Genomic DNA, 51,639 nt, shown 5'->3' on the forward strand with positions numbered 1-51,639 from the left:
GTCACCCCTGGTGGAGGTTCTTGGAACACTGCTAGTCTGAGAAGAGGTTGACAAAAACCTTCATAGAATGTGGTGCTATGTTGCGTGTTATCTTGAATAACAGGAAGATGATTGAGTACAGAATGAAATGGTGTAAACTTAACAGGTTGAACTTGTTGAGTACACTCTTTGAAAAAGGGGTACCAATGGGTTTCTTTGGCTGTCACCAGGTAGAAGTTCCAGGTAAAAATATTTTTGGTTCCATGTAGAACCCGCTGTGGAATGGAGCCCAAAAGGGTTCTACCTACTGTAGACACAGAAGGGGCTATACCTGTAACCAAATAGGGTTCTCCTATGGTTGCAGCAGAAGAATCCTTTTAGGTTTTAGTCACCACTTTTTCGCGAGTTTAGGCCTATATTGCAGTGGTGGCTCCATGGTTCTCTGTAAAAAAAAAAAAAAAAGTGGTTAATTGGTGGTGGGTAGATAACATAATCAGAAATACTATGAAACATCCCCACTTTTAGCACACATTTGCAAGCAGGCAAAGTAACCTTCTATGCGTACTGAGGCATTTGTGATCACTCAACATTGGCAGGACAGACAAAAAAAGACATGCTCACATGCAAACAAAATATAACGTGTCGAACTTGCACCGTTATGCAATTATTAAGAGACTAAATACAAATATCTAACAATGTGTGGAAGCGTTAATGAGATCGTGAGGTCTGGCAGGTTTCTTCTTCAATCTTGGAGAATGAATACTGAAAACGACTAACTTTTCTCTGTTTCGTCATTTTACCCTATTAATTCAGGTATGTAATGTGCAAAAGTGCAATTAAGCTGGTGCCGCTCCGGGCTGCAATAGGGACAGAGCCCCAAATAGGGTTATCTTCTGTATACCACCCTACCTTGTCACAACACAACTAATTGACTAAAACGCATTAAGAGGGAAAGAAATTCCACAAATTAACTTTTAACAAGACACACCACTTAATTGAGATGCATTTCAGGTGACTATCTCACGAAGCTGGTTGAGAGAATGCGAAGAGTGTGCAAAGCTGTCATCAAGGCAAAGGGTGGCTACTTTGAAGAATCTAAAATCTAAAATATATTTTGATTTGTTTGACACTTTTTGGGTTACTACATGATACCATATGTGTTATTTCATAGTTTTCATGTCTTCACTATTATTCTACAATGTAGAAAAGAGTACAAATAAAGAAAAACCCTGGAACTACAATGTGGCTATTCTTGACCTAAAACCCCACAATCCCACATAGGACCAAGTTGGGAAATCAAATTTCAGCAGTTGAAGGACTAATCAATATTTTTCATATAAATGCCATGTTATAGATGGGTGAAGACACTTAAAAATGTACATATATATCACTAGGTTGAGTAACTGACCTGAAGCAGCATTCATCTTCCTGAGCATCTTCTGGAAATTTGGTGCAAGTTGGCAACATGAGCAAGGTTAAAAAACTCACACATACAGTATGTCCTTTAACAAGCTGCAAAGATCTCATTATCATGGTACAGGTCTGTAGATGTTGTTGAAACAAAAATTGTGTCATTTGAAACTTCGCACGTTCATGCGCAAACATGGAAGTTTGGTCATGTATGTCAGATATTGTCTAAAGACGGCAAAACTTACCACCACAGATCAAATCAAAGTTTATTTGTTACGTGCCGAATACAACAACTGTAGACCTTACAGTGAAATGCTTACTTGCAAGCCCTTAACCAACAATGTAGTTAAGTAAAAAAAATACATAAGTAAAAAATCTAAAATGAAAGTAACAAATAATTAAAGAGCAGCAGTAAAATAACAATAGCGAGGCTATGTACAGGGGTACCGGTACAGAGTCAATGTGCGGGGGCACTGGTTGGTTGAGGTAATATGTACTGTAGGTAGAGTTAAAGTGACTGTGCGTAGATAACAACAGAGAGTAGCAGCGGAGATAAAAAGAGGGGGGGGGGGGGGGGCAATGAAAATAGTCTGGGTAGTCATTTGATTAGGTGTTCAGGAATCTTCTGGTTTGGGGGTAGAAGCTGTTTAGAAGCCTGTTGGACCTAGACTTGGCGCTCCGTTAATGCTTGCCGTGCGGTAGCAGAGAGAACAGTCTATGACTAGGGTGGCTGGAGTGTTTGACAATGTTTAGGGCCTTCCTCTGACATATGCCTGGTATAGAGGTCCGGGATGGCAGGAAGCTTGGCCCCAGTGATGTATGTACTGGGCCGTTCGCACTACCCTCTGTAGTGCCTTGTGTGTCGGAGGCCGAGCAGTTGCCATACCAGGCAGTGATGCAACCAGTCAGGATGATCTCAATCATGCAGCTGTAAAACCTTTGGAGGATCTGAGGACCCATGCCAAATCTTTTCAGTCTCCTTAGGGGGAATAGATTTTGTCGTGCCCTCTTCACGACTGTGTTTGTGTGCTTGGACCATGTTAGTTTGTTGGTGATGTGGACACCAAGGAACTTGAAGCTCTCAACCTGCTCCACTACAGCCCTGTCGATGAGAATGGGGGAGTGCTCGGTCCTCTTTTTTCTGTAGTCCACAATCATCTCCTTTGTCTTGTTCATGTTGAGGGAGAGGTTGTTATCCTGGCCAGGTCTCTGACCTCCTCCTTATAGGCTGTCTCTTCATTGTATGTGATCCGGCCTACCGGATCACATACAATGTCATCGGAGGCGTTCCAGACCTTGGCGGAACGCCATGAGCATGCATCGAACACATTGCTGGAGCAATTCCGCGGCTTGTCTAAAAGGCAGTACCCCGGCGGTAACCTCCCAGCCTCTTAGAAACTTGGCTATTAGCAGCACCGCCTCCCCGTCACCCCAGTGTCCCGAGAAACCTGCTTACCTCCTCCGGAGCGCTACAATGGAGTTTTCGTAAACTGCTGGGCTTTGCTCTCCCAGTTCTCCCTCATTTTTGAGCTGCAGCCTTCTTCGTTCCCCTCGGACCGCTCAAGGATAGCGTACATCATTACGCTGATGTCCGGGAGGGCACTCGCCTGGGCCACGGCGGTGTGGGAGCAACAATCCGCCACCTGACTCAGTCTGGAGTAGCTCGTGGAGGAAGTTTGGAAGGTGTTTGATTCTCCGTTGTCTGGGAGAGAGGCTGCTCGTAAGCTGCTCCAGGTACGCCAAGACTCCCATAGTGTGGCAGACTACACGGTGGATTTCTGTACATTGGCAGCTGAGAGTGCTTGGAACCCGGAAGCGCTATTCGACACATTTCTACACGTTCCTACACGGAGCACCGGAGAAAGTTAAGGACGAGCTTGCAGCCCGGGAACTACCGATGGATCTCGACTCGCTCATCGCCTTGACCATTCGAATCGATGGATGACTACGGAAATGAAGGAAGGAGAGGAGAGTTGATTCCACTTCACCTCTGAGATATCCCGGAAGTCCCAGACGGCTCTGTTGCCGAGAAAACCCGAGGCTACTAACTGAGTTCTCATGAGAGACTCCGAAGACTGGCGATTCACCTCTTCCTGAGCCCAATCAACTTGGCAGAGCTAGGCTTTCTCCAGCTGAATGGCTATACAGGCTTCACACTAAGAGTTGATATCGAGAACTTTCCTCTCCCCTTACTCGCATTCTTTTTCATGCCATGTTGCTGTGGGGAAACCAGTCAAAATCTCTCCTGGTACTCATCAACTCTGGGGCAGATGAGAGCTTTATGGACGCTACCCTGACTTCCGAGCTGGATATCCCCACTCAGCCCCTCTCCATTCCCATGGATGTTAGAGCACTTGACAGGCGCTCTATTGGCTGGGCCACCCACAATACCATCTCCATCAACCTACATGTGTCAGGAAACAAAGCGAGACAATCCAGTTCCTGCTCATTAAGTCTCCTGGCTCCAGCGACACAATCCCCTCACTGACTGGTCTGCCGGTGCGATCATGGGCTGGAGCCTATTCTGCCACGCCCATTGCCTGAAATCAGCTCAGCCTGCCCCGGGACATCTTCCTGGATGCTCGGAAGCTGCCCCGGACATCTCCACCATTCCAGCGGAGTACAGCTGGAACACCTCTGGGAGGTGTTCTGTAAGGCCCGGGACACGTCGTTGCCGCCGCACCGACCATATGACCGCGGGATTGATCTTCTCGCAGGCATCACTCTGCCCCGGGACGACTGTACTCTCTGTCGGGTCCGGAGACCAAGGCTATGGAGACCTACATTGAGGACTCCCTAGCTGCTGTGTTCATCCTTCCTTCTGCCTCCCCCGCCGGCACAGGGTTCTTCTTTGTGGAGAAGAAGGACAAAGGTCTCAACGACAAGGACGAGGACGAGGTCTCAACGACATCATGGTGAAGAACTGCTACCCTCTACCTGTCTTCTCCTCGGCCTTCAAGCCGCTTCAGGGGATAAACCGTGTTCTCCAAGCTGAACCTACGGAACACCTACCACCTGGTGCGGATACGGGACGGGGACGAGTGGAAAACTATCTTCAACACAGCCAGCGGTCACTACGAGTATCTGGTCATGCCTTTTGGCCTCACCAACGCCCCTGCTGTTTTCCAGGCTATAAAAATAAAATATGCTCACATGCACCCATAAACTAAGTTAGTAGCAACATAATTTTTCTGGGCTAAAGTAGGTATACTTACAAATAATATTACAGGGAATCGTCAGGGGGTTGAATCAAGTTCCAGTCCTAGGACTGAGTGCAAAGGAGGATAAACCACATGTCCGTTATATGGTGGCAACCGCACATATTTCTTCAGATGTTTTACCTGAAAGCAGTGAATTCTTGAGGACAGGTTAGAACCCACATAGATTTCTAACTCCCTGGAGTCAAGAGGATACTCAAAAAATGGTGCTTTCAGTCTGTATTCTTTACCCACAATATACTGTTTGCCTTCTGTAGAAATTACATGCAGGACAGAAACAACTTTGTTATCAATTATGATACAGCCATCTCTCTCTGAGGTTCTGACAGCTAATCCATCAATCAACAGCTCCTTGAACTGATGCACTACTCCAACAAAACACTGTGGCACAGGCCCCATCCAGAAAGTGGACAAGGTTTTCTGGCAAACTCCATAGGGATGTACTCCCTTAAAGTTACAAGCCTTTCCGAGATAGAGGAAGCTTGACGGGAAGAAATACGACAACGCAGTGGACCACTACTTCCCATCCACACATCCAACGGGTGTTTCATGAGCACCAAACAAACTAAATGTATGTAGTCATGACGGAAGACGGTTACCATGTTAGAATCCAAAAGAGGAGACTGGTTCTGGAAGTGTTCTTCGTCCACTGACTGTTTGAAGCACTCGTTGATTCTAGGCCTGGCATTAACCTCAGGAAATGCCACACGGTTGCCTGTGTAGACACCCCTTTGGTAGAACTTGTCACAGCTACTATATCCAGTGTGGGACTTCACTTTTTATATATGCTCTAGCTGGGGCATCACATATTACAGAAGACACATTTAAGAAATAAAAAAAAACACATAAAAAGAAAACCCCCACTTATGCTTTTTAACTCAGTGACCAGATTATAAGTGAAATAATCTGTCTGTAAACAATTGTTGGAAAATGACTTGTGTCATGCACAAAGTACATGTTCTAACCGACTTGCCAAAACTATAGTTTATTAACAAGAAATGTGTGGAGTGATTGAAAAACGAGCTTTAATGACTCCAACCTCAGTGTATGTCAACTTCTGACTTCAACTGTAAGCAACGCATGTGTTAGATTTGACATGCTCATTTTAATGTGTATAAGAAAAGAGACACTGTTGACTCTTCTTTGGATGCTGATTTTACCATACATGAGATGCGGATATACAGCCCCAGGTCATGATCAGTTGTGCTATGTAATGTTTAAGCATCTACCTGATGAGGTCATATATGTTCTTCTGGGATTATTTAATAAGGTTTGGAATGAGGGGGTTATATCTTCTGGATTGAAAGTGCAGTAATATTACCTTTTTTTTATAAAGCCTGGTAAAGATCCGTCATGTGCTGATAGTTACAGACCAATAGCAATGACCTCTAAATTGTGTAAACTGATGGAAAAGATGATAGTCAACAGACTCTCCTATTTCCTGGAACATAGAGGGTTATTGAGTCAATGTGGCTTCCGTAAAGGTAGCTCTACATTGGACTTATTTTACCTTTATTTAACTAGGCAAGTCAGTTAAGAACAAATTCTTATTTTCAGTGATGGCCTAAGAACAGTGGATTAACAGCCTTGTTCAAGGGCAGAACAACAGATTTTTACCTTGTCAGCTCAGGGATTTGATCTTGCAAACTTTCGGTTACTAGTCCAACGGTCTAACCACAAGGTTACCTGCCGCTACCTGCTGCCCCTGCCGCTCCAGATGCAGTAGTAAAGGTAAGCAATGAAGTTGAAAAAACTCTAGTCATGAAATAAGTAATGTCTACTGTCTTTTTTGACATTGAAAAGGCATTTGACACTACAGTACGTGACGAGAAGGCCTCCCGATTAAGATAGAAAGATTTGATATTGGTGGGACATTATAATATAATGGGCTTTTGGCCTTCTTCTTTAATCACTCTTTTCTAGTTAAAATAGGATCCATTTTATCTGATGACTATGGAGTTGACAATGGTATTCCTCAAGGTAGTGCTATCAGTCATATTTTGTTCAATGTTATGATTAAAATGTGTTTTCGAATGTGGGTAGGGGCATTGGGGCTTCCCTATAAGCTGATGATGGAGCTATTTGGTAGCAGGTAAGGAAATCTATTCAACAATCTATAGTGGATGTTGAAGGATGGTCAATTGACTGGAGGATTTCATTTTTTTAATTGCTCCACAATGAGATAGGGCGCAGGCCAGGCTGGGAGGCTGTTAGCCAGCCTGCCAGCCTGCCACTAGCACAGTCAGTGTAGTCAGCTCAGCTATCCCCATTGAGACCGTGTCCGTGCCTCGACCTAGGTTGGGCAAAACTAAGCATGGCAGTGTTCGCCTTAGAAATCTCACTGGAATAAAGACCTCCTCCATTCCAGCCATTATTGAAAGAGATTGTGATACCTCACATCTCAAAATAGGGTTACTTAATGTTAGATCCCTCACTTCCAAGGCAGATATAGTCAATGAACTAATCACTGATCATAATCTTGATGTGATTGGCCTGACTGAAACATGGCTTAAGCCTGATGAATTTACTGTGTTAAATGAGGCCTCACTTTCTGGTTACACTAGTGACCATATCCCCCACGCATACCGCAAAGGCCGAGGTGCTGCTAACATTATTGATATCAAATTTTAATTTACAAAAAAAAACAATCGTTTCATTTTTTGAGCTTCTAGTCATGAAATCTATGCAGCCTACTCAATCACTTTTTATAGCTACTGTTTACAGGCCTCCTGGGCCATATACAGCGTTCCTCACTGAGTTCCCTGAATTCCTATCGGACCTTGTAGTCATGGCAGATAATATTCAAATTTTTTGTGATTTTAATATTCACATGGAAAAGTCCACAGACCCACTCCAAAAGGCTTTCGGAGCCATCATCGACTCAGTGGGTTTTGTCCAACATGTCTCCGGACCTACTCACTGCCACAGTCATACTCTGGAGCTAGTTTTGTCTTGTGGAATAAATGTTGTGGATCTTAATGTTTTTCCTCATAATCCAGGTCTATCGGACCACCATTTTATTACGTTTGCAATCGCAAATAATCTGTTCTGACCCCAACCAAGGATCATCAAAAGTTGTGCTCTAAATTCTCGGGCAGCCCAAAGATTCCTAGATGCCCTTCCAGACTCCCTCCGCCTACCCAAGGACGTCAGAGTACAAAAAATCAGTTAACCACCTGACTGAGGAACTCAATTTAACCTTGATGCAGTCGCACCCCTAAAAACAAAAAACGTTTGTCATAAGAAACTAGCTCCCTGGTATAAGGAAAATACCCGAGCTCTGAAGCAAGCTTCCAGAAAATTCGAACGGAAATGGCGCCACACCAAACTGGAAGTCTTCCGGCTAGCTTGGAAAGACAATACCGTGCAGTATCGAAGAGCCCTTACTGCTGCTCGATCATCCTATTTTTCCAACTTAATTGAGGAAAAAAGAACAATCCAAAATAAAAAATAAATTATACTGTCGCAAAGCAAACGAAAAAGCAGCATTCCCCAAGATAGGATGGTTTTCACTTCAGCAGTGATAAATTCATGAACTTCTTTGAGGAAAAGATCATGATCATTAGAAAGCAAATTACGGACTCCTCTTTAAATCTGTGTATTCCTCCAAAGCTCAGCTGTCCTGAGTCTGCACAACTCTGCCAGGACCTAGGATCAACGGAGACACTCAAGCGTTTTAGTACTATATCTCTTGACACAATTATGAAAATAATCATGGCCTCTAAACCTTCAAGCTCCATAGTGGACCCTATTCCAACTAAACTACTGAAATAGCTGCTTCCGGTGCTTGGCCCTCCTATGTTGAACATAATAAACGGCTCTTTATCCACCGGATGTGTACCAAACTCACTAAAAGTGGCAGTAATAAAGCCTCTCTTGAAAAAGCCAAACCTTGACCCAGAAACTATATCGAATCTCCCATTCTTTTCAAACATTTTAGAAAAAGCTGTTGCGCAGCAACTCCATGCCTTCCTGAAGACAAACAATGTATACGAAACACTTCAGTCTGGTTTTAGACCCCATCATAGCACTGAGACTGCACTTGTAAAGGTGGTAAATTACCTTTTAATGGGGTTAGACCGAGGCTCTGCATCTGTCCTTGTGCTCCTAGACCTTAGTGCTGCTTTTGATGCCATAGATCACCACATTCTTTTGGAGAGATTGGAAACCCAAATTGGTCAACAAGGACAAGTTCTGGCCTGGTTAAGATCTTATCTGTCGAAAAGATATCAGTTTGTCTCTGTGGATGGTTGTCCTCTGACAAATCAACTGTACATTTCGGTGTTCCTCAAGGTTCTGTTTTAGGACCACTATTGTTTTCACTATATATTTTACCTCTTGGTGATGTCATTCGGAAACATAATGTTAACTGTCACTGCTATGCGGATGACACACAGCGTACATTTCGATGAAACATGGTGAAGGCCCAAAATTGCCCTCACAGAAAGCCTGTGTTTCAGACATAAGGAAGTGGATGGCTGCAAATGTTCTACTTTTAAACTTGGACAAAACAGAGATGCTTGTTCTAGGTCCCAAGAAACAAAGAGATCTTCTGTTGAATCTGACAATTAATCGTGATGACAATTAATCTACAGTCGTCTCAAATAAAACTGTGAAGGACCTGGACCCTGATCTCTCTTTTGACGAACATGTCAAGACTGTTTCATGGACAGCTTTTTTCCATCTACGTAACAATGCAAAATCAGAAATGTTTGTCCAAAAATGATGCAGAAAAGTTAATCCATGCTTTTGTCACTTCTAGGTTAGACTACAGCAATGCTCTACTTTCTGGCTACCTGGATAAAGCACTAAATAAACTTCAGCTAGTGCTAAACACGACTGCTAGAATCTTGACTAGAATCAAAACATTTGATCATATTACTCCAGTGCTAGCCTCTCTACACTGGTTTCTTGTTAACGCAAGGGCTGATTTCAAGGTGTTACTGCTAACCTACAAAGCATTACATGGGCTTGGTCCTACCTATCTTTCCGATTTGGTCCTACCGTACATACCTACACGTACGCTACGGCCACAAGACGCAGGCCTCCTAACTGTGCCTGGAATTTCTAAGCAAACAGCTGGAGGCAGGGCTTTCTCCTATAGAGCTCCATTGTTTTGGAATGGTCTGCCTACCCATGTGAGAGACACAGACTCGGTCTCAACCTATAAGTCTTTATTGAAGACTCATCTCTTCAGTAGGTCCTATGATTGAGTGTAGTCTGGCCCAGGAGTGTGAAGGTGAACGGAAAGGCACTGGAGCAACGAACCGCCCTTGTTGTCTCTGCCTGGCCAGTTCCCCTCTCTCCACTGCGATTCTCTGCCTCTAACCATATTACAGGGGCTGAGTTACTGGTGCTCTTCCATGCCGTCCCTATGAGGGGTGCGTCACTTGAGTGGGTTGAGTCACTGACGTGATCTTCCTGTCTGGGTTGGCGCCCCCCTTGGGTTGTGCCATGGTGGGGATCTTTGTGGGCTATACTCGGCCTTGTCTCAGGATGGTAAGTTGGTGGTTGAAAGATATCCCTTTAGTGGTGTGGGGGCTGTGCTTTGGCAAAGTGGGTGGGGTTATATCCTGCCTGTTTGGCCCTGCCCGGGGATATCGTCGGATGGGGCCACAGTGTCTCCTGACCCCTCCTGTCTCAGCCTCCAGTATTTATGCTGCAGTAGTTTATGTGTCAGGGGGGCTACGGTCAGTCTGTTATATCTGGAGTATTTCTCCTGTCTTATGCGGTGTCCTGTGTGAATTTAAGTATGCTCTCTCTAATTCTTTCTCTCTTTCTTAATTTTTTTATTTTTCTCGGAGGACCTGAGCCCTAGGACCATGCCTCAGGACTACCTGGCCTGATGACTCCTTGCTGTCCCCAGTCCACCTGGCCTTGCTGCTGATCCAGTTTCAACTGTTCTGCCTGCGGCTATGGTCCCTGACCTGCTCAGCGGACGTGCTACCTGTCCGGACCTGCTGTTTTAAACTCTCTAGAGACAGCAGGAGCGGTAGAGATACTCTGAATGATCGGCCATGAAAAGCCAACTGACATTTACTCCTGAGGTGCTGACCTGTTGCACCCCCGACAATCACTGTGATTATTATTATTTGACCCTGCTGGTCATCTATGAGCATTTGAACATCTTAGCCATGTTCTGTTATAATCTCCACCCGACACAGTCTTGCTGTATGTTCTTCTCGAAGAAGAAAGTTGCTGATTAATGTGCTGTTGTTTCTGTATGGACAGCCTATGGGGAAGGTTTGTTAGGTCAAATATTTGGTTTAATGGGCAATTTGCATGGAAAGATCATGTCATACATTTTGAAACAAAGTGTAAGAAGATGGTGAATCTTATGCCCTCGGTCTCTGGTTATGAATTGGGTGCTGACAGATATTTATAGAGCTCTGATCAGGATGGCAATCAGGGCCGGCTGAGTTGCGGCTGTCAGTGAAAAGCCTCTAAAATAAGTGTGACGATAACATGTCTTGAGTATAATATAAAATGTTGCAACAAGAAGAAGGGGAGGGGTGTGTGGCGAAGATATGTTGTGTCTCTCTCCATAATGCAGGCACTAAGTTTTGGTTTATTTCATAACCATTAAGAGTTTTGTCAATCTTTTAATTGTATTTTGTTTGGAGTGCTCTATGAGCATGTGTCTGGTTTCTCTGTCCTGATAACTTAGAGGTAGCACGCGCGCCTGAGCTCGCATAGAAGTAGACCTACCTGGCCTGCTGCATGCAAATGTAGGAAAATGTCCATTTGGCAATGTCTAATTTCTGACTGTCTTAACTCACTATGTCCACCACTAATACGCTTCTCAGTAATTTTTTCCTTAACTCACACATTGCAAGCAAAATCTGTTTTTTTACATCCATTGCAAATGATAGTTCCTCAGTATTTGACAAATACTGTCTATCCCGAGCTCACTTGCCCGGGTCACTCTGAGGGCCCGGAATAGGCTAGTTTATACAATGTTGCAAGTTCGCTAGCCACAGGTTAGGGCTAGCTCATGATTTGATGCAATGTTGCACTTCATTAGCAATAGCTCAAGTCAAGACATAGAAAGGGAAGCAGACAGGCGGAGTAGAGAGATGCATTTCATTGAAAGAACCAGAATTTTCATCAGGATATTTTCAGCTGTTTTTATTTGTTGACTTTTGGCCTATGTATTTTACTTAGTTGACGATGGAAGTTATAGGCTTACTGCTGCATTGGCCTATAAACTCTCGGTCATTTCTTTAGTCCCCGATGGACCATAGTGTATCAATGTGTTCATCACAGGAGCCTGCTGAGGGGAGAACGGCTCATAATAATGGCCTTTAATAATAATAATGTCTCATAATAATGTGATTGATGTATTTAATACCATTCCACTAATTCCGCTCCAGTCATTAACATGAGCCCGTTCTCCCCAATTAAGCTGCCACCAACCTCCTGTGGTGTCCATATGGCAAAGGCTGGTGCTCCAGCCTTAGTTGAATTTCAACCTTTTGATTTTAATCATTTTAATTAAGATTGATGATTAACCATGTGACAATGATTTTGAGAAACCAAAATGTTATTATTGAAATGAAACTGTTCCATGAAAATGTGCACATAAAAATAATCATAGCTTTCACGCAGATCAGTTGAAATGGTAGGATAAATTGTAAGCTTCCCCAAACTTGAAGCTCAAGAGCTTCCTGTGGTCTTTACTATAACACCCTTTGGAAAACATTGTGAACGTGCAAGAGTGTCCCCCTATGGATATCAAAGGCACGTCCGACTGATTTGTTCTAGTACCGGCCCTGCAGGACATTGCCCATTAACAGTGACAGCGCCCTGCACAGTTTGTAAATATGCACTCAGGCCTGCAAGCGCTCAACTTAACACTAAAGAAAATGCAGATTTTTTTTGTTACCATAAGCAGATGTCCATATCTGAGGTGTCACACATTTATACATCTGTATACATTACCATCTGTATTATGAAACAATGTATAGCTTTGATCCCAGTCCACATCTGGGATTGGGACAAATTGGTTTGCCTACTAGAAGTGCTGTGATGGCTGGTTGACTTCTCGATTTTACGTTCTTTAGGGAAAGGGGGATAACTAGCCAGTTGTACAACTGAATGCCTCAGAATGAGTTATGTACAATTGATGTTGATGCAATGCTTTGTGGATCCTCCAGAAGCTTTAGATCTTTGAGATGGCAGTTGTTGTGAGACATTGTTGAGAGCTCCCTAGCCAGTCTTCTCTGTATGTGTGTATTGACCAGTACTGTATTGAGCCTATCTGTGTATTGACCAGTACTGTATTGAGCCTATCTGTGTTTGGTATATACACTGAGCATACCAAACATTTGGAAGAACTTCTTAATATTGAGTTGCACCTCCCCCTTTTGCCATCAGAACAGCCTCAATTCGTGTGACATGGACTCAAGGTGTCGAAAGCATTCCACAGGGATGCTGGCCCATGTTCACTCCACTGTTTCCCACAATTGTGTAAAGTTGGCTGGATGTCCTTTGGGTGGTGGACCATTCTTGATATAAACGGGAAACTGTTGAACGTGAAAAACCCAGCAGCGCTGCTGTTTTGACACAAACCGGTGCGCCTGACACCTACTACCATACCCCATTTAAATGCACTTAAATATTTTGTCTTGCCTATTCTCTGAATGGCACACATACAAAATCCATGTCTCAGCTGTCTCAAGGCTTAAAAAACATTATTTAACCTCCTTCTACACTGATTGAAGTAGATTTAACAAGTCACATCAATATCGGATCATAGCTTTCACCTGGTCAGTCTATGTCATGGAAAGAGCAGGTGTTCTTAATGTTTTGTATACTCAGTGTATATCTGTATAAATATAGTTCTATATATTCAGAAGATGATGCATTATTATGAAGACAAGAGATTTAGGACTTATCAAAATGTAACAAACTGAGATGTGCAAATCCTCCCATAAGTTGTTCACTGTTGGTGGAAGAATATAAGGGCGGCAGGTAGCCTAGCGGTAAGAGCGTTGGGCCATTAACCGGAAGGTCGCTGGTTCTGATCCCTGAGCTGGCAAGGTTGAAAGATATGCTGTTCTACCCTTGAGCAAGGCAGTTAACCCCCGAACAACTGCTCCCTGTGTGCCGATGACTTGGATGTTGATTAAGGCAGCCCCTCGCACCTCTCTGATTCAGAGGGTTTGGGTTAAATGCAGAAGACACATTTTCGTTGAATGCAGTCAGTTCTAGGTATCCCACTTTTCCTATATTGAGGTAATGCAATAACAGATAATTACATGGTATTATTGAAAGCAGTGAAGAAATAAACATATTACTGATATCATCCTTTCCCTTCACCCTATCTGAATTCACCGGCTTTATTGCAAATTGTTATAGGCTGTGAAAATCCCTGCTGGACTAATAACTAAAATGGTGTGCACAACCAAGTAACATGATATTCAGAAAATTGGTATACGTTGGTATGATTATCATACAGATAAAATATCATGTCCTAACACTACCATATATAGGCCAACACATAAAGAGGAGACTTGTGAAGATCCATCGACATGAGGTATTGAATGTTGCCATCACCCCAAAGGCCTGATTTTAACATGGGGGTTTCATTTTCTATTTGTATTTGCTTAATCTTCAAATGTGATTCATAATTTTTTTTATATAGTACATTTCCTTTATGCTTAGGCCATACTCCATGGGTGTCATACAGTATGTAAAAATACTTATTGTTTAAAGACTTCATTGCTGTTTAGTGATCCCAATTCTGGGCACTTATGTTTGATTGATTGAACTATCCGCTATTGATTTAACAAATGCAAGCACTTACATAAAAAATATAGATAATTCTCTGTTTTCCCCATACTTATCCCATTCTCATAGACATATGTTGAACATGATTGAGTCATGGTTAGCCAGACATGTCCATATAACTCTTACACATTTAGCCATGCTACTTATTTGTTGGTGGTAGTCCATAAGTAAATGTACCTTCCTATGCTAAAGAGACCATAACATTTCTTTCACTTTTACAGTCCTTTTAGATCAATGTGCACAAGGATGTTCGAAGGCACTCTGGCGGAAGTTAGGAAGGTTGTTCTGATTCTGTTGCAATGGAATGGCAAGGCTACATGCTACAACAGTTTAATGGGTTATCTGGTTTGAATAGACATTAAATTATATTTACAATTTTATGTTTCCTTTATTCAAGACACATTATGGAAATAAATGTTTTATCTGCATTTTGTTTGGTCTTGAAGTGTATTTCTCAACCTACTGGTTTGTTTGCCATGCCATTTTTGGACTTAAAATGGTTGAAATATACCCATTGATTTTTGAAGAATATAACTTAAAAATGACTCATGAGCTTAGTTCAACTGTCGTACCCCATCAAAACCCAAATATAAGCTTGTTTTACTTCTTTGTTTGTAAATGATGTAATTGTAAATAAACACTGTATAGACTCAACATGATTAAAGCCTAGATTCAATCCGTACTGTGGAAGATCTGTGTTACAGAGAAATTAATATATCAAGGCCATTTTCGATTGAGCAAAACATATGCTGCATTTACCGTTAATGTGGTCTCTGCAATCGCTGGAACGTTGCCTTTAAAACATGCATAGAGTGGGCAAAAAGTGATCTGATTGAATCTGGCCCTTAAACGATCATTTTGAGCTCATAGATGGTAGGTCCTTACATCCACAGCTCTGTTTGTGAATTTGAGAGTGGTTACATTTCTCCAGCCCCATTTGAGAATTGCTCAAAGAGCAAAAGGAACATGCAGAAAGAAGCACATGTTGAAGTTGCTGTTGTTTATTAATCACTACAAATGAGAAAATAGATTCTCCACTACATTTATCATAGAAAATACATTAATTGTACAATGAAGGTCTAAGAACATAACACTAAGTGTTGCCGATTGTAGAAATACACTGGCATGATAGATTTAATTAAAACGTAACAAGAAAACAAATTTGGACTAAAACATTCGACGTCATGAGGACAATTTCGATATCAGTGTGCATGTTGTCTCCCTAGACGTTTAGCGCCTTCTCCTGCGCTGTCTCGTCGTCCCCGGGGCGGCGGTCGTGCCTGCATCACAGTCTGTGACATGGCATCCGCACGACTCAACGTGGATGTAGGAGTGCTTGACCTTTGACCCATCAGGGCACATCAGCTCCACCTCTTTCTGGCTAGTGGTCACCTCTTGGCAGCAGGAGCAGTAGTGCATCATGGTGTTCGCCTCTGCTGAGTACCTGCATATTCACAGAAACACAAGACAAGTTGAAAAGAGGGCTTGAATTCCCTGGGTTGTCTTGACAAGATGAGCACAGGAGCATTAAATAAGTCAAATTGTCTCCTAGTTCATAAAGGGCACACTAGACAGTGAATAGATGATCACTAACTGGGGCCTGAATGACATTGACTAGTGCTGCATTCAGCATCTGTAGTACTTACATAGAAGAAGTTCCACAGTTTCCTGAGCAGGAATTGATCTCCACAGGCTCTGCGGTCGCACAGCCACTGATGACAATGCTAGTGGTGGTGTTCTTCATCTCACAGACATTGCTGCGTTCTGTGCCTGGTCAGGGAAGATGCATCAAGAGTTTGGCTACTGTTTGCTATGACACAGATGAAGCAGAAACAGCCAACATATAAATGTTTGGCCAGTATGTAGTCACACAATGTTTCCGGTTGGTCTTGTTTAGGTGACATAGCATGCTATTATTAACCAGTAGATAGGTGGTTATTAGGAATGCTTTGGCTGGACGTGTTACTTACAGGTCTTGCAACATCCATTTGCATCTGTCTTTTCTGTGCCCTGGGGTGAAAAATAGGAGAGATGATTTATAAGTGGCAGATTGTATACATTATGTGAGCTCCCTTCCATTCTAAATGTTACTGAAACATCTATCGCTATGACCCAAGAGCGCTAGGAATGATAGTAACATTCTGAGGGAGAATGGAAAACAGTGTAACTGCAGTGTTGATTGTCCCCACGATGGAGAGGTGAGATAGGACAGAAACTCACTGGGACACAGTTCTCTGGGCTGAATGCAGGGCACACAGTCTTCACCTCCACTGGTATATATTGGCCACCAGTTTCCTCACATGTGTACTTCACACATTTGTCACCAGGTGGTGACCACGTTTCGTTCACCTATCGCAAAAGGAGAAGAGGATGTTTCAGATCATGCAGACAGATTATGCATCCTCATACACACGCTTGTCGTACTCACCTGAATAGTCTGTTTGGTCTTATCTGGCATAGTAGCCACACAGCTTGTCTGCACACACTTCCCACAACACTGACCAGGTATGGCCTGATACTGGAAGCCCTAAGACGAGGATGGAGAGCCATCATTGAATCATTGTTCACTTATTTTATAAGCATGCAGTAGCTTCCAGAGTAGGCTACTGCAAGTTTCTTATAAATATGTAAATGAATTGATCATCTTTGTAAGAGAGACATGACTACCTGTGAACATGTAGTGTCGCAGGAGATATTTGTGCACACAATGTTGTTGAGCTTGGTGCTAGGATCCATGATCGAGCTGCAGGTACAATTCTCACAAGTTCCTTTAGGAACTTCAGCACCAGGCTGGAGTGAAAGAGAGAGACAAAAGTTATCATCCACTATAACAGACTGTTTGAATAGAGGAGGGTCAGAGTGCAAAGGGAGCAGTTCTATAGTAGAATGTGACCAATTATGAGGGCAGCAAACAAGCTATGTGTGTGTGAATCTTTCAGAAGCTTGTTGATTTTCATTTAATTTCTTTGAAATGACTTATTCTTACCTGGTACTCAATGTTATTGTAGACACATACACTCTTAGGAACTGAACAGACAAACATTGAGAAGGAATCAGTCAGTGATACCAGTGACTCATGTCAGAGTTAATACAAATGCAACCAGTGATACATGGGAATTACAAAGTCAATGAACTAACTAAACCGCTGATGAAGTAAACCAAGGGGACTTACCACAGGTATACTTTGGACAGCAGTTTGAGATGGACGTGCTTATAATTGCCTCCCACCCTGGCTGGCAGTCCATCATGACTTTGGGGCAAAGCAGTGCATCACACTCTGTTACAGAGGTAACCAATGAGAAGTGATTAAAAGACAAGCCGATAGAGGGTCAAATACCCCCTATGACCCTACAGAACACTTCAGATAATCTTGGACTAGTACTGTATAAATAAGAGTTGGCTTTCTAATGATTTACTTGAAGGGTCTGCTCCATCACTCACCACATGTATATTTCTGGCAGCAGCCAGAAACAGTCTTGTTCACCAATCTGTATCCAGTCTCATTGCAGATGGGTATGGCTGGTGTGATGCAAGTGATAGGCTGGCACTGGACAATCATAGAGTCCATGTCACATGTGCACTGCTGGCAACCACTCTCCCATGTATCACCAGGCTTAAGAAAGAAACAGGGTAATGTCAGGTCAATACAGACACAGAAAAGAGTAACTCAACTGTTTTTGTTCTGCAGTGAACTGGATTTAACCATGGCAGTTAATATGAACCATCATTAGGTGAGAAGAAATGGGTTGGAGGTAGTTATTCAGAGATTAAAAGTTTTCTTCTGGTCAGTTCATTGGAATGAATAAAGAGGCCAAGACCTATACTATGTCAATGAAAAGTATCCATCCAAGTAGGTAAGTTTCCCTGACTCACGTGAAATGCATCTCATGATATGTCTATGTGAGAATGAATATCTGGAGAATATTTAGATGGAGGAAATTCTTACCATTTTGGGGTTGCCATCAGGTCCGGTACAGCCTGAAAAATAAATAGAAGTTTTGTCTCACATGGTTGGTGTCAAATTCTTCACACATCAACACATTTTGTTAACCATTCCATTCCAAATAAAGCCTGCAAACCATTATTTATGATTAATTTAAGGTTTCAAAGTACACAAAAGTCTAATTTTCATATTGATAGCTACCTGCAAATGACCCATAACCCATTCTTACCACAGGAGACCACACAAGTATCAGAGTAGGTGCTGAACAAGACGGTTTTAGATGGACAGAAGCAACCCTCCTTTGTCTTATTGGTCATTTGGGTTTGATTGTTCAAATACTTCTCATTATATCTGCATACAAAAGAGGTTTGGGATTATGCAGGAGATCGTTTATTTAAAAGAAGGCTCATATGAATGACATTTATATGACATCCAATCAGACTAAAGCTTACCTGGTATTACATGTTGGTTCAACTGCTGGACCACATGGCATGTACACCTTAGTGGCTGGGCATGTATGCTCTGCAGGACAAAAATAGGTCACAGATATGCTAAACACCAGCAAAAACAATGTTTTAAGTAGCTGCCTATGACAAAAGTAGCTTCCTATGAATTTATGGCATGACTACTATGCTTGGATTCATTGCTCACCACATTCTCGATCGGTGGACTTCCTCCAGTCAACGCAGATCCCTTTATTTGCACATTCAGATGCATACGCCTCCAGACTAGAGCAGCTAGAATTAGCATTGTTGCAGACATCTGATCTACAGGCCTGAATGAAGGCATCAGGAGAAACCGCTTTATGGCATTCCTCAAAGACCCTTTGAAATAAAATAAAATAGAGAGTGATTTAAAGAGATGCATGGAGCGCAACCTTTAACTAGAAATGCCAATGGAACCGTACCTGTATTATGATAAAAAACAGGTGCAAATACAGGAAAATGAACATGACAGAAAATGTACATTACAATTAGGAAGTGAATTCTTATTCTGTTCTTGTTCCCTTTTTCAAACTTAGTTTGATATGTTCCTTACTTGCTGTTCATGATTTCACAAATGACTGTCTTGCAGGGGGTAGGGGATGTGCTTGGGGTTGCCGTGTTGGTAGTGGGTGGTGCTGTTGGAGGAGTTGGACAGTCCTGGTTTGGAATCAGCCACTGGCTAGCTGCGACTGAGCAGCTCTGTATCTGACCATTAGGTGACTGGCAGTCATTCTTCTTGGAATTATCACAGGTACCTTGAAAAATATGGATATTAAGTAGGGTAAAACCTAGTTAGCAAGGACAAGTCATAGTTGTCGTAAGCAATTTCTATAGGGTGGTCTAGAGAGGAGCATCTACTGAAAGTTTGAAACTGTGAAATGTTTATTGACCCTCTTTAATAATACTCACCACACTGGCCCTCTGTGATGCTTTGGAAGAGGGAGTAAGGAAGGTTGATGCTAAATGATGACCCCTTGTAAGACACCTGAACCTTAAGATCAGTGATCTCCAGCACGACCTCCACACCAGTACTTGTTAGAGCAATGTCACCCATTCTGTAAGCTGGGTAGATCCGTTTACTGTTGACATATACCTGCATTTGTGTAGAAATGAATACACATTTAGATGGTTGAGTCATGTGTTATCTTGAAAGTAGTAACATGACAATGTTAACCCTAGAATTGGTTTTAATTTAAAGTTATGGGATTTAAATAAAGCATGATAACGCAGCAGCATCATTAAACAATTATGGATATTAATAAAAAGCAATCAGAATTATATTTTTTAAATAGTTACCACGTTTTCTGTTGTTTCACCAGATCTCTGCTGGGTTAGAATCACTTCATAGGATTTGTAGTGAATGATAAGGGACTGAGGACAGAATCCACTGTCAGCGTTTCCACAGTAGTGGTTATCAACAATAATGGTAAGGTTGTATTTGAAGTTGATTTCTTTCACTAAGGTGTAGGAGCAGTTCTCCTGGAAATTGTAATATACTCCATCAAATGTCATGTAGTGAGATCCACCCCATCCACTGCATACACCTGCAACATGATAAAATATGAGTTGATAATAATCAAAGCTATTGACAGAGGACACTGAAAACTAATGAGCAATAATGTCTTATTTTCATTCAGATTGTTGGGTTGTATGTTGTCACTTACATTCACATTCATATGTAAAGCAGCATCCAGTTGAATCATAGACCTTGACAGGTGGACGGCCATTCACACACTGTAGTGGCTCCACTGGCTTGCATTTTACTGGTAGCTGGACAACAATGCCGTCCTGGCATATTGCTGTGGTACAGCTATTCAGCTGCCAAGATTCTCCATTCTGCCATTGATTTGATAAGGGAAAGCAATTACTCAAACATGCACAAGAAGGGTTAAACATACTCTAAGTGTATGTCGGGGCATGACCTCTACAAGGTGTCGAAAGCTTTTCATAGGGATGCTGGCCCATGTTGACTCCAGTGCTTCCCACTATTGTGTCTTGTTGGCTGGATGTCCTTTGGGTGGTGGACAATTCTTAATGCATAAAGGAAACAGTTTAGCGTGAAAAACTCAGCAGTGTTGTAGTTCTTGACACAAACCTGTGCGCCAGGCACCTACCACCATACTCCGTTCAACGACACTTCAATCTTTTGTCTTGCCCATTCAACCTCTGAATGGCGCACTTACACAATCCATGCCTCAAGCATTAAAATACCCCCCCCCCCCCCCCCCCCCAAAAAACTGATTTTTAGGGAAAAAATGACCTTTCTTGGTGGCTGAACGCTAGTGCAGTCTGGGGAGGATTGAGTTGTTGGTGGTGTGGTCGTGGTCTCTTCGGACGTTGTGGGAGAAACAGTGGGTGGTGTAGAGGAAGGACATGGATTTGATTCCACTTCAACTTGGCACGTTGCTTTGCAGTAGGCCGTGAAGCACCACCCTGAACCATCGGTCACATTATACACTAGGTTCCCTGATTGTTGAGAAAGGCAAGTGTTAGAACATTTCATTTTGCAAATGAAAGTTAATTGAAAGATTAGTGAAATGTAAGTTATTTTGATTGTCTGAATGACATTTATAACATGTTACCTGGTAGATACTGTGTCCCATTAACATTGCAAATGCACTGGCTGGTGGTGACTGCTTGTGATGTTGGTGTAATAATCACTTGTGGCGATGCTGAAGGATTTCTTGTTGTTGCTAATGGGCCTGTGATGACAACTGGCTCTGTTGTTTCTGTACTTGTTGCTGAAGGCTGTGATGTTGAACTTGAAGTTACAATTATATAAGTTGTAGACGATGTAGTTGGGCCAGTGGTGACTTCTTTGGGTGGCTTTGTGGATGTAGATGGACTTGTCTCAGTTGTGGTTTCTTCAACTGTTGTAGTTCCACCTGTGGTAGGTGTAATTACCTCTGTAGTTGTAGTGGGTGCCTTTGTTGTTGTGGTTGAAGTAGTGGGATTGGATGTTATCACTACTGGACCTGTTGTTGTTTCTTCTATTCTTGGAGTTCCACCTGTAGTAGGTGTAGTTGTTGTGGGTACAATTGTAGTTGTTGTTAAAGTAGTGGGATTGAATGTTATCACTACTGGACCTGTTGTTTCTTCACCTGTTGTTAGAGGCTGAGATGTTGATGTAGAGGTTTCAACAATCCCAGTGGTGGAAGTGGTTGTTGGGCCGGTGGTGACTTCTTTGGGTGGCTTTGTGGATGTAGATGGACTTGTCTCAGTTGTGGTTTCTTCAACTGTTGTTGTTCCACCTGTGGTAGGTGTAGTTGTTGTGGGTGAAATTGTAGTTGTTGTTAAAGTAGTGGGATTGGAAGTTATGACAATTGGTCCTGTTGTTTCTTCACCTGTTGTTAGGGGCTGTGATGTTGAGGTTGAGGTTTCAACAATTACAGTGGTGGAAGTGGTTGTCGGGCCGGTGGTGACTTCTTTGGGTGGCTTTGTGGATGTAGATGAAATTGTCTCAGTTGTTGTTTCTTCAACTGTTGTTGATCCACCTGTGGAAGGTGTAGTTGTTGTTGATGTAAGTGTAAGTGTAGTTGTTGTTAAAGTAGTGGGATTGGAAGTTATCACTACTGGACCTGTTGTTTCTTCACCTGTTGTTATAGGATTAGATGTTGGCGTAGAGGTTTCAACAATTACAGTGGTGGAAGTGGTTGTTGGGCCGGTGGTGACTTCTTTAGGTAGCGTTGTGGATGTATATGGAATCGTCTCAGTTGTTGTTTCTTCAATTCTTGTAGTTCCATCTGTAGTAGGTGTAGTTGTTGTGGGTGCAATTGTAGTTGTTGTTAAAGTAGTGGGATTGGAAGTTATCACTACTGGACCTGTTGTTTCTTCACCTGTTGTTATAGGATTAGATGTTGAGGTAGAGGTTTCAAAAATCACAGTGGTGGAAGTGGTTGTTGGGCCGGTGGTGACTTCTTTAGGTGGCTTTGTAGAGGTAGATGAAATTGTCTCAGTTGTGGTTTCTTCGATTGTTGTTGTTCCACCTGTAGTAGGTGTAGTTGTTGTGGGTACAATTGTAGTTGTTGTTAAAGTAGTGGGATTGGATGTTATCACTACTGGCCCTGTTGTTTCTTCACCTGTTGTTAGGGGCTGAGATGTTGATGTAGAGGTTTCAACAACTACAGTGGTGGAAGTGGTTGTTGGGCCGGTGGTGACTTCTTTAGGTGGCTTTGTGGATGTAGATGGACTAGTCTCAGTTGTGGTTTCTTCAACTGTTGTTGTTCCACCTGTGGTAGGTGTAGTTGTTGTGGGTGAAATTGTAGTTGTTGTTAAAGTAGTGGGATTGGAAGTTATGACAATTGGCCCTGTTGTTTCTTCACCTGTTGCTGTGGGCTGTGATGTTGAGGTAGAGGTTTCAACAATTACAGTGGTGGAAGTGGTTGTTGGGCCGGTGGTGACTTCTTTGGGTGGCTTTGTGGATGTAGATGAAATTGTCTCAGTTGTTGTTTCTTCAACTGTTGTTGATCCACCTGTGGTAGGTGTAGTTGTTGTGGGTGTAAGTGTAGTTGTTGTTAAAGTAGTGGGATTGGAAGTTATCACTACTGGACCTGTTGTTTCTTCACCTGTTGTTATAGGATTAGATGTTGAGGTAGAGGTTTCAACAATCACAGTGGTGGAAGTGGTTGTTGGGCCGGTGGTGACTTTTTTAGGTGGCTTTGTAGAGGTAGATGAAATTGTCTCAGTTGTGGTTTCTTCGATTGTTGTTGTTCCACCTGTAGTAGGTGTAGTTGTTGTGGGTACAATTGTAGTTGTTGTTAAAGTAGTGGGATTGGATGTTATCACTACTGGCCCTGTTGTTTCTTCACCTGTTGTTAGGGGCTGAGATGTTGATGTAGAGGTTTCAACAACTACAGTGGTGGAAGTGGTTGTCGGGCCGGTGGTGACTTCTTTGGGTGGCTTTGTGGATGTAGATGAAATTGTCTCAGTTGTTGTTTCTTCAACTGTTGTTGATCCACCTGTGGTAGGTGTAGTTGTTGTGGGTGTAAGTGTAGTTGTTGTTAAAGTAGTGGGATTGGAAGTTATCACTACTGGACCTGTTGTTTCTTCACCTGTTGTTATAGGATTAGATGTTGAGGTAGAGGTTTCAACAATCACAGTGGTGGAAGTGGTTGTTGGGCCGGTGGTGACTTCTTTAGGTGGCTTTGTAGAGGTAGATGAAATTGTCTCAGTTGTGGTTTCTTCGATTGTTGTTGTTCCACCTGTAGTAGGTGTAGTTGTTGTGGGTACAATTGTAGTTGTTGTTAAAGTAGTGGGATTGGATGTTATCACTACTGGCCCTGTTGTTTCTTCACCTGTTGTTAGGGGCTGAGATGTTGATGTAGAGGTTTCAACAACTACAGTGGTGGAAGTGGTTGTTGGGCCGGTGGTGACTTCTTTAGGTGGCTTTGTGGATGTAGATTGACTAGTCTCAGTTGTGGTTTCTTCAACTGTTGTTGTTCCACCTGTGGTAGGTGTAGTTGTTGTGGGTGAAATTGTAGTTGTTGTTAAAGTAGTGGGATTGGAAGTTATGACAATTGGCCCTGTTGTTTCTTCACCTGTTGCTGTGGGCTGTGATGTTGAGGTAGAGGTTTCAACAATTACAGTGGTGGAAGTGGTTGTCGGGCCGGTGGTGACTTCTTTGGGTGGCTTTGTGGATGTAGATGAAATTGTCTCAGTTGTTGTTTCTTCAACTGTTGTTGATCCACCTGTGGAAGGTGTAGTTGTTGTTGATGTAAGTGTAAGTGTAGTTGTTGTTAAAGTAGTGGGATTGGAAGTTATCACTACTGGACCTGTTGTTTCTTCACCTGTTGTTATAGGATTAGATGTTGAGGTAGAGGTTTCAACAATCACAGTGGTGGAAGTGGTTGTTGGGCCGGTGGTGACTTTTTTAGGTGGCTTTGTAGAGGTAGATGAAATTGTCTCAGTTGTGGTTTCTTCGATTGTTGTTGTTCCACCTGTAGTAGGTGTAGTTGTTGTGGGTACAATTGTAGTTGTTGTTAAAGTAGTGGGATTGGATGTTATCACTACTGGCCCTGTTGTTTCTTCACCTGTTGTTAGGGGCTGAGATGTTGATGTAGAGGTTTCAACAACTACAGTGGTGGAAGTGGTTGTCGGGCCGGTGGTGACTTCTTTGGGTGGCTTTGTGGATGTAGATGAAATTGTCTCAGTTGTTGTTTCTTCAACTGTTGTTGATCCACCTGTGGTAGGTGTAGTTGTTGTGGGTGTAAGTGTAGTTGTTGTTAAAGTAGTGGGATTGGAAGTTATCACTACTGGACCTGTTGTTTCTTCACCTGTTGTTATAGGATTAGATGTTGAGGTAGAGGTTTCAACAATCACAGTGGTGGAAGTGGTTGTTGGGCCGGTGGTGACTTCTTTAGGTGGCTTTGTAGAGGTAGATGAAATTGTCTCAGTTGTGGTTTCTTCGATTGTTGTTGTTCCACCTGTAGTAGGTGTAGTTGTTGTGGGTACAATTGTAGTTGTTGTTAAAGTAGTGGGATTGGATGTTATCACTACTGGCCCTGTTGTTTCTTCACCTGTTGTTAGGGGCTGAGATGTTGATGTAGAGGTTTCAACAACTACAGTGGTGGAAGTGGTTGTTGGGCCGGTGGTGACTTCTTTAGGTGGCTTTGTGGATGTAGATTGACTAGTCTCAGTTGTGGTTTCTTCAACTGTTGTTGTTCCACCTGTGGTAGGTGTAGTTGTTGTGGGTGAAATTGTAGTTGTTGTTAAAGTAGTGGGATTGGAAGTTATGACAATTGGCCCTGTTGTTTCTTCACCTGTTGCTGTGGGCTGTGATGTTGAGGTAGAGGTTTCAACAATTACAGTGGTGGAAGTGGTTGTCGGGCCGGTGGTGACTTCTTTGGGTGGCTTTGTGGATGTAGATGAAATTGTCTCAGTTGTTGTTTCTTCAACTGTTGTTGATCCACCTGTGGTAGGTGTAGTTGTTGTGGGTGTAAGTGTAGTTGTTGTTAAAGTAGTGGGATTGGAAGTTATCACTACTGGACCTGTTGTTTCTTCACCTGTTGTTATAGGATTAGATGTTGGCGTAGAGGTTTCAACAATTACAGTGGTGGAAGTGGTTGTTGGGCCGGTGGTGACTTCTTTAGGTAGCGTTGTGGATGTATATGGAATCGTCTCAGTTGTTGTTTCTTCAATTCTTGTAGTTCCACCTGTAGTAGGTGTAGTTGTTGTGGGTACAATTGTAGTTGTTGTTAAAGTAGTGGGATTGGATGTTATCACTACTAGACCTGTTGTTTCTTCACCTGTTGTTAGGGGCTGATATGTTGATGTAGAGGTTTCAACAATCACAGTGGTGGAAGTGGTTGTTGGGCCGGTGGTGACTTCTTTAGGTGGCTTTGTAGAGGTAGATGAAATTGTCTCAGTTGTGGTTTCTTCGATTGTTGTTGTTCCACCTGTAGTAGGTGTAGTTGTTGTGGGTACAATTGTAGTTGTTGTTAAAGTAGTGGGATTGGATGTTATCACTACTGGCCCTGTTGTTTCTTCACCTGTTGTTAGGGGCTGAGATGTTGATGTAGAGGTTTCAACAACTACAGTGGTGGAAGTGGTTGTTGGGCCGGTGGTGACTTCTTTAGGTGGCTTTGTGGATGTAGATGGACTAGTCTCAGTTGTGGTTTCTTCAACTGTTGTTGTTCCACCTGTGGTAGGTGTAGTTGTTGTGGGTGAAATTATAGTTGTTGTTAAAGTAGTGGGATTGGAAGTTATGAAAATTGGCCCTGTTGTTTCTTCACCTGTTGCTGTGGGCTGTGATGTTGAGGTAGAGGTTTCAACAATTACAGTGGTGGAAGTGGTTGTTGGGCCGGTGGTGACTTCTTTGGGTGGCTTTGTGGATGTAGATGAAATTGTCTCAGTTGTTGTTTCTTCAACTGTTGTTGATCCACCTGTGGTAGGTGTAGTTGTTGTGGGTGTAAGTGTAGTTGTTGTTAAAGTAGTGGGATTGGAAGTTATCACTACTGGACCTGTTGTTTCTTCACCTGTTGTTATAGGATTAGATGTTGGCGTAGAGGTTTCAACAATTACAGTGGTGGAAGTGGTTGTTGGGCCGGTGGTGACTTCTTTAGGTAGCGTTGTGGATGTATATGGAATCGTCTCAGTTGTTGTTTTTTCAATTCCTGTAGTTCCACCTGTAGTAGGTGTAGTTGTTGTGGGTGCAATTGTAGTTGTTGTTAAAGTAGTGGGATTGGAAGTTATCACTACTGGACCTGTTGTTTCTTCACCTGTTGTTATAGGATTAGATGTTGAGGTAGAGGTTTCAACAATTACAGTGGTGGAAGTGGTTGTTGGGCCGGTGGTGACTTCTTTAGGTGGCTTTGTAGAGGTAGATGAAATTGTCTCAGTTGTGGTTTCTTCGATTGTTGTTGTTCCACCTGTAGTAGGTGTAGTTGTTGTGGGTACAATTGTAGTTGTTGTTAAAGTAGTGGGATTGGATGTTATCACTACTAGACCTGTTGTTTCTTCACCTGTTGTTAGGGGCTGAGATGTTGATGTAGAGGTTTCAACAATCACAGTGGTGGAAGTGGTTGTTGGGCCGGTGGTGACTTCTTTAGGTGGCTTTGTAGAGGTAGATGAAATTGTCTCAGTTGTGGTTTCTTCGATTGTTGTTGTTCCACCTGTAGTAGGTGTAGTTGTTGTGGGTGCAATTGTAGTTGTTGTTAAAGTAGTGGGATTGGAAGTTATCACTACTGGACCTGTTGTTTCTTCACCTGTTGTTATAGGATTAGATGTTGAGGTAGAGGTTTCAACAATTACAGTGGTTGTTGGGCCGGTGGTGACTTCTTTAGGTGGCTTTGTAGAGGTAGATGAAATTGTCTCAGTTGTGGTTTCTTCGATTGTTGTTGTTCCACCTGTAGTAGGTGTAGTTGTTGTGGGTACAATTGTAGTTGTTGTTAAAGTAGTGGGATTGGATGTTATCACTACTAGACCTGTTGTTTCTTCACCTGTTGTTAGGGGCTGAGATGTTGATGTAGAGGTTTCAACAATTACTGTGTTTGAAGTGGTTGTTGGGCCGGTGGTGACTTCTTTGGGTGGCTTTGTGGATGTAGATGGACTTGTCTCAGTTGTGGTTTCTTCAACTGTTGTTGTTCCACCTGTGGTAGGTGTAGTTGTTGTGGGTGAAATTATAGTTGTTGTTAAAGTAGTGGGATTGGAAGTTATGACAATTGGCCCTGTTGTTTCTTCACCTGTTGCTGTGTGCTGTGATGTTGAGGTAGAGGTTTCAACAATTACAGTGGTGGAAGTGGTTGTTGGGCCGGTGGTGACTTCTTTGGGTGGCTTTGTGGATGTAGATGAAATTGTCTCAGTTGTTGTTTCTTCAACTGTTGTTGATCCACCTGTTGTAGGTGTAGTTGTTGTGGGTGTAAGTGTAGTTGTTGTTAAAGTAGTGGGAATGGAAGTTATCACTACTGGACCTGTTGTTTCTTCACCTGTTGTTAGGGGCTGAGATGTTGATGTAGAGGTTTCAACAACTACAGTGGTGGAAGTGGTTGTCGGGCCGGTGGTGACTTCTTTGGGTGGCTTTGTGGATGTAGATGAAATTGTCTCAGTTGTTGTTTCTTCAACTGTTGTTGATCCACCTGTGGTAGGTGTAGTTGTTGTGGGTGTAAGTGTAGTTGTTGTTAAAGTAGTGGGATTGGAAGTTATCACTACTGGACCTGTTGTTTCTTCACCTGTTGTTAGGGGCTGAGATGTTGGCGTAGAGGTTTCAACAATTACAGTGGTGGAAGTGGTTGTTGGGCCGGTGGTGACTTCTTTAGGTAGCGTTGTGGATGTATATGGAATCGTCTCAGTTGTTGTTTTTTCAATTCCTGTAGTTCCACCTGTAGTAGGTCTAGTTGTTGTGGGTGCAATTGTAGTTGTTGTTAAAGTAGTGGGATTGGAAGTTATCACTACTGGACCTGTTGTTTCTTCACCTGTTGTTATAGGATTAGATGTTGAGGTAGAGGTTTCAACAATTACAGTGGTTGTTGGGCCGGTGGTGACTTCTTTAGGTGGCTTTGTAGAGGTAGATGAAATTGTCTCAGTTGTGGTTTCTTCGATTGTTGTTGTTCCACCTGTAGTAGGTGTAGTTGTTGTGGGTACAATTGTAGTTGTTGTTAAAGTAGTGGGATTGGAAGTTATGACAATTGGCCCTGTTGTTTCTTCACCTGTTGCTGTGGGCTGTGATGTTGAGGTTGCGGTTTCAACAATTACAGTGGTGGAAGTGGTTGTTGGGCCGGTGGTGACTTCTTTGGGTAGCTTTGTGGATGTAGATGAAATTGTTTCAGTTGTTGTTTCTTCAACTGGTGTTGATCCACCTGTGGTAGGTGTAGTTGTTGTGGGCGTAAGTGTAAGTGTAGTTGTTGTTAAAGTAGTGGGATTGGAAGTTATCACTACTGGACCTGTTGTTTCTTCACCTGTTGTTATAGGATTAGATGTTGGCGTAGAGGTTTCAACAATTACAGTGGTGGAAGTGGTTGTTGGGCCGGTGGTGACTTCTTTAGGTAGCGTTGTGGATGTATATGGAATCGTCTCAGTTGTTGTTTCTTCAATTCTTGTAGTTCCACCTGTAGTAGGTGTAGTTGTTGTGGGTGCAATTGTAGTTGTTGTTAAAGTAGTGGGATTGGATGTTATCACTACTGGACCTGTTGTTTCTTCACCTGTTGTTATAGGATTAGATGTTGAGGTAGAGGTTTCAACAATTACAGTGGTGGAAGTGGTTGTTGGGCCGGTGGTGACTTCTATTGGTGGCTTTGTGGATGTAGATGGACTTGTCTCAGTTGTGGTTTCTTCAACTGTTGTAGTTCCACCTGTAGTAGGTGTAGTTGTTGTGGGTGAAATTATAGTTGTTGTTAAAGTAGTGGGATTGGATGTTATCACTACTGGACCTGTTGTTTCTTCACCTGTTGTTATAGGATTAGATGTTGGCGTAGAGGTTTCAACAATTACAGTGGTGGAAGTGGTTGTTGGGCCGGTGGTGACTTCTTTAGGTAGCGTTGTGGATGTATATGGAATCGTCTCAGTTGTTGTTTCTTCAATTCTTGTAGTTCCACCTGTAGTAGGTGTAGTTGTTGTGGGTACAATTGTAGTTGTTGTTAAAGTAGTGGGATTGGATGTTATCACTACTGGACCTGTTGTTTCTTCACCTGTTGTTATAGGATTAGATGTTGAGGTAGAGGTTTCAACAATTACAGTGGTTGTTGGGCCGGTGGTGACTTCTTTAGGTGGCTTTGTAGAGGTAGATGAAATTGTCTCAGTTGTGGTTTCTTCTGGACGTGTTGTTTCCTCACTTGTTGTTTTGGGCTGTGATGTTGAGGTAGAGGTTTCAACAATTACAGTGGTGGAAGTGGTTGTTGGGCCGGTGGTGACTTCTTTCGGTGGATTTGTGGATGTGATATTCTCAGTTGTGGTTTCTTCCTTTGTTGAAGTCTCAGCTGTGGTCGATGTAGCTACTTCTCCACTTGTTGAGGATACCATAGTTGTTGTAGTTACAGTTGTCGGTTTTGGAATTGTGACTGTACTTGCTCCTGATGTTGTAGTTGAAGGATTTAATGATGAACTTGTGGAGATTTTAGGGGTCATCTCCATTGTTGTGGAAGACCAAGTTGAAGTAGATGTTGGTTCTGTTTTTGAAAAATATATATATCTTTAGTTTACTAGGCCTGAAAATAACAATTTAACTTATCAAATAGCTCACATTTACAATTCTTAAGTTTAACATATGAATTAAACGTATCTCATCATTACCACCGTAAGGTCTTCACAGGTCCACCCAAACCCAAATACTCGAGACCCCACCCGTGACCCTAGCTGCTGGGGTCGATTGCTGTTTTATTGTCATCAGGTCCCATGTCTTTATAAGTACAGCTGATAAACATGAGTGGACCCGAAATGACCCAATCAAAGCTCTGCATAGACTATAGTATATAGTTTAATTTACGCAAATAAGGTTTATTTTCATACTTATAGAAGGCAAAATATAAAGTCATTTTTGTTAATCAGTGTAGAAACTTGGCTGATAAATGTCATTTGTCTGACACTCGGGTCTAATCGGGTTTTACCGAGACCCAGGTCTGGTGGTCGTCAGGTTTGTGTATAATTGTTCTTGTGTCCGTTCGTGTCCGAGTTTGATTGTCCTCGGGTCCATTCGGGTCCGGGTCCAACTTTTTGGACTCGAGAATACATTTACTAACACCTTACATACCAATTGCTATTAATTGCCATCAAGATTGCCATTTATAACTATGGTATTTAGAGAACATGTGGCTGCACTTTAATCATTCAAGAGTTTCTCTGCTTACCAGGTGTTGAAAAGTGGAAGACAGTTGTGGGCTTTAGCGTTGTCGTAGAGGCCCGTGTTGTTGTTGTGGTCAGAGGGAAAGCTGTGGTTGGTACTGGAATTGTGGTCACTTGACAAGGGGAAATGTTCCTGGTAATGGTTCCGTTTGCAGCACAAACAGCAACTATGCAGTTACCAATCCCATCTGTTGTATTGTAGAGGGTTGCTCCATATGGCTGTTGTTTACCATTATGCAAGCATGTACAAACTACAGGGGGGAAAGTATTTTACAATTAGATTCAATCAATGTTGCTTTGGTCAGTGCTAAATATGTTACTTTAATTTGATGATGTCATCCTTACCATTGACATCATAACTGCAGCTCACTCCAGTCATTGTGCAGTTGCTTAAAAAGAAGAACAATTTGTTAAACATTGAAATTATTCACAGGTTCAAATTAAATAGATATAAAGGTTTTGTTTAAAATACTAGTAAAGAGGTAAGACTAGTCAGGACTTGGTAACAAAGTAAGTTGTGAAATCCATGGGGAGCAGGGCACGTTTTCATATTGTCATACAACCATAATTGGCATCACTATAGAAAAACTAGCATGACCCTTCCAATCTTTGCCAAACCCCTGACCTATTCCCCAGAATTAATATAAAGCATAATACCTGGTACTTTCACAGTTAGAACATTCAGAATATGCTCTGAAATAGCACAGATACTGTGAACTGAATTATTTAAACATACCATATTTTGCAATTTGGTGCCGGAACATTCTGTCCATTGGTGTACTGGTTTCCTTCATAGTCAAAGCAGCCACATTGTTCCCTCTCCACACACTTCATTGTCTTCTCATTGAAGTAAGGTTGTGCCACAGGACAGTTAGGATAGCAGCCTGTAATAAGCACAATAGCCAAGAGGTTACAAAAGGTCAAGTCTTGTTAAGGATAACAGTAGTCAGTGTAAATGTAGCCTGAGGCTGCTCAGACACACAGCATGTATATTTATAACCATTGTTGGGGTCAGTTTCAATTACAATTGATATTCAGAAGTCATATCCATGTGAGACAAAATATGTGTTAGATGATCATATCCCTACCTTCCAATGCTGGAATTAAACTAGAACAGTCTCCGGAAGGGTTTCTGCAGGTCTTCATACACTGAGCTCCACATGCCTTGTAGTGCCACTCACATTCTCCAGTGGGGTTGTAGTAATCACAGAACAGTGCTGTTTGTGGTGGACAAAATATGATGGGCAAAAAGTTTTCATTAATTGAACTAGAATAATGATCCCTTTTCATGATCAACTGTCCAATATGATAATGTGTCAACCTGGTCCAGTAATGAATGGACAAGTGCCGTAATGTAGTTGAAAATCACATTTAATGTTGATTGTGAAGAAACTTACGGCAAATTCGAGGGGTTCTCCAGGCTACGCAGGCTCCAGCTTCATTGCAGGCCTTTGCATAAGCTGCCACAGCGGTACAGAAGCACTCACAGTCTCCACCACTGTCACAAGCACATGAGTCTCTCACACAAGCATCGTAGTAAGGAGAGGGGTCCACCTTGAAAGCACAGCAATGTGTTGTAAGATATACAGAAGTTGCATGGTGAAGTACATTTCTTAGTCCACAAAAGACAAATCCACATATCTTACTAGTAGTGTATCCAAGTTGAATATATCCATACCTGGTTCTGGCAGGCTGCGAAGACATCACTCTTAATGATGCTGCACTGTTTCTGGGCCCAAGACGCTCTGTACGGGTTGGAGGCACATGGGTGCACTACAGCGGATACACTTGGGCAGCTTGATGAAACTTTCCAGCTGTTTCCAAATTCAACCGGATCAACAACTGTCGCCTGGGCTCTAGTGGTGAAGTCATTGTTTGCGTTGCCATCATAGTTTCCACACAGACCACACACTTGCCCCTGAAGAAAAGAGATCATGAATGAAAATGATTGATTTGGCAGGGTTCTACAAAAGTCTTGGTAATATCTGTTTTGACTGAATTCTGAATTCATTTCTTCATCAGAGTATTTTAATGTACCTGGTATTGTGGGCTAAGCTTGATAAAGAGACTGGTCTTCTTGTCCCACATGAGGATTAGACCACTTTTGACTTCAATAACCAGATAATTCCCCAGAAGGCTGATCTGTTTAGGAAACTGCTCTTGTGGAGTACTCCTGACAACTTGAGCGGTCCCATCTGCCAATATGAGCTCACTGGTCTGTAATAGAGAAATATGTATTCATACATAACTTGGTCTAAAATCGGATCTCAACTTGATGTTTGATTGATGATTTGTTGATTGTTCTTTACACGAGGGATGGAATGTACAGTATTGTGTGAAGTCAAGTTGCTCATTACCCCCAGGAAGAGCTTGATGGTCTTGGAGCAGGTGGTGCCTTTAGTTCCACAAGGAACGTTCTCAGTGAGAACTCTGAAGCTGCCACTGCCATTAGTATTGCCACAGTAGTCCTGTGCGAAAGGAAAATATTTCTAATATGTTTAAAATTCACACTTTTCAATGCTGATACAATTCTACCAAATAAAAAGACACAAACCTGAATGAGAGTGTATTCACAGTTTCCATTAAAGTTGAACCTTTTCTCATCAAAGGTGATATAGTGACCCTCTCCGTAGATTGCACAAACTCCATCACAAAGATGTGTGGTACACTGCCATTGTCTTTCCTTGCAAGTACTGTGAACAACACACACATAATGTCATAAAAATTGCCTGACATTTTTTTCATTATTTGTAAGTCTGTGTTCTTTATGTTTTCTCCCCCTGAGGTGTAAGACACAAAACAGGCATACCATGTATTGCAGTCAACCTTAAGAGTCTCTCCAGCTTGGTAAGTAGCTCCATTGTGAGAACAAGGACAAAGGTCCTCCTTGATGCAGTCTCCGTTCCCATCAGACACCAGTCCAGTGGGGCACATACACCCTGATGTGCACTCTGTGCTGATCTAAAGGGATTGAACAAAGTGCACACATAAGTCATGGCAAATTAAAGAGATATGGACGATGTTTTTGTACACCGGGGGAGGAGGGGGGTGGGTATTTGACATAATTGAGATTCTAGAAAGTTTTTGTTCAGTCAACACAAAACTCAGTATAATAGTGACAATATGTGACAATCCCATTTAGAGTGAATGGGGGACTCACACAGGTCATGTCCAGAGTTTTGCAGCTCTTCTGACACTCTGAACCTGAAACTCCTGGAGGTGCAGTTGAGCAGTTGAAGAAAACCATTGGCAGTGTGCATACTGGGGATATATGAGAATACAAGTAAAAAAAACTATTTTCAATTCTCAAACAAGCAGAATATAACTATCATATATCCAGAAATATCCACATTCATCATAATTAATCACATTGTCTTACATGAATTGCTTGAATCCTCTTGGTTCATTTCAAATGTACCTGTTTTGTGAAGGATGCATGTAAAGGGTTAAATCATATTGAGCCGTATTTTTTATTAATAAATTGATCAATTAAATTAATAATTTGAAAGCAAAGATCATAAACTTACTAAATAGTCTTGCTCCCCCAGTGCAACTCAGTGTCCCTTGTCTGCAAGTACTGTAATATAGTTACAGTATTAATAGTTATAGATAGTAAGATAATCAAATTAACAGCAAATATCATTATGACATGATTTAATACACAGTTTTGAATATATCCATGAAGTTTCATTTGTACTTGTATTTATTTTGGTCTCTTAGCTTTATATGTATCAAATCAAATCAAATGTATTTATATAGCCCTTCTTACATCAGCTGATATATCGAAGTGCTGTACAGAAACACAGCCTAAAACCCCAAACAGCAAGCAATACAGGTGTAGAAGCACTGTGGCTAGGAAAAACTCCCTAGAAAGGACAAAACCTAGTAAGAAACCTAGAGAGGAACCAGGCTATGAGGGGTGGCCAGTCCTCTTCTGGCTGTGCCGGGTGGAGATTATAACAGAACATGGCCAAGATGTTCAAATGTTCATAAATAATAATAATAATCACAGTAGTTGTCGAGGGTGCAACAACTCAGCACCTCAGGAATAAATGTCAGTTGGCTTTTCATAGCCAATCATTGAGAGTATCTCTACCGCTCCTGCTGTCTCCTGCTGTCTTTATATGTATGAGGGAGGTTCTTACCAGGTGGCACCGTCTCTGCTGATAGTCTCTCCTGCAGGGACCACCGAGCCCTTGTCATAGCAGGGACAGTTGGTGGGGGCAACACACTTGGCAGCCTCGTCCATGTAGGTGCCCTCTGCACAGCCACAGCCGTCCACCAGAACAAACTTCACCTGGCAAGATTGGTCTGTCATGCTCAGTGAGCGGCAGCTGCGTCCACAGCTGGTCATGTTGTAGGTATAAACTGTTTGACTGGGACAGGTGGCGAATTTATCTGAGAAAAGTCATTAGATATGAGTAGTATTAGCAATATATTGATTTCCTTATATCTTTGTATTTGTGCAGTTTTCAGGTTATTTGTATTTAGTAACTACTGTTGTTATTTCAGTAAAATCATTCTATTCTAATCAATTTTTAGCACTCATTATAATGACACATTGCGAGAGGTCTCCATGGTGCCGTGCTGTCTACTCACTGCAGATAGTGTCTCTCCAGCCACTGAGCTGGATACCCTTGGCAGCACACGCGTGGACATAAGAGGAGACGGCAGCACACATGCAGTCCTCACTCTTCTCACAGTTACAGCTGTCATACATGCAGTTCTGTTGGAAAAAGAGTCAAAGTGTGTCAAGACTATAAACTCATCACATAACAGTTTAATGGTTTTACTTTATGATTGTATCCTTCTTAACTAACTTACGGTTTTGTAGGTGTCTGGTCTTATTTCAGAATGGCAAGGGGAGAACACTCCTTTAGGATCTGATAACATGGAACACCAGTGCTGGGCATATTTCTCTGTGAAAAAGACAATCATAATATCAACATAAGCATATACTATCTTATATAACTTTGTTATAATCATTCAAATAGTGATTAATCCGTAGGCTTAATAAATATGTACCATTTTCGATGCTCAAACTGCAGGGGTTTTCAAAGCTAGTCTTGACATCAGGACAGCTGGCCATGGTTTTCCATGTGTTGGCAAAAGCTACAGCTGTGCCCTCCACCAATCCACTGATGACTCTGAACTCATCTGCCTGAACGTCATTGTAGTTTCCGCAAAGGCCTGTGGAATATAATTGAAGCCATATGATGTTATTAGATGTTTATGAATAGAGATACAGAAGAAAAAGGTATGAAACTGATGGATGAATCTGAAGCATACCACAGGTTGTTCCTTTGTAGGATGAGATGGCAGTTATGTAGATCTGCATAACTGGTGAAAGCTGGATCTGAAGTTGAACTCCAAGAGTTGTCTGTATAACAATGTAGAATGAGGAGGGCTTGAAGACGGTCACTTCAGCTGCAATACATGAAATAAATAGAGGGAAACCATTAAGGCTTCATCTAGTGAATATAAATGATATGGTGTTTATACACGGATCCACACTACAGTTTAATTTGTCATTCCAATGGATTGTCTCACCTGTATTGAGTGGGAGCTGAGAAAGAATCTGATTTACAAAAACACTTCCACATGACTGGACTCGGATCACCTGTGAATTAGATAAGATAATATATTTTATTAAATTCTAATTTGTTTCTATACATAAGCATTTTATGAGATTGCAAATATCCCAGCAATATTTGCCAAATCAGGGCAATTTTAAATAAGGTTACTGTGTGTATAGACAAAAGGTTTGAGGGACATTTATTTGCAAACCAGTATAATTAACTTAAAGAAGCGGTTTTGTTTGGAAATGAGTTGACAGGTCCTTGTATTATTTGCTCTGAAAAGTATTTGGAGAGTTGCCTTACAGTGGATCTGCTGGAGAGGGCTAGGGTAACAGCCCTCATACACGTCTCAGTGTCAGTCAACCCACATTTCACAATATCTCCCAGCACGGTGAATTCAGTTCCATTGCATTGCTGAAAGAAAACGAGCATGAGTTTGAAGGCAAAAACATGAAATGAGAGTGACTCACTTAAAGATTGACCCCTTTGGACACGTCTACATCAACATATGGATTGAGGAAAAGTTATTTTACCTCACCTTTGCACTGAAAAGTTCTACTGAATGTCTTCTACTAGTTTCTACTTGCTTTGCTATACTGCACCACATGAACTGACCTTGGTCAGAATATAAGAGCAGTCCCCATGGAAGGTGTAGGCTTTCCCATCATAGGTGGTGATGTGGGTTCCTCCCTCCACAGAGCAGGTCCCAGGACAGTCCTTGTCTGTACAGGCCCACTGACCACCAGCACATTTGCTAAAGGGAACATTTACAGGCTCATCTCACAACTGCATTCATATGGTATTTTAGAAATATTTACATGCATTCAGTTTTAATAATCACACTGTAGAGTTTGGCATGATTCATGGAAATGAGGCATGGGATATGTGATGTTTAAATCAGATGATGTACTTGGCCTACCATTCTTTACAGTTGCTGGTGTAAGATTCTCCAGATTTGTATACTTGTCCATTGTGGACACAAAGGCATTCGCTCAATGGAATACAGCCACTGTTGCTGACATCATCAAAAACAGTACCTATTTGGTGAGAGATCAGGCATAATTTTAAGACAATATTCAGAAAGATTTTAGTTCCTGCCAGAAAAGTATTCCTTTAAGAGATTTCTAAAACTGCATTCAGTAAGGAGTGTTATTCTAATGTTTACTTTACACAGAGAACTGCAATGACTCCAGGAAGTAACTGAGAAAAACATTCATTATTTACTCCTTCCTTTGTCACCTTATTTAGATACTTTGCACACATTGACATAACTGGTAAAGGTGTGGTGTTTTCATGATGTGCTTTAGGTTAAATTGTACAACAGAGTTGTAGTGGTGTTGGGGCTGTGCTTTGGCAAAGTGGGTGGGGTTATATCCTGCCTGTTTGGCCCTGTCCGGAGGTATCGTTGTGTGGGGCCACAGTGTCTCCCGACCTCTCCTGTCTCAGCCTCCAATATTTATGCTGCAGTAGTTTATGTGTTGGGGGGCTACGGTCAGACTGTTATATCTGGAGAATTTCTCCTGTCTTATCCAGTGTCCTGTGTGAATTTAAGTATGCTCTCTAAATCTCTCTTTCTTTCTCTCTTTCATTATTTCTTTATTTCTCTCTCTCGGAGGACCTGAGCCCTAGGACCATGCCTCAGGACTACCTGGCTTGATGACTCCTTGCTGTCCTCAGTCCACCTGGCCGTGCTGTTGCTCCAGTTTCAACTGTTCTGCCTGCGGCTATGGAACCCTGACCTGTTCACCGGACGTGCTACCTGTCCCATACCTGCTGTTTTCAACTCTCTAGAGACAGCAGGAGAGGTAGAGATACTCTGAATGATCGGCCATGAAAAGCCAACTGACATTTACTCCTGAGGTACTGACCTGTTGCACCCTCGACAACCACTGTGATTATTATTATTTGACCCTGCTGGTCATCTATGAACACTTGAATATCTTGGCCATGTTCTGTTGTAATCTCCACCCGGCACAGCCAGAAGAGGACTGGCCACCCCTCATAGCCTGGTTCCTCTCTAGGTTTCTTCCTAGGTTTTGGCCTTTCTAGGGAGTTTTTCCTAGCCACCGTGCTTCTACACCTGCATTGTTTGCTGTTTGGGGTTTAAGGCTGGATTTCTGGACATCACTTTGAGATATCAGCTGATGTAAGACAGGCTTTATAAATACGTTTGATTTGAATTGAACCTATGTGGTACCTAGAGGACAGAAGCAGCCGTCTGTACAGTGGTCTTCACACAACTGGCTGGCCTCTGGGTTGGAGCAGGTGTCAACACAGGGGCTTCCACACTCCTGGTACTCCATGTTGTAGGGGCATGTCTTATCTGAGAAAATAAACATTGTGATTAACTGTTTCCTTAAAATAGATTGTGAACATGATCGTTTAGTGTTTGCTGGTCATGTTGAAGAGTATATGCATGCTTACAGCAGAACTGTTCAGTCCTCCATTGCTGGGGCTTCCCCCCTGCGTGAACACACTGACGGGAGTACTCTGAGATGGTGTTGCACAGGCAGAAGGAGTTGGTGCTGTTATCACAGTGGCACAGGTCTGCAAGGCAGGTCTTGATGAAGGAGTCCATGTCCAAATAATTAGCGCAGCTACTGAAAGCTGCACTGGAGAGTAGCTGCTGACAAAATTCCTACAAATAGAGACAAACCACAAAAGGTTACCATATAGAAAACATTTGTTGGATCACATGGATTAATTGCTATTTCTAACTTCTATTAACATTGTTTTGTATTCTTCTTCTATGGTTTGAATTTGATACCTCATCTCCACAACTCTCCACAGAAGTTAGCATAGGCTCCTCACAGACTTCCAGAGGGCCATCCAGTTTCCAGAGGTTTCCATAGTCAGAGCTAGAGAGTTTCCCACCTGCAACAACACAGACATTGACAATTAGCTTTTCCACCTACAGTATGTAATGTAGGTACATTCAGTTTTGGCATTTTCAGAAATTATTTTACCTTTGATGATGAACTCGTTGTATGTTTGGACTTCATTGAAGTCACCACAGAGTCCGCAGGTCTGGTTTCTGTACTTCTCGTTCATTTCAATCTGTAGAATGACAGGTGTTGAGTAAAAAAAATCTCATCCTGTTCAGCACCATTCACGTGTTCAGTCTTGGCTATCCTCGATGTTTATAACCTATCTTTTTATTAGTCGTATATTAGGGAGTGACAGAAAATGTAATTCAAATCTACAAATATTTGCAAACACTTCATCAAATAAACATTGGAACATTAGCCTGTGTGTGTATAGGGTATACATCTTCACATATCCTGTTTAATTCATCCTCGTTCTTCAGGTAATTCTGCCTTTCAATGGTAATATTTTAGGAGGGGAGTAGACAGTGCTTCAGCCAACATGAGACAAGGAGCAGCAAAAAACAGGTGTCTCCCCCATCACGATCAACTGCTGATCATTGCCAATGAAGGCAAAGATGCTATGCTTTTAATCTAAAGAAAAATGTAACATTATTAACTAATCAACCATTGAAGAGTAAAATTAAGAAAAGCAGGTATTTTACCATTAGGGAGTCATCCTTGTTCCAAACAGCAACCAGCCCCAGTTTGGCTACGACCTTCACATTGGATGTAGTCTTCACGATGCTGACTCCAGACAAGCTGAACGGCAGGGTCACCCTTCAGGAGGAAGAAGATGTTTAAAGGTCATCCTATACATTATGATTGTAATGTTTATTAAATTCCAGAATGTAGCACATAAAATCCCCAAGAGAGGTGCTTGCAGAATGGCGAATCAGTCAAATGACAGAGAAACTCACGTCTGCCCATTGACCACAACAACACCCTTGGATAGCTCCACCACTACACCATCCAGTATCATGGTGATCTTGCTAATGGTGGGCTGGTTGTCCACCACCTGCCGCCTCATCTGGATGTTGAAAGCCTCATAGCTGCTCTTACACAGTGAGGTCACAACATGGTTGCAGGTGGAGGGGAGCTGGAAAAAGTCCCCGTCGAAGGTCTTGAAATGGTAGTTACCCCATGTGCTGCAGACCTGGTCATTGTGTGAGGCATTCACTCCTGAGGGACAAGAAAAACAAATGTCAGTTCCTTCTTAGCTTATTGATGGATACCCAGTCATTTATTCATTGTGCATTCTGTCAGTCATTTACCTGAAAGTGTGGGTATCGTTGTGATCATTGTCGGGATGATTGTTACACTTGTTGTGGGGCTCACTGAAATAAAATCAATTCATGAGTATTTTACAATATTATATGAACATTCCGGATAGAATTCAATCATTGCAGATTTAGATTGTTGCATTGCGCTTTTAGAAGTGTATTTGATTTGCACTGCAGTATGTCCAGACGAAGGGACATTTGAAGCATGATGTGACCCATTCAATATTGACAGTGAACCTAAGGCTCCATTAAATCCGTATCGCCGAAGTTCAGTGCTATCGTGCAATTTAATTTTAAAGGGAATGTTCCCGCGTTCGCAGAGTCTTCCGTGCCTGAACCACAGTACTTGATGCTCTATGAATTGCGTAGGTGTGGTCAAAGCTTTTGGAATGCTCAGCCCTGGCTGACAGGTCATCCGACAAATAAAACGAACATGAAGATTTCTTAATCAAGTGTCATCTGCTTTGTAAACTAAACACATTGAATTCCGATGACTGTTCAGTTCCTAGTTTACATATTTAGGCATCAGATGTTCCCTGTCAGTATTATTTGAGCAATATCAGACATTTGACATACTTACCAAAACTGTTATTTTAAAGATATGCACTTGAGTTTTGTCTGTATTCTGTTCTTGTTTTTGTTCCTGATCAACATTTGTATTGAACACACCCATTGTGGGGAGTGCTTTATGTATTTATAACACTATAAACTATGTTACAACCACTCATGATAACAATCATTAATGATAACGATTTCTAAAAGGTTATAGATTTTTCACCACAAATGTGTAACATTTTCACATTTAGACGGAAACAATCTAAAAGAAAAAGGTCTCATGCACTGAGGCTAGGAAACACTGTCACCACCGATAAATTCGCGATAATTGAGAATTTTAAAAAGCATTTTTCTACAGCTGGCCATGCTTTCCACCTGGCTACCACTACCCCGGTCAACAGCCCTGCACCCCTCACTGCAACTTGCCCAAGCCCATTTCTCCTTCACCCAAATCCAGATAGCTGATGTTCTGAAAGAGCTGCAAAATCTGAACCCCTACAAATCAGCAGGGCTAGACAATCTGGACCCTCTCTTCCTAAAATTATAAGCCAAAATTGTTGCAACCCCTATTACTAGCTCGTTCAACCTGTCTTTCGTATCGTCTGAGGTCCCCAAAGATTGGAAAACTGTCGCGGTCATCCCTCTCTTCAAAGGGGGAGACACTCTAGACCCAAACTGCTACCGACCTATTTCTATCCTATCCTGCCTTTCTAAAGTCTTCGAAAGCCAAGTTAACAAACAGATCACCAACCATTTTGAATCCCACCGTACCTTCTCCGCAATGCAATCTGGTTTCAGAGCTGGTCATGGGTGCACCGCAGCCACGCTCAAGGTCCTAAACGATATCATAACTGCCATCAATAAGAGACAATACTGTGCAGCTGTATTCATCGACCTGGTCAATGCTTTCGACTCTGTCAATCACTGCATTCTTATCGACAGATTCAACAGCCTTGATTTCTCAAATGACTGCCTCAACAGTGCCTGTTGTCCGGACCTCTGGCAGTCTCTATGGGGGTGTCACAGGGTTCAATCCTCGGGCCGACTCTTTTCTCTGTATACATCAATGATGTCGCTCTTGCTGCTGGTGATTCTCTGATCCACCTCTATGCAGACGACACCATTCGGTATACTTCTGGCCCTTCCTTGGACACTGTGTTAACTAACATCCAGACAAGCTTCAATGCTATACAACTCTCCTTCCGTGGCCTCCAACTGCTCTTAAATGCAAGCAAAACTAAATGCATGCTCTTCAACCGATCGCTGCCCACACCTGCCCACCCGTCCAGCATCACTACTCTGGACGGTTCTGACTTAGAATATGTGGACAACTACAAATACCTAGTTGTCTGACTAGACTGTAAACTCTCCTTCCAGACTCACATTAAGCATCTCCAATCCAAAATTAAATCTAGAATTGGCTTCCTATTTCGCAACAAAGCATCCTTCACTCATGCTGCCAAACATACCCTCGTAAAACTGACCATCCTACCGATCCTTGACTTCGGCGATGTCATTTACAAAATCGCCTCCAACACTATACTCAGCAAACTGGATGCAGTCTATCACAGTGCCATCCATTTTGTCACCAAAGCCCCATATTCTACCCACCACTGCGACCTGTATGCTCTTGTTGGCTGGCCCTCACTTCATATCCATCGCCAAACCCACTGGCTCCAGGTCATCTATAAGTCGTTGCTAGGTAAAGTCCTGCCTTATCTCAGCTCACTGGTCACCATAGCAGCACCCACTCGTAGAACGCGCTCCAGCAGGTATATTTCACTGGTCACCCCCTAAGCCAATTCCTCCTTCGGCCGCCTTTCCCTCCAGTTCTCTGCTGCCAATGACTGGAACAAACTGCAAAAATCACTGAAGCTGGAGACTCATATCTCCATTACTAGCTGAAATCACCAACTGTCAGAGCAGCTCACAGATCACTGCACCTGTACATAGCCAATCTGTAAATATCCCATCCAACTACCTCATCACCATATTGTTATTTATTTTATATATTTTGCTCCTTTGCACCCCAGTACCGCTACTTGCACACTCATCTTCTGCACATCTATCAGCCCAGTGTTTAATTTGCCTTACTGTAAGAATTTTGCCACTATGGCTTATTTATTGCCTCACCCCCATTACCCTACCTCATTTGCACACACTGTATATAGACTTTCTCTTTTGTATTATTGACTGTATGTTAGTTTTTTCCATGTGTAACTCTGTGTTGTTGTTTGTGTCGCACTGCTTTGCTTTATCTTGGCCAGGTCGCAGTTATAAATGAGAACTTGTTCTCAACTAGCCTACCTAGTTAAATAAAGGTGAAAATATATATATATTTTTTAAATAAACAAATGTGTATAAGTAACAGAACTAGGATGAAAACTTCAATGAATAATGTAATCATACGATCGTAGGAAACGTGTGTGCTGCCCTAAAGCAGAAAAAAGGAAAACCGTTATTACTGATTGAGTAAAAACTGCTACTGTTGAATTCTTGAACTGTTGAATTCTTGAACTGTTGAATTCTTCAAAATGCATGTATAATACATGTAATCACTTTTCTGTGTGTTTGTACATTTCTGAATAGCTAACACATTAATATTTTTGATATTGAGATGTTACATTAAATATATATATATATATATATATATATATATATATATATATATAGAGAGAGAGAGAGAGACAGAGAGAGAGAGAGAGAGAGAGAGAGACAGAGAGAGAGAGAGAGAGAGAGAGAGAGAGAGAGAGAGAGAGAGAGATATTATCAAATCTGAAAGTCACCTTCCCTTCTGATTTAGGCTAATGAATGAATATTCTACCAACCTGTTTGTGTTGATTTGATCAGTAGTGCCAGGCATATCAGCCTCCATATCGGTGTATCCTTGGTTGTCCCCATGGTGATCCGGTGGGTAGTGAACAGGTCCTACACAGGTGATATGAGAGAGGTGCTTAGGATGGATCTGGTTTTTATAACCACCTGTATTTGAGGAGGGACCTTAAAGGTTAACACAAAGGTGGGGCCACCGGTTAAACATGGCTCAATGACGACTTTAAAACCTGAATGTTCTGTCTATGAGGTTTTTTAGTACATTAAGCATGAGCATTTACATACAGATTTAGCTATTTTTATTAAGTATTCAATTATTGGGATTAGTTGTGTACCCCTATTGTTATTATAAACTCAGGGGGTTCATAATGTCCTTTATTATAGACCTACACATCTATATTGCACAAGAGAAGTTACTTAATAGTCTTATGTGATTCCATTTTTACAAGGAGAGGTGCCTTCCTTCCTCATTCAGTATCTATCTCAGGCAGCATCTCCACTCCAGTGGTTTAAGCATTTGATATTGTATTAGGATCCCCATTATCCCAAAAGCAGCAGATACTCCTCCTGGGGTCCACAATTCAATACATGCTTTTTCTTTACGTAATGTATATTTTAATGTATAATTACAGATACATTCATTATAAGTAGTGAGATTTGATAGAAAAAGGTGCATCTCCATGACCATCCCAAACTCTGGCAATGTATAACGGATTAATAATACATTAATCCACTTTATTGGCTCAGTATCTTGAGCACACATTGTCCAAATGCAAACATTTGTCTCTCTGCTGTTGCTCAAAGGAGTCATCCTACTAATTGTATTCATAGTTAGTATTCTTGGACTTGTGTGACTCACGAAGCTGATACAGGAACTGCATCCTGATAAAAAAATGATCCATTGTTTTCAAAATAATTGACACTGATGTGAAGAAATTCACAACTATTATGTTAATCACTTCAGATTTCTTATATGGCCACTTAGTCTATCAATAGTATCAACCTACTCTTTTTGGTTTAAAAATGTTAATTCAACAGGACTGACTAGTTGGGAATATATGCTACATACCCCCTATGCTGTTGCAAAATTTACTTTTTTAACACATGTGTTGAGTAGCATATCTACATTTTCCAAATGTATGTTTGAAAATGTAACATTCATTTTTTTGTCAAACTATCCCTGTTCAATTGGTGGTTGTCATTTTAGGCTTATGGTTATTAAGTTTAGGCACATTAAGCATACATTTAAGTCTCAACATACTGGAAATATGCTCATTTTCTTTTACTAAACATAAATATCACACACACTAACCGACCAAAATGTAAACATTTTACTAAAAACCCATTAAAGAAGTTTGCTCTACCTGCATGCCTGTAACGGAAATGCAGGAGTCGGAAGCAGGTGCAGTTGGTGAGTTTAATAATAACGAACATGGAGAGATACAAAACAAAAGAAGTGTCTGGACAAGAAAACAGAACCAATACTGCTTGATGAGTGAGGCTACAGAGTGCTAGATAAAGGGGAAGTAGTCAAGATAGTGATGAAGTTCAGGTGTGCATAATGATGATGCGAAGGTGTGCGTAATGATGGTTGCCAGGACCGGTGGTCCAGGTGGATGCCGGCCAGGGGGACGGCCCCGAGTGCAAGGAGCAGGCCGATCCGGATGGCGAAGGTGGAAATCTCGGGATCTAGAATATCATCCACCAGGACCCAACACCACTCCTCTGGACCGTACCCCTCCCAGTCCACCAGGTACTGGAGCCAGCCCCCATGACATCAGGATCCAGGAGGGATCTGATGGCATAGGCAGGGCTCCCCTTGATGTCCAGGGGAGGTGGAGGGGTGTCATGGGGGACGGCATCAGCCAGGACACCAGAAACCAACGGCCTGAGGGAAACATGAAAAAGGGTGAGATCCGGTAGTTAGTGGGGAGCTGTAACCTATATATGTTACCTTGTTGACCCTCCGGAGAACCTTAAACACCACAAACTGGGGGCTCAGCTTCATACAGGGCAGGCGGAGTGGGAGGTTCCTGGTGGAGAGCCAGACGCGAACACGGGAGCCTCACTGCAATGGTGATCCGCCTGCTCCTTTTGGCGGAGGATGGCATGCTGGAGCCTCACCTGGGCATCGTCCCAAACCTCAGTGCGTCTGAACCACTCATCTGCCACAGGAGCTTCGATCTGGCTCGGGGTCCACGGAGCCAGGGCTGGCTGGTATCCCAGAACACATTGGAAGGCAGTCAGCCCGGTGGAGGAGTGACGCAATGAATTGTGGGCGTACTCTGCCCAGGAAAGGAATTGGGCCCACTCCCCCTGCCAGTGACTCCTCAGGAACCTCCCTAGCTCTTGGTTCATCCTCTCCACCTGCCTGTTAGACTAAGAAGTCAGGCTGACCATGACCCCCAGCTTCTCCAGAAGATCAGTGCTAGAAGACCTCCTGGAACAGTGCCTCAGCAACCTGGAGAGTGGCAGGGAGACCAGAGAGAGGGATAAAACATCTGGTGGTGAAATGGTGGTGAAACAGAGGGGATATTAGTGACAAATCAATATACAGATGAGACCAGGTACGCTGAGGCACAGGAAGGGGTAGGAGTTTCCCTTCTGGAGCGTGCCAAGGAGATTTAGGGCACATACGGAACAGGAGTTGACATAGCGAGTGATGTCCTGTGCCAAGGTGGGCCACCAGTAGTTTCCAGAGATTGAATAGTGCAGGTGATACCAGATGTCCAGCGACGACAGCTGTGCATGCCCAGGTCCAGAGCCAATCCATTATCCCTGTGGGAGCATAGGTGCGTAGCAGGTGCGGGTTCCCTTTCCAGGGCCTGGCGAATGTCCACATCTATGTCTCAGAGCATGAGGCCTACGACTCAAGTGGGTGGAATTATGGGTGCACTCAGGACAGGAACCTCTCCCGAATCGAAGAGAAGGGACAGGCCATTGATGTTCTTTGAAGCTGGGCAATATGTCAGAGTGAAGTTGACTCTAGTGAAGGGCCTACCTTGCTTGGCATGGGTCCAGCCGCCTCCCTGTCCGTATGTACTCCAGGTTCTGATGGTCAGTGAGGATGAGAAATCCTTGGCGCCCTCCAGCCAGTGTCTCCACGCCTCTAATGCCAACTTCACCGCCGTGTGGTCCCGATCTCTAACATTATAGTTTCTCTTTGCAAGAGGCAGTTTCTTTAAGTAAAATGCACATGGATACAATTTCTGTGGATTACCTTGTCATTAGGACAGGAGAGCCCCCACATCCACTTCCACCACGAAGGTAAGGGAAGACCCCCATGAAAGGGACAAAAACGAATGGCAACTTATTGGCATTGGACGAACCATATACACAATCGCAAACACCACTCAAATGGACGGCAGTTCATCAAAACCATATTGCAAGCGGAGCATGGCAAATGCCAAGTGTCATCCGGGGGGCCGAGGCTGTTTCAATGCACCTAGTCTTGTGATTCTGGGACTTTTCTAAATGTAATTTTCATGACGTTCAAAATTAATTGAAGTTATTGCAAATGGACGAGGCGGTTTCTCTGCTTGAGAACCTTCTAGAGCCACATAACTCACCGTGCACTATCGATTTAAGCTCTAGAACAGGTTTCTAAAGTTTCAGAGCTCTTGGTCCGACAGATCTTTGATGGTGCGTATGCTGGTATCTATTGCAGACTCAGTAGGTCTGTAAGCCCCACATTGTGTTACTCCATCCTGGCTGTGTGTGTGTGTGTGTGTGTGTGTGTGTGTGTGTGTGTGTGTGTGTGTGTGTGTGTGTGTGTGTGTGTGTGTGTGTGTGTGTGTGTGTGTGTGTGTGTGTGTGTGTGTGTGTGTGTGTGTGTGTGTGTGTTTTCTTTTCTTTGACATCTGATGGGAGAAATAACTGATTTACAGTTCATGATGGTTGCCTAATCACACATATGAAATTTTGAAAATATGTGAACTTTTTAACCCTTCGAAACAGCCCCCATGACCCCAATTTAAGGCACTGCCGGTTGTCACAGGAAGATGGAAGTAAACACATATCCTCATTGGGGTAGGCTTTTATAGAATGCTGAGTTTCAAGTCTTTACATTAAGAACTGACTGGTTTATAGAGGGTTGAATGCAGTCTTTTCCCTAACTGCAGATTGTGACGTCAAAACATATTTTAGGGTGAATTTAACCACTTCCAGGTTGCTCCAGGAAGCTTAGAATCAACACAGGTAATCCTCATAGGGGCCTGATGGATTGTCATCGAAGACAGTTTGATATGGCAATCATAACCCACATAGGCTTCAGGTTGAAGTTAAGGGAGCAGGCAATGTATTCCTATGGGGAGAGATGTCATTGTAAACTGTTAGATGAAAACACCCTGTTTTCACTGTTACGGGTTAATTCCACACGGCCAAGGTTTGCACAGATCGGGAGGACTTTAGGCACGTTCCTGTGGTTGAATTGTGTTTCTAAACTTAATGGTTCTGCCAGTGTCACCCAAAAGCACCTCAAAATTAGGCCAGGCTTCATTTTGGGCTTACTTTTTTGCACAGTCGCTGCGGTCAAACCGAGTGAGCTATGGTCAAGTGGGGCATCTCGTTGAACTCGACACAGCCTAGAGACTATGGTGATGCCATTGTACGCTCTGTGTCTCTTTAAGTCCCACACTATGTCACTCCAGTGGTGCAGAGCCTGCATGCAGATCATTGGCACAGTCCCAGGGGCTATGAGGAGGGAGACAGATGGCAAGGGTCTTGGAGAAAACCTCCCCCAGGTCTTGATATACCTACGGGATGTTGAGCTGAAGGGCCGATGCTCCCAAAGGAGGTTATCCAGACGGATGGCCATCGCGATGCGTGCATCCAAGGAGAGGGTGTTGTCATGACTGTCCTGATCAGGTCAGGTTACAGGAGTGCACAACCCTACAGATTATCTCTCAACCCCAACAGATGAGGAGAGATCTAGGGGTCTGAAGATGTGGGGGTTTTATGACCCCTCACACCCATGGGAATTCTGAGGCCACAGAAAACATTCCCTCTCACTATGGAGAACCAGCCTCAGAACTTTAAACATGCAATAAAGGGACTTTGGAACAATGGTTTCCGTCAACTACAATGGTGGTCATGACGATAGATGGAATATGAAAATGTGTCATTTTTGTTTTGTTATTAAAGGTTAATAGATGACGTTATTATGAAAACATTGTAACGTTAAGAGTTTTCCTCGTATATGCTTGATGTTCATACATTGTACGTTGTGTGGAAAATGTCCAAATCAAAGAGAATGTTTCGGTAGAGATGAAATGTGAAGTTAGTTGTCTAAAATTGGATTTGAGTAAAATCTAGACCTTGCCCCTCAAACTTGGTACGCCCAGAGAATTGCCCTGAAGGCGGTTACGCCCACTTCTGACCCGAGGCTATAAAACCTGTGAGTGCAGAATTAACATACATGACTAAGTGACCCGAGCTGCAGCCAAAGGTCTAAAACACAGGTGTCAAACTCATTCCACGGAGGGCCGAGTGTCTGCGGGTTTTCGCTCCTCCCTTGTACTTGATTGATGAATTAACATCACTAATTAGTTAGGAACTCCCCACACCTGGTTGTCTAGGGCTTTATTGAAAGGAAAAAACTAAAACCTGCAGACACTAGGCCCTCCGTGGAATGAGTTTGACACCCCTGGTCTAAAAGGTCAACGAATCCAAAACGCAACAAGTTGAAGACAAAGAAATCTTTTTCTACCCAAGCTACGGATGAGTAGCGTGTCTAAGTGGGTGTATTCAAGCCGAACCACCTAGCCTCCACTCCCCATCGAATCGTGGTATCTACACTCTTTCATTTTTACGCTGTGAGCTCTGAGCTACAGAGCTATCTGTCCTCCGAAGACCCCTTCCAGAGCGAGGACAAAGGAACAGGCCAGTAAAGCCAAAGGACACAGACATCGTGTCGTGAGGACACCTAGAGAGGTGCGCAGGAGAAGTGCGTCATTGAGCAGCTTGAACGGTCTACGCGGGAAAATCCACGGCGACCTTCCACAAGTAATTACATCATTATATTCTGACTCATAACAGCGGCAGTTTGGGGCAAGGCTACGGTTAGAATGAGCATAGCTGACAATTTCACCCAAATGTATATTCCTCTTGTGTACTTCTCTCTTTCTCTCTCTTTTAAATCCCCATTTTGGGTAACACACGACCTAGTGTGTTGGCCCGTTATACTAAGTTCTAATCAATAGCTTAGAATGTGTTTTTGTGTATGTGTATCTTTTATCATCATTTTAGCTTTTTAGTAAATAAACATTCAACTAAGATTGGTGTGGTGCGAATTCATTAGTGAGACCCGGGTCCGTGTGTAACGGATGTGAAATGGCTAGCTAGTTAGCGGGTACGCGCTAGTAGCGTTTCAATCAGTTACATCACTTGCTCTGAAACCTAGAAGTAGGGTTGCACCTTGCTCTGCAAGGGCCGCGGCTTTTGTGGAGCGATGGGTAACGATGCTTCGTGGGCAACCGTTGTTGATGTGTGCAGAAGGTCCCTGGTTCGCGTCGGGGCGAGGGGACGTACTAAAGTTATACTGTGACATTGATGCTGTTGACCCGGATCACTGGTTGCTGCGGAAAAAGAGGAGGTTAAAAGGGGGGTGAGTGTAACGGATGTGAAATGGCTAGCTAGTTAGCGGGTACGCGCTAGTAGCGTTTCAATCAGTTACGTCACTTGCTCTGAAACCTAGAAGTAGGGTTGCACCTTGCTCTGCAAGGGCCGCGGCTTTTGTGGAGCGATGGGTAACGATGCTTCATGGGCGACCGTTGTTGATGTGTGCATAAGGTCCCTGGTTCGCGCCCGGGTATGGGCGAGGGGATGGTTTAAAGTTATACTGTTACACGTGCAGAATCCCGGGCTATACGACGTTCAGAACGAGACTGTTAGAGGCAACTGGTTAATTAGCGGCTGTGGTAAAATCAATATTCTGATATTCTTTGAGTTAATTTGGGAAATAGAAACTCAATAAAAACTAGTTTTCCCATGGTGCCCCAGGTTAATGAGTTAATAATTGCTTGATTCAGTTAATCACGTAATTAGAAACTTGTAATCATTCGATGAGCAACAGTCGCCACATTAACTAATACAACGTCACGACAGTGTCGTCTTGGCATGCCAACTCCGTCTGAACCTCTTCGCGCAGTCCCCCCCCCACCCCACCCTCTACCATCCAGTGGATGATCGAAGAAACTTCTGAACAGAGCCATGAACCTCTAGTAGAAACCCAGCTCCTCCTCTCCCAGACGGCCGTAGCCCACACCAATGCCCGTCCGGTCGGCAGGGTAATAACCGTGGCAACCTTGGACCTCTCGGCGGCGAGGGCTCCCATCTGACAAACGATATATAGGGAGCACTGGAATGGAAAGCCACATGATTTAGATGGAGTCCTATCATGTTTGTCCGGGAGGGAGAATCAGGAGTCTCT

General features: G+C 42.7%; 1 protein-coding gene across 1 annotated transcript; it reads right to left on the reverse strand.

Moving 5' to 3' along the window:
- Positions 1 to 31,082: 31,082 nt before the first annotated feature.
- Positions 31,083 to 46,568, reverse strand: LOC129852927 (mucin-5AC-like). Its single transcript, XM_055918526.1, has 29 exons — positions 46,261 to 46,568; positions 45,947 to 46,098; positions 40,461 to 40,722; positions 40,206 to 40,320; positions 39,643 to 39,733; positions 39,444 to 39,550; positions 39,101 to 39,314; positions 38,874 to 38,999; positions 37,596 to 37,713; positions 37,292 to 37,430; positions 36,980 to 37,090; positions 36,648 to 36,717; positions 36,387 to 36,524; positions 36,123 to 36,287; positions 35,922 to 36,016; positions 35,697 to 35,823; positions 35,243 to 35,495; positions 34,631 to 34,674; positions 34,258 to 34,367; positions 33,907 to 34,058; positions 33,652 to 33,790; positions 33,455 to 33,565; positions 33,135 to 33,314; positions 32,776 to 33,015; positions 32,495 to 32,651; positions 32,186 to 32,314; positions 31,834 to 31,981; positions 31,443 to 31,486; positions 31,083 to 31,348 (listed from the first exon to the last, which is right to left on the reverse strand). The coding sequence occupies exons 1-29, from the start codon at positions 46,566 to 46,568 to the stop codon at positions 31,083 to 31,085; spliced, it is 4,311 nt and encodes a 1,436-aa protein (XP_055774501.1).
- Between the last annotated feature and the right edge of the window lie 5,071 nt (positions 46,569 to 51,639).

Source organism: Salvelinus fontinalis, chromosome 4 (genome assembly GCF_029448725.1).
Source record: "Salvelinus fontinalis isolate EN_2023a chromosome 4, ASM2944872v1, whole genome shotgun sequence".
NCBI classification, from domain to species: Eukaryota; Metazoa; Chordata; class Actinopteri; order Salmoniformes; family Salmonidae; genus Salvelinus; species Salvelinus fontinalis.

Excerpts from the sequence above, each read along its gene's own strand:
- LOC129852927 (XM_055918526.1), bottom strand. The coding sequence starts at position 46,568 with ATGAACCAAGAGCTAGGGAGGTTCCTGAGGAGTCACTGGCAGGGGGAG. Across the intron at positions 36,017-36,122 it reads CAGTTTGAGCATCGAAAATG|AGAAATATGCCCAGCACTGG; the intron begins GTACATATTTAT and ends TCTTTTTCACAG. Across the intron at positions 33,016-33,134 it reads AGCTTAGCCCACAATACCAG|GGGCAAGTGTGTGGTCTGTG; the intron begins GTACATTAAAAT and ends TCTTTTCTTCAG.